General features: G+C 34.1%; 1 protein-coding gene and 3 long non-coding RNA genes across 5 annotated transcripts; 1 reads left to right on the top strand and 3 right to left on the bottom strand.

Annotated features, from left to right (window-relative positions):
* Positions 1-20,393: 20,393 nt before the first annotated feature.
* LOC109119056 (uncharacterized) lies at positions 20,394-21,944 on the bottom strand. Its single transcript, XR_002026307.3, has 2 exons — positions 20,933-21,944; positions 20,394-20,831 (listed from the first exon to the last, which is right to left on the bottom strand). It is a non-coding gene; the product is annotated as an uncharacterized lncRNA (long non-coding RNA).
* A 30,143-nt stretch (positions 21,945-52,087) lies between these two features.
* On the bottom strand, positions 52,088-53,823 carry LOC138340755 (uncharacterized). The gene is made up of 2 exons (XR_011213537.1): positions 53,683-53,823; positions 52,088-52,385 (listed from the first exon to the last, which is right to left on the bottom strand). It is a non-coding gene; the product is annotated as an uncharacterized lncRNA (long non-coding RNA).
* A 727-nt stretch (positions 53,824-54,550) lies between these two features.
* Positions 54,551-55,124, top strand: LOC138340756 (uncharacterized). The gene is made up of 2 exons (XR_011213538.1): positions 54,551-54,691; positions 54,806-55,124. It is a non-coding gene; the product is annotated as an uncharacterized lncRNA (long non-coding RNA).
* A 62-nt stretch (positions 55,125-55,186) lies between these two features.
* On the bottom strand, positions 55,187-68,601 carry LOC101254067 (LEAF RUST 10 DISEASE-RESISTANCE LOCUS RECEPTOR-LIKE PROTEIN KINASE-like 1.2). Of its 2 annotated transcripts, none has more exons than XM_026028772.2 (4): positions 67,675-68,601; positions 56,714-56,746; positions 56,358-56,621; positions 55,187-56,262 (listed from the first exon to the last, which is right to left on the bottom strand). In XM_026028772.2, exons 1-4 carry the CDS (start codon positions 68,414-68,416, stop codon positions 55,340-55,342), a joined length of 1,962 nt encoding a protein of 653 aa, XP_025884557.1. In that variant the 5' UTR covers positions 68,417-68,601; the 3' UTR covers positions 55,187-55,339. The 2 variants fall into 2 exon arrangements, with proteins under 2 accessions (XP_025884557.1, XP_025884556.1); XM_026028771.2 differs by lacking the exon at positions 67,675-68,601 and adding an exon at positions 56,961-57,895.
* Positions 68,602-72,089: the final 3,488 nt, after the last annotated feature.

Here is a 72,089-nt window from a genome sequence, read left to right as displayed (position 1 = left end):
TTTGGAGTCTTAAATTTAAAAATGTATAGTCCTGTAAATCTTGCAACCCTGTAAGGCTGTTGGAATTGGAAAACTTAACAAATTTGTTTTAAAAAAAGACATCTCTGAAATAACATACTTAAACTGAAACAGAATAATTTCTTCTTTTTTTTTATTTCTTGTATAAAAGAAATGTGGAACCTGGTTCTGTCACAACACACTTCAACCTTTGTTTAAGACATTTGTAGTTTCTGGAGGGCAGTAGATTACTATGTTGTTCATCTTGTATTCTTAATATACTTAGAACAAATCTTTGATGATTAGGTAATAAACAACAAACTTTAAAGAGTATTTTCAAAACTAGAAAATGTAAGACTATTAAAGAAAATAGAATCACAAACTAATTAGAAACACTATAAAAATATTTTTCTCAAAGAAAAAAAATAGAGCTCACTGAGTGGTGTCCCCTTAAATAAAATTATTTCCCTGAAGTATCCGAGGTTAACGGAATATATCCTTCAAGGAAAGAACGATCTTACTCACCGGTGGATCAGTACCTAAACCCACGGTGTCAATGAATCACTCAACGATAGTAGAATACTTATTGAATACTAGATTTAGTAGTAGTAGAAGAAGTCCCAAGAAAATGGTTCAACTAAAATGAGAGGAAATCCCTCAATTTATAGAAGACAAAGGGTAGAGTAAAAAGCTTCTTATTATGCCTCACCAAAAAGGTCACAAACCTTTGAAAATGTCACAATCTTTCGGAAAAATCACAATCTTTCATAAAAGTCACAACGTTTTATAATAGTCACAACTTTTCATAAAAGTCACAATTTTCATAAAAGTTGTAATCTTCATAAAAGTTGCAACTCTTGATTTTCCATCCACACCTTTTAAAAATCCAACAATCCCCCGCATGATTGAGGAATGACTACAAGACAAAGAAACGGGCAAGTATGTGTACTTTACAAGAAAGAATTTCTTGCATCTGGATAAGTAAATTTCCCCGTGGACTTTCCGTAGTGAACATATGTAGGATATACTCCTCTGTCAATCGGTAGATGTGATATCTTTGAACAGTCGAACTTTGGTGTATACCTAGACAATCATATGTCACACAATTAACCCTTTACCATTTATGATTCTGAGGATTGTGTTCGTTTTAGTCATGAACACCTCCTGGTTTCATGAGTGTATAGAGAATAGGATTTTGACAATAATTCTCTTTGAAGCGGCTTAAACTTCACACTCACATAAGTGATTTATAACTATGTTATCGCGTAGATACACTATTTGGTCAAATCTGTCAAACTTAGAAAATCATTAAAAACATTAAGTTTTATTAACTCATTAACAAGCCTTAGTTTTGTATCCCTGTTCCTGAGCATTGTCTTCATCATGAGAATGAATTGAGTTTGTTGACAATATTGAATCGTCAGTCACAACTTTGTGTTTCTCCTTGAATCTAGTTCTTTGGATCTCAAGTCTGCTAGATAGAGTTACCTCAATGATGACTTGTCCTAAGACATAAAGCCATTCTCTTACATGATGTTTAATCTTTCTCTCCATGTAGGCCTTTTTGTAAGTGAATCCAACACATTATCCTTTGAATTTACATAGTCAGTTTTGATAATTCCATTAGAGAATAGTTTTCTAATGTATCATGTCTATCTCCTATATGGCGTGACATTCAATTATACATCATGCTCCATGCCTACCTATTGCATCTTGACTATCATAGTGTATGCATACTAATGTCAATCATTAGGGTCAAAAAAGAATATCTATCAAGAAATTTTGGAGTCTTTCAACTTATTCTTCGACCTTATCTAAAGCACCTAGATTAGAGATCATTCTAAATCTAGTGATACATGTCTTCTTGTTTTGGAAGTACCCAAAGTAAATACATATCCACTTGTGGATTTTACTTCATTTGTCCGGTGATCAGTTATGCATCACTATATTCTTTCAATACTATGGGATATTGTTATAATGCAAGACATAACTTTGAGTATATCTTAGATATTCCAAAACTTTTTTTCATTTTCATTCAATAAGTTCAATTGGGATCACTCGTGAACCGACTCAATTCATTAATAACACATGTTATATTTGAACGCGCACACTTCGTGATATACATCATACTTGTTTCTACTCTAGCACAATTCAATTGGGAGTCATTTTTGTCTTCACTCATTTGAAATGCGAATCTCACATTTATTGGAGAATTGACAATATTGAAATCTAAATATTTAAACTAGTCAAGTACATTTTCAATGCAATGAGACCGTGAAAGTGATAAACATTAGGAGTTCTAAGGATTCTTCTCCCTAAGATCGTATCAACAACTCCAACATTTTTCATATCAAACTTATTTTCTAGCATACGTTTTGTAGCATTTATGTCATTAGTGTCTCTATTGATGATCGTCATATCACTAATGTACAAACAAATAATGACCATGTGATTTTAATGTGAACACATTTTTCACTTCTATCACTCTTAATTCCATTTTCCAACATAGTGGTTAAATTTCTTATGTCATTGTTTGGGTGCTTGTTTTAGTTCATAAACTGACTTAACAAGTCACACTCTTTATTTTCTTTTCTTTACCAGGAACCACAAAACCCTCGAGTTGTTTAATGTAAATTTCTTCCTGTAATTCTTTGTCTATGAGAGTTGTTTTCCCATTCATTTGATAATTTGGGATTTATATATCACAACTAACAAAATTAACATCTAAATGAATGTCATTTAAGTTACTGGCAAGTATGTGTAGAAAAGATCAAGACCTTGTTTTTGTCTAAAGCCTTTGACAAAAAGTCTTGTTTTATATTTGTCAACATTTCAGTAAAATTTCATTTTTCTCCTAAGGATTCGCTTTAAATCCAAAGATTTATTTCATGGAGGAAGATCAACCAACTTCCAATAGGATTCTCAACATTAAGTCAATCTCACTATTGACACCATTTATTCAAAATGACGAGTCTACAGAAGACACAAGAATGGTACAAAATCATATTCGAAGGAAGTATATGTCCTATTGACATTTACTACGCCATATCTTTATTAAGAACATTCTCTTTTTGTTCTTTCCAAGGTCGTTTAGACCTTTCACTAAACTACTCAAATCTAATTTTATATTCCACAGTATTAGATCCTATTTTTATCCTTTTAGGAATAGGAAATTGGATATTGGCTGAGTGAATGATCAACCTATAACATAAGCCACTCCTGAGGTACTCTATCCATCAACTCAATACCCAACATAATCAGCATCACAAGTTCCTCCAAATTAAAAAGTCTCCTGATGCACAGAATGAAACCAGGTCCTTGTTTTCTTCAAGTGTCTTCAGATTCTCTTAGAAGCCATTGTTGAAGAGCAACTTGTACAACCTATCAACTTCAATGTGAACTGAGTGTCATACTTTACTTCTTGCAGACTAAATTTGATCAGCTTCTTAATTCTCACCTAAAGAATTCACATCATTAGCTTGAACTACATCATCTTTGTTAATCACTGTCGAGAGGACCGAGTCCCTCATCAGGTTCATCATCTGCATCAGCTACCTTAAGATTGCTGGATTCATGAAGAGAATGTTCTTCAGCAAGCTCACTATTTAGACAATCTCTCTGATTTTGAAGCAGCCCTTCCATCTCAGAGTTTTTCTTTCTTTTCAACTTTTCTTTAAGACTCATCAAAAATCACATGAACATCTTTTCAATGCACACATTTATACGCCGATTAAGCCTTGTTGGGGTAAGAGTATCCCACACATACTCTTTCAACATATTGAGATTACACTACTCGATATCATCATTTTTGTCAAAAAACATGTTACATTCATCACTTCAGCCCGAAGAATCTTGAAATATTAAAAGCCTGCGTATTTTACCTAAATTTTTGTCAGGTATGCTTCTCCTTAACATCATCTTCACAACCTTTGTCATCTGCAAATATTATTTTATGCAGATTGGGACAAGGTCCCCTGACATAGGTTTGTTCAGCAAAGCAACACTCATGAGCACGTCTCTTGAATCATATCTCAGCATTCTTACCTCGAGGATTAAGTTCAGTAAGACTTTCACAACAAGCAGTAAAAAATCATCAATTAACATGTTCTTGCATCTCTTTTCTATCAAGATCATTGCTTGAGAGAGAAAGTTTGTGACAAAACAATTATGTTATTAGAGCTTAGCTTCATTTCATTCATCACAAACCTATATCAAGAATGTAGCATTTCTTGCCATTTGCCAAAAGAGACACCTCCCCTTTGAAGTTTTTTGAGAGAGGAGAAGTTTTGTAACCTTCTTAGTCATGTGTTTTGAGCATGTGTTGTTTATGAACCAACATTGACTTATTCCTCTCTTCTACACAATAATTACTTGATAGACTTGGGAATCCACTTCAGACAGAGTTCCCAGGGGCAAAGTGTTGTCAAATTTAAAAAATTTAGCATGACGACCAGGTCCTCATTCTTTAGTTTTTTTATCATTTTCAGATCGCATAAACTTCATGTGCCTTTCTTAGATCTTTTCAGTTTCTCACAATTCTCTTTTAGATGATTGTTTACGCCCACAATGAGTGCATAAGAGATTATGACCTACAAACACATATTTATTGTGAAGATTATAAGAAAGTTTTATCGGTCCACATCCCAACCCCTTCATGACAATTGAAACTCTGACTACAAAAGTTAGAGAGAATTCTTGAGGAGCCAGTCCACCTTAAATATTGATTTAACTCTTCCCTTACCTAGGTCAAATCTCTCCTCAATTGAGCATTTGCTTTAAGAAAGGTAACTATCTTAGACTCCAAAGTCTTAAGTTTTTCTTCCTGTTCCTCTTAAAAGACACTAATCTTTCGGTTTCCACGCTTAGAGGTATCAGGCCCCTCATTGGGTTACGGATTATCGGTCTTAAGGATACCAATCCTGACACTCAATTCAGATAAGTGATATTTAAGAATTGAATTCTCATCCTTTCACAAACTTAATTTTTCATTCAACATTAAGTTTTCAGTGGTTCTTTCACCAACAGAGTTAATAAGCAGGGCAACAAGTTTCCTCAAATTTATAATGGGAAGACTATCTAAATCATTTTAAAGATAAAAAAGAGTTACCTCATTTAGATACTCTTCATCATCATATTTTGCCATTAATGAGAAAATTGAGTTGAAGACATTTTAATCATCTTCAAAAACCATCATTGAGACATCCTCATGGTTTTCTGCATCTTCTTCTAACTCACTTGAATCATTTACCCATACATCAAAGGCCTTTTTCACCATCTAATAAACATGAGACTTCCTCCGAACATTATCTGGGACAAAGTCTTTGTGAAATCTGGGTTTATGAGATTCTTTTGTTTGACCAAGACAAACTCTCATGAAATGTCAAGGCTTGCCACATTTATGACAGAGATCGTTTACAATCATAGTTCTGTTGGTAGATGATTTATTCTGAAAACCTCCATGTTTTTTTATAATCTTCTGAAAAATCACTTGGTAATGTAAGCCATTGGGTCCTCCTCCTCAACAACTTCAATTATTGAAAAAGTGCTTAAAGAAATGGACTTATCCTTCTTTCCTTCCTTCTTTGTAGTTCCCTATTTTGTGTTTAACTCATCGGTTTGCAGATTCCCAATCAACTCGTCCATTGGAAGAGTCATCAGATCCTTTGCTTCTGTGATTGCATCCACCTTGTTTTCCCACATTTTAGAACTTTAAGAAATTTGTGAACTTTCTTGTAAATTGGAATATGTTCTCCCAATCCTCTGAGTTCATTATTGATAGGATTGAAATGAGAGTTCTTCTCAAAAATGGTTTCACCTTCTTTCATCACAAAGTTCCCATATTGAGTGGTAAACATGTCAACTTTTGAATCCTTCACTCATTTAATTACTTCATGAGCAGTTTTAAGACAGTCCCGAATTTCTTTAGCAGTCTCACAAGCAGAAATCCGATTGTATTCATCAGCTCCAATTCCACATACCAAGATCTTCTTGGCTTTATATCTTTTTCCTGTCATCTTCATTGTACTTTTTCCTAGTCTTGACCACGGGGGTGGTTAGCACACCATCCTTCACTTCTTTGGTAGCAATATAAGGGTCATCCAGAATAATGTCCCACAGTTGGGTGTCCTTGGCATTGATATATTCGTTAATTCTATTTTCCACGACCCATAGTATTGTCCATTGAAGAGTGATCGCCTGATTAACGATTGTCCTTCTTTCATATTTGGTGGTGCATCCATTCCGTTATGATTTTTCTTTTTCTTGGTGTTAGCCAAAGTGAAAAGTCAAGATCTGATACCACTCGTTTGAAAGTATGTGTCCACTTATATTCATAGGACCAGGTCCCCGATGTAGTAAAGTCAAACAAAAAAGAACAAATACAGAAACATAAACATTGACAAACAACTTTACGTGAAAACCTTTTTGCTCAAGGGAGGAAACTCACGACATGTTCTCATCAGGACATTTCAAATCACTTTCACTAATCCTTAAAAAGTAAAAGTAAAAGTCGGTTAGAACAAGAGATTAGCCTGCTAATCTCCCCACTAAGTAATACTCCCTATCACTTAGCTAAGCCTGAGTAGATAAAACACTGCTCTTTACACTAATCCTACCCAATTAATATAGATTTAGAGTAAGAACATAAGTTACCCTAAACCTAGCCCTTACAATGATTCACTAAAGTTTAAAATGTTTCTTTCACAATTGAAACGAATCCTACAATGTAAGAACGATGACAAGAAACTTAATACAACAAATATAAAATACAGTAAATACACTTTTATCGATTCCTTTTGCAATTCTTGAAGCTTGAAATTTCTTTCTATGAATGAATAAATGAATCTTGTTATTTTTTGTTTGATATATACCATGAAGAATTATTACCCATCAAAGAAAAAATCTCGTTGCTTTTTATTGGTGAAATACTCTACTACTTCACCAACTTTCTGACGCAGACACCTTTTACAGTTGTCCAGCACTTTTGATAACTTGATGAGTTTCATTCTCTACAGAGGACCAGCTCCTTGTACTTGGGGGTATATCATCAAAATATCTAAGAACATAAACACTTATAAATTTTGACCATTTTGATGATGACATACAACTTGCATAATTATCACGTTAGTTTACAATCATTCATTTATATGGCCATACAAAGTAAGAATTATTCATATGGTCAATGAACTCTTTTCACTCTATCAAATCTGTTGATTTGAGTAAAGTTCTTTCTTGAAGATGACTTTCTCTTTGCAAGCTTATGAATTTTCAAAGAAAATCCAAATTTAGTTTTTCCAAATCTTAAGTTTGTGTCATGTGCTAAGAGATTATACCCAAATGAACAAAAACTCGATTGGACAACCAATTGGCTGAGAGCCTACTTTTCTGGAAGGACATGAACCTACCACATAAGAGGTGGCAGCTATTCTGAAAGTTGTCTTGTCGTCCTTCACATACACAGTCTTACAGGGACCACGTCCCTTGCAAACTTCTTTATAAATTGTTGAAAGGTTTCCTGGCTGACTCTCGTTTGTGAATGAAAAAATTTAATATGATGTTTGTCATGTTGAAAATATCATCCATAAAGAGTTATTATACTTTGGATAAACACCTTCGTTCATTCTGATTGGTGCAGTTAGCTAATGCCTCACCAACCTCTGACACAACAACTTTACAGTTGTACCCCATTGTAGATCTGGACGAGAGTATTCAGACAGGTACCAAGTCCCTTCATTTGTGATGATCATCAAAACACCTAAAATATATAAGATAGGTTGCTTCATTCAACAGATTCACTTGGACAATCAATAAAAATACCATTCTTGAGCCGATTGACAAAGTCATCCCCCAAAAAAATCCACTGCATGCACCTTCCTACTCGACTGGTCTATATCCAAACAAACTTAAATATTTAACTATTTTAGGTTGATAGTGAGCATTCTCATGTGCTTATTTGCCACATTTATTTTTCTTCCGACTGAAATACGATGTTAAGAAAATAATGTGTTATTAATTTAGTGATCTTTAATGAATGAATGAGTATGGTATGTCATTAATAAAACCAAACAATATTCTCGTAACAACAATCAACGGTGTAGGAAGTACAACTGAGTTAATATATGTGCTTATATTTCTTTTGTATGCACACAATAATCAAAAGAAAAAAATCATAGCTATATTCGTTTTAGTCCTTGTCGCTTTTGTTGGCGCAGTATGTTTTCCATGGAGAAAATAGAAAGTTCTTTTGTGTTGTATGGTTGTCACCATATTCACTATTGTTATGTATGCATCTCCTCTCTCTACTGCGTTTGGTATGAATTAAGGAAAATATTTTTATAGAAAATAAGTAGATTTTTTTATTTATTTTCTTCATGTTTGTTTGATAAGTATAAAATATTTTTTTGAAAAAGAATTTTAGTGTTTGATTTATGAATGAAAATTATTTGAGAAAATATCTTTTATTTTTACTACAGAGCTAAAATAATTTTTGAAATTGAAATATTTTTTAAAAAAAAATTAATGTCATTTTTTCTTGGGGGGGGGGGGGAGGGGGGAGGGGGGGAGGGATGAGATGGGTAAAAAACAAAAAATTGAGAATATTTTTTAAAAACAAACTTCTTTTTTTTGTGAGGGATGAGGTAGCTGATTGGGGGTGGGGGTGTCGCTTGTAGGAGATGGGGTGGGTGATAAAATAAAAATATGTAGTTTAAAATATTTTTTAAGAACAAATTATATTTTTTTTTGGGGGGGGGGGGGGGGGGGAATGATAGGGGGCTGGTGGGTTGAGGGTAGGGGGATGTGAAATCTAAAATTTTTAAATTGAAACGTTTTTAAAAAACAAACTTAAAAAAATAAAAAAATGAAGTGAGAAATATTTTTTGAAAACAAACTAAAAATCTAGTTGGAGGGGGTTGGGTTTGGCGGGGTGGGGTTCAAATGTAGGGGTGGGATGGGGTGAAAAAAAATAAAAATTGGAAATAATTTTTAAAATCATTTATTTGAAGTTTTGATGATTTGACAAAACACAGGGTTCTTATGAAGGTAACTGGTTCTCAGCTCAAACTGTTTTTTGACTGCCAGCTGAAGAAAATACAAATAGTTGGTGCACAGGTTCCAACAGCGTCAGAATCTTAACCAATGGCATGGGTTTAAGGATAGTGACCTTTATATACAAGGACAACATCTTCATACACTTCACTTAGTTTTTGCAACTTGAAAAAACACATTCAAGAACTCTTGCTAAGGCTTAGAAAATCAAGAAGAAAGAAATATTCCTAACAACTCAAGCTCAAGAGAACATAATGTGGAGTTGTTTAGAAATACTTTCTTCCGATCTTACATTGTTAACTGATCCTAAAACTATAAAGGATTCAATGTGGTTTGATCTAGAAATTCTAAGTTATTTAGTTAAACTAATTTAGGGGGAAACTTGTGTATTGCTTAGAAACATCTAAATCATTAGTAGGTTGATGGTTTAGTGGGCAATCTGTAAGATTGCTTAGAAAATCCTAAGTTGTCTAGTCTGATAGCTTAGTGGGTAGAGTAATATTTACTTAGGCCCATTAAGCAATAGAGATATTGCTTGATAGTGAGATTAAAAACATTTTCTCACATTTTGTGGAACTGGTTTCCTTTTGCTTGTGAAGATTAGTTAAATGGTTTTGAAAATCCTGCGAGACAGGTCATGAATTTACTCCCTTGAGCAAAGAGATTTTCACGTAAAACTCCTTGTGTCATTAAACTGCATTTACTTACAACTATTACATTTTTGTGTGTCAAGGGACCCGGTCCATTGACTTGTTGTGGACGCACAGATTCTAAAAAGTGGTATTAGAGCAGGTACTCTTTATATGGTTAATACTAAGAGAGTGATTCCTGTTCTAAAATTGCTGCTCCACTCAATTTGGAAGAGGGTCAGTCTTCGACTCAACCTCTTCATTTCAATGGCCACTTCTATAGTTGGTGGAAAGTTAGAATGCGTGATTTCCTTATGGCTGAAAACAGTGAACAGTGGACAGTCTTAGATGGACTATTTATTCCAATAAGTGAAGAAAAAGATGGTTAAATCATTAGACATGTTCCAAAGCCCCGACATAAATACGATGAACATGGCATAAAGAAGATTGAAAAGGGATACAAAGCAAAGAAGCTACTTGTATGTGGTATAGGTCATGATGAGTTTAATCGTTTCTAAGCTTGTGAATCAGCAAAGGAGATTTAGGATTGCTTGAAAACAGCTCATGAAGGAACTGAACAAGTAAAAGAGTCAAAGATTGATATGCTTAACTCTCATATGAAAATTTCAAAATAAGAGAACGTGAAACCATTCATGAGATGTTCACCAGACTTTCATCAATCACAAATGAGTTAAAAAGTCTTGGATAACCCATCAGTATGAGAAAGCACGTCAGAAAAGTTCTTCGAATCCTTTCCAAATCCTGGGAAAGCAAGGTAGATGCCATCGCCAAAGCAAAAGATCTGAAGGTGTTGCTCTTATTGGAAATATCAAGACTCATGAGATGAACCGAAGTTATGATCAGTCAAAGAAGGAAACCAAGAAGGATAAGTCTTTAATGCTGAAATATAGGTCTGAAGAAGACTCCAGTGAAGATGATGATATGGCTTACCTCATCAAAAGGTTTCAAAAGATTGTGAGGAAAAACAAGGGATAAGGGAGAAAATGTTCCACAAACTGCAACTCCAAATGATACTTGTCATAAGTGTGGAAAGGATGGACATTTTATAAGAGAGTGTCCATTACTCAAAGATGAAAACAAAAAATATCAAAGACCAGAGGCGAGAAACAAAAATGTAGGGACCTGGTACTTAATGAAAATGATCGAAAAGTTGCAGCTAATTATGTGGTCAAGAAATCTCTTGCTGCATGGGGAGATTCTTTGTGTGATTCAGAAGACTCTGATGAACCCAATGATGAATTAATAAAGGTGGTTCATGATAAGGATAAGATATTCAATGAAATGCTTACTTTCATGGCTAAGTCAAATGATGAAGATGATGAGGATAAGGTAACTCTTCTTGATTTTAAGAAAAATCTTAATACTTATTCTCTTAAAATAATGAGAAAATTAGCAAATGTTTTGATTGATTCTGTGATTGACTTAACTTCTGAAAGAGATTCCATGAATGCTAAGTTTGAAAGTTTATATGAAAACAGAGATAAAATGGGTGACAAAATGTCACTAATTGAAGACAAAATGATTGTTCTACAGTCTGAAAAACTAGAACTCAAAAAATAATTGCATCTGATGACTGAGTAGTCTGAAAAAAGAGAAAGGAAAGTCTACTAGCTTACAAGTTGAACTGGAAGAAAGATTGAAAACTATTGAGAATAATCTTGTTTTAGCTTTGGAAAAGAGCAATAGCCTAGAGAATGATATTGCCAAACTTAAGGATATACTAGCAAATTTCCTTAAATGGACAAAATCTTCTAAGTTGCTTTCAAATGTGACAAATCATAGCAACTATAACAAAAAGGGTTTGGGAAGCTTGAATATTACTCCTTCTTTCAATCCTCACAGCAAATATATATTTGTGTCTGATAATTTGTTATGTCTTCGTTGTGGTAGAAATTAGGCATCTAAAAAGGGAATGTACAGAAAAGAAAAGGATTTCAAAAGGGGGACCTGGTCCTGCTCAAAAGCTCTTGATAAAAAAGAATCTCGAATTACCTCACTGGCAAGAAACACCTTGATTACTCCTTTATCTGGCTTCTAGGAACTCAAATTGAAATGGGTTACCAAGTCTAGTAAGTGATTCTTGCTGCAGGTGAGTGAGAGGAGTAACAATCAACGTTGGTACATGGATAGTGGATGCTCCAAACATATGACTGGAGATACAAAAAACTCCCTCTCGCTCAAGGAACTTCCAGGTGGATGTGTCTCTTTTGGTGATGGAAATAAGGGGTATATCTTAGGTGTTGGTAAAGTGAGAAAAACTCTTGAAGAATCCATTGATAATATGTACCATCTCAGTGGGTTGAAGTACAGTCTTCTGAGTGTGTCTCAAATTTGTGACAAGGGAAATGAAGTAAAGTTTACATCTGAGAAGTGTACTATAGTTAATCTGACTAATAGAAAGTGATTCTCACAACTCAAAGATTTAAAACATGTATGTGGCAAACATAGAAACATCTCATGGAGATGATGTAACATATGTAGTTGCTCAGAATGAACATGCTGATCTGTGGCATCAAAGACTAGGTCATGTGAGCTCATCTTTATTGAATAAGCTGGTCTCTAAAGACCTGTTACTAGGTCTGCCAAAGCTGAAATTTTGTGAAAGTAAAATATTTGAAGCGTGTGTAAAAGGAAACCAGATCAGAACATCCTTGAAGTCAAAGAAGTAAGTGACCTCATCAAGAGTATTAGAGCTGCTGCACATGGATTTATGTGGACCCTTGAAAGTTCAAAGTAGAAGAGGAAAGAAATACATTGTGGTGATAATTGATGATTACTCAAGCTTCACATGGACAAGCTTTTTAAGATAAAAGGAAGACACACCAGATGAATTGATAGTGTTTTTCAAAATGATTCAAACAAAATTGAATCAAGTGATAGCTAGGATCAGGTGTGATCATGGAACTAAGTTTGAAAACTCAAAAAATTGATCAATTTTTTCTTAAAAATGGCATAAGGCACAACTTCTCAACTCCAAGAACTCCTCAGCAAAATGGAGTAGTGGAAAGGAAAAACAGAACCTTGGTAACCATTGTCAGAACCATGATTATTGAGTCAAATCTTCCAAGAAATCTAGTTGCATTTTCAGCTTTTATCTAATCAATTGAGCCTAAGAATGTAAAAGAGGTTGTGTGATGCAGATTGGGTTAACTCAATCCAATAAGAACTATATCAGTTTGAAAGAAGCAAGGTATGGTACCTGGTCCCATGACCTGCTGACAAAACAATTATAGGAACCAGGTGGGTGTTCAAAAATAAGCTTGATGAAAATGGTGTGATTACAAGGAACAAATCCATATTAGTTGTTCAAGGATATAATAAAGAAGAGGTCATAGACTATGATGAAACGTTTGCACCAGTTGAGAGAATGGAGGCTATCAGAATTCTTATAGCCTTTGCTGTGCTTTCATAGGTTTCAAGTTGTATCAAATGGATGTCAAAAGTGCGCTCCTAAATGGAGACTTAAAGGATGAGGTGTTTGTTAAACAACTTCTTAGATTTGAAGATCCTGAGCTACCAAATCATGTGTTCAAATTGAATAAGACCTTGTATGGGTTAAAACAAGCTCCCAGAGATTGGTATGAAAGATTGTCAAAATTTCGATTGAAAAATGGCTTCAAAAGGGGGAAAATTGACAATATGTTGTTGTTAATGAAAAGAGAACAGGAACTACTTGTCATACAGGTATATGTGGATGACATTATCTTTGGAACTACATCGAAGCACTTGTGTGAAGAATTTTCTTCATTAATGGGAAAGGAGTTTTAGATGAGCATCATCGGTGAACTGACTTTCTTTTTGGGGCTACTAATTAAGTAATCATCAAAGGGAATCTCAATTAGTCAGGAAAAGTATACGAAGGAGTTGCTGAAGGAATTCAACATGTTTGATTCCAAACCTATAGATACTCCGATGGGAACAAATTCCAAGATTATAGCACATGAAGCTGATTCTCTTGTTAATCAAACCATGTATAGGGTCATAATTGGATCCTTGTTGTTTCTGACTGCTAGCAGACCTGACATCGTATACAGTGTTGAAATGTCTGCTAGATTCCAAGCATGTCCTCGAGATTCACATTTAAAGGTTGTCTAATAGATTCTGAGATACTTGAAGAAAACAGGGGACCTGGTCCTTTTTTATCCAGCTGGTGACTCTTTTAACCTTGTAGGCTTTACAAATGCTGATTTTGCAGGATATCAAATAGACAGGAAGAACACTTCAGGGATGACACATTTCCTTGGATCCTCTCTTATTTCTTAGGGAACAAAGAAATAGAATTTAGTGTCTCTTTTAACAGCTGAAGCCGAATATGTAGTAGCAGTTACATATTGTTCACAACTGTTGTGGATTAAGCAACATTTAGAGGACTTCGGAGTAAGCATCAAGTCAATACCTCTTATTTGTGATAATACAAGTTCTGTCAGTATGGGAAATAATCCTATTCGCCATAAGAGAACCAAACACATTGATGTGAGACATCATTTCCTGAGAGATAATGTTGAAAAAGGAAATATTGTGTTGACCTACTGCTCAAGAGAGGAACAAATTGCAGACATCTTCATATAGACTCTCAGTAAAGATCAGTTTGAGAGTAATAGGTTGAAGTTGGGCATGCAAAATTCAAATTGATCTCAAAGTCATTCAAGCATAAAATTTCCTTGGTGGCTAAAATTTATAGCGCATGTATCCTCTTTATCAATAATAATTTGTCTCAGTAAGATAAATGTTATACCTATTGCATGTATACATTCACAAAAGATTGGAAAAGGCAAAAACACGGCCAGAACCATTCAGGAATTGTGCTTAAGTTGCATTGAGGGACCTGATCCCTACAGAGGTTAGCTTTCTTTATGTTCATTTTAAACTGGCTTAAAGAGAATGTTGATATAGCCACGTGTCAATCATCAGTCATTCTGACCCGTTAGTTCCATCGCTTAAACTCCAAGCGACGTGTCAAATCATAGGGACCTGGCACCGTTTCACTTTTTTTTTACATCCATTTTCTTTCCTAAACCTCTTGATACTTTTTTGTAATTTCTCTTTTGAAAACCCTAAAATACTCTCTCTCTCTCTCTCTCTCTCTATCTCTATCTCTCTCTATCTCTCTTCTCTCTGTTGTTGCTACTTTACTCTTCTTTTTTCCTTGACTGATAAACATGTTGGAACAATCATCCTCATCAAAGAAGATGCTCGCATCTTTGAGTGAGATTTACCCAGTATCTTTTTACACACCATCATCTTCAGGGTCAAAATCCAAAGTTCCAACAACCTCTGAAATCTATCCTTCTTTAGATAATCATCAAAACCTCATTCATAATATCAATCTAAACAGTCCCAGTCTTTCTCTTGGACCTAGTCTCTATCTAGAAATGCTTTCAGATACCCTTTTTAAGGGAGACTTACTAGAGAGCAAGACATCTAAGTCAAATATCTTGGTTGTGAGTGAAAAACTGCTTATTGAGAGTCTCACTTTGATGAGAGAAGAATCCAAACTAGAGGAATATGAAAACATGCTGAATGATGACATCAGAGAAACCCAACTTGTTTTTGTCAAAACTCTAGATTTCGGCAGATATCCTTCCTCCGACTCATCTAACATAGAGGGTGATAATCGTACTATTCAGTGGTTGCTACAGAAGAGAGATGAGAATGTCTCTAAAAATTGCAAGGAAAAGGTAGTTGGAGGTTATTCTATACGAAGATCGTTTACTAGATCCAACTGGAAGAAAATACTAGCTGATTCTATGAAAGCCAATGGAAAATCCACAGCCAGAAATCGAAGTGCAAGAACCTTCAGAGTGTCAAAATTCTAACTTCCTTCGTCTACTGTGGTGGAAGTCTCTAGAAGAGAGTCTGATGAGGGATCTGGTAAGAAACATTCAGGGAAAATGAAACAAAGTGTACAAAAGGAGATGAAAACACAAAAACCACAAAGGTGGCGCTGAAAGGTAAAAGGAAGAGAAAGACATCTGCAAAAGGAACTAAGAAGTCTTAACAGGGACCTGGTCCTCAGGTGCATGTGGATGAAGACTTGGTCAACAAGCGAGAAATTTTTGATAATTTGAGTAAGCAAACTGTCTTGGCTGGAAGGGTGTTTACATAAACATTGTTAATCAACCTGGAATGGACTCTCTTCATGATATTGTAAAGATTCAATCATGGATGCATTTATTTGACTTTAAGTCCTCGCGTTCTTTATGAGGAAGAGGTCCGTCAATTTTATTACAATATTTCATTTTAGAAAGATGGTAGTATACATACTAGAGTGAAAACATTAATGTTCATCTTTCTGAAGACCTACTGGGAATAATACTTGGAGTACCTCGAGGAGGTATCAAGTTCATAGTTGGAAAGGCTTGTTCGGTGGATTTTATAAAGATTTTTTATAAGCTTCCCACTACCCGATGTGCTGGACTGTTCAAGAAATTGATGAAGAGTGAATACCAATTGGTATTTGAGTTTGTCAACAAAATCCTCCTTCCAAGTACTGAAAAGAGGACTTCAGCAACTTCTGCTGATTTGTTTATCATGAAGTCGTTGTGCAAATTTGAATCTCTGGATCTTCCACAACTTATGCTCGAAGACATGTAGAAAAATGTCATTGAGCGGAGAGAAAAGCATGGTATGGGTTATGGATACTTTTTAACTAAAGTATTCAAACACTTTAACATTCCGCTTGATGTAGGAAAAGTTGGTACTGTGAAGCAATCTTTATCCGAGTCTACTTTGGTTGAATGTGAATTCATAGATGGGAAGGGAAATTTTAAAAGCAAAGTGTCTCAACTTGTTGAATACCAAGATCAAGTGAAGCATGAGGTGGAAGAGATGACTATGAGGTTGAGTAGTAAGGATGCAGAAATTGATATTCTTAAGGCCGACCTATTCAAGGCGCAGACTAAAGGACCTGGTACCTCAGAAGTTCAAGAACTGAAGCAGGAAATGTAGAACTGAGGGACAGGATTGTTGCTTTACAAGAGAAATCAATCAATGACAATAATGATGCTAATGATCTACTTACTCTTTTCATTAATTTTCTTTCCCATCAGCCTCTCCCATTCACAGTCCGTCGTATCATCTCCATATATGTCTTTTGTGTGGCTTATCTACCAAGTCTTTTGAATCTTAGTTTAATTTTAATGTATTGAATATTATTTATGGATTGCTATTAATCTTATTCCTCTTTTTTATGGACAATGTCTATTGTCAAATGCACTCTTTTATGTTTGAGTGCATAAAGGCTATGATCTTACCTAACTGTATAATTTGTAATATTGGCTTACTGTGTCTTTTTTTTATGATGCCAAAAGGGGGGATTTTATGTGTGGGTGATTCAGGGGGAATGGGGAAATATGTACTTCAGGGGGAACAACATTGGTGTGTTGGTTTGTGTTACCGCTGGTCTCTGCTTTTGTGAGTTTTCTTCATTTCAGGTGTATGGACAAGAAATTCAATGGGAACAATAAAAGTTGTGATAGTGTGTAATGTTGTCTTGAAGTCTGGAGTATAGTTTGTCATAATCAAAAAGGGGAAAAGTTTTATTTGAAGTTTTGATGATTTGACAAAACACATGGACCTTATGAAGGTACCTGGTTCTCATGTCAAACTGCTTATTGACTTCTAACTGGACAAAGTACAAATAGTTGATGCACAGGTTCCAACAGCATCAGAAATCTTAACTAATGGCATTGGTTTAAGGATAGTGAGATTTCTATACAAGGACAACATCTTCATGCATTTCACTTAGTTTTTGCAACTTGAAAAAGCACATTCAAGAACTCTTGCAAAAGATTAGAATATCAAGAAGAAGAAATATTCCAAAAAACTCAAGCTCAAACGAACATAGTGTGTAGTTGTTTAGAAATACTTTCTTCCAATCTTACATTGTGAACTGATCCAAAAATTATAAAGGAATCAGTGTGGTTTGATCTATAAATTCTAAGTTAGTTAGTTAAACTAATTTAGTGGGCAATCTGTGTGTTGCTTAGAAAAGTCTAAATCATTAGAAGGTTGATGGTTTAGTGGGCAGTCTTTAAGATTTCTTAGAAAATCCTAAGTTGTCTAGTGTGATAGCTTAGTGGGTAGAGTAATATCTACTTAGGCTCATCAAACAATAGAGTTATTGATTGATAGTGAGATTAAAAAAAAATTCTTACATTTTATGTAATCGATTTCCTTTTGCTTGTGAAGATTAGTGAAACGATTTTAAAAATCCTGTGAGATAGGTCGTGGTTTTACTCACTTGAGCAAGGAGGTTTCCACGTAAAACTCCTTGTGTCATTAAACTGCATTTACTTACAGCTAATACATTTTTGTGTGTTAAGAGACCTGGTCCATTGACTTGTTGTGGACCCATAGATTCTAACAAACATACTATAACTCTTTTTTTATTTTTTTTGTGGGGGGGGGGGGGGTAGGGAGATGGAGGGTGGTATGGGTTGAGGTGGGTAAAATAATAAAAAATTTAAGTAGGAAATATTCTTGAAAAGAGTTTTAATTTTCTGAGGGAGGTCATTCTTCTTAAATTTGAGGAAAATGAGTTTATTTGAAAAATTTAAGCCAACCAAACATGGGAAAATTAAAAAACATTATTCGGAAAATATTCTTCTTCATACCAAACACACCATAAAGAAGTCATGATTTTCAAATTGATTAAAAGATAACTACTCTATTGAGAATATAATCAAATAATAAAGGTGGCCGCTCTCTAACAACTTAAACTTTTAGATGAGGTGGTCTCAAATACTAAATTGTCCACGCCATTTTAAATGTACCTACAACATCCAAGGTTCATTTCTTATGCTCTGTGGGGCTTTTATTTGAGTTTCCGTATTTTTCTTTAAATTTCAATATAATGTATTGAAATTTAACGTAAATTAAAAACTCGAACTCTACAATAATAGGAAAAGGGTCAAAAATACCCCTCAACTTTGGTTTATTATTTGAGTTTATCCTCGCCGTTAAAATGAAGTTAAATTTATCCAACCCTGTTACTAATATCACCAAAATTACCCTCATTAGGTAGAATCCCCAAAATTGACCCAATACCTAAATTTATTTTTTTTAAAAAATATTCCCTAACTTTAACACAATGACCCGACCCCTCTAGGATAACCCGATACCAATTAACCCTATTACCCATTCCCGTTTTCTCTCAAATTTACCCATTAACTTCTCCTCTAATTTTCTACGGCGATCTTGCTCAACAAATCGGATTTTCGCCAATGAAAAGTAAGACTTATGGATTTCAAGTTATTTTTTCTACATCTCTCTTTCACTCACCTCTGATTTTTTTTCTCATAAAATATCACAAAAGAGAATTCGTCTCAAAGAAAATCTTCTTGTGGTTTGGTGGTCAAAACATTGATTTCGAGTACTACATCTAATCTGGAAAGAAGATTTTTTAAATGTCCTCGTCCGAATGTATGTATATGAACTGATACTAATTTATTCCTATTTTTGATATGATTTGGTATTTCTTCATATGAACTAGTTTCGCATTTCTTCATATGAACTTATTTCATATTTTTCGTATAAACTGATTTCAAGTATCATTATGGAAGTTTTCTTCATGTGGATATTGGGAATGGAAAGATCAAGTTTTTCCAAAAGTATCTTATCTACGTAATTTAGAATCGTCGTTGAAAGACGTCAAGATGGAAATAGATATTTTGAAGACTGAAGTGGAGAATTTGAATATTGAAATGGAAAACTTGAAGATTGTTGTGACAAAATTGAAGTAGGTCAGTTGTCGGAAAAAATTGCTACATTGGAATCTGGAGTCATCTAATGATTTGGTAGTGGAAAAAGTTAGGACATTTGAAGACAATTTTTTTGTAATTGTCACCGCAAACACTTTTAAAATAAGTTTTTTGTCCATATATATGAAGTATACATCGTGTTCTATAAATGTGTAAGGGAGAGATCATAAATGATCAGGTTCTGTAAATGTGCAAATTTTGTTCAGGTTTCTGTTAATATATGAATGTGGATAATGAAGAATTTGTTTAGCAAAAAGTTTAAGTTGTCCATGCTGGTTTTGGTGGAGTTCTACCTAAGAACCCTATTTGCAATGTCAATATGATGTGAGATTTTGTATTGCTTTCGATATATTCAGTGCAAGCTCATTGTGATGCAACAATTGCATTTCCCATATTTGTAGCTGAGACATTTGCAGCTAAACAGACTAAAATTCTTCTTTTTGCAGCTGTATGGACATTTGCAGACATTTATAGATTGCAGTTGCATTTCCCATGATTTCGAATCAACTTTAGGCACTTACTATTGACCTGTGACATAATTTTTTCGTTATTTCATCAAAGTCATGCTTGAATGCTTCTTTTGCTAGTCCGGTTATTTTTTTCGTTAGTGATAGTTGTAGAGTAAGTTGCTCGAACCCTTCAAAATTGATGTTTTACTCGTATTGGACCCAAAAAAATTACACTTTTACTTTCAGTTCTGCTGAACTCTCGAGTTCTCATGACTGAATGAACATTGATCTGGGAATTCAACTTTGCATTAGTTATGATTATGATGAGAATGAAAAATTGGAGCAGTTATGTTGTTGTATGACAATAATGAAGGGACCAGTAGTCTTTGTTGGTGTAGATGCATTGCATCAAATTTGGTACGTGTGCAGTACAACTAGGAAGCAAAAACATCAGTTACATTAAGCAAATACATTTCCAGAATGGTGCCAAGTTTGAACATTACTTTTTAGTGTGTATTAATTCAATTACTAAACATTACTTCATATTATATCAGTGTCCTTCCATTACAACACCAAAATGAAGAACAAAAAGGTCCTCCCATTACAACACCAAAATGAAGAACAAAAAGGGAACCAACATCACAAAAGACACTAACAACTGAAATTAATAAACACTAACAACTGATGCTGAAAGTAAAGACTAACAATTGTTTCTGACAAATTGCCTACTTTTATCTTCAAATTTTTCACAACTATCTTCAACTTCTCTGTTATAATCTTCAAATTCTCCACTAATTCAATCTTCGTATTGTTCTTTTCCATTTTGACATCTTTCAAAGACGAATCTAAATTACGTAGATAAGCTACTTCAGGAAAAGCTTGGTATTTCCATTCCCAATATCCATTTGAAGAAAACTGTCATAAGAACACTAAAAAGTAGATCATGCGAAAAATACCAAATCTATACATATGAAGAAATACCAAATCAGATCAGTAATAGGAATAAATCAATATAAATTCATATACTTACATCGGGACGAGGGCATCGGAAAAACCTTCTTCCCGGATTAGATGTAGTACTCGAAATCAGTGTTTCGACCACCAAACAACAAGAACATTTTCTTTAAGACGAATAACTATTTTGTGACATTTTCTTAGAAGAAAAATAAGAGGTGAACGAAAGAGAGATGCTGGCAGAATAATGGGTAGAACAAAAGAGAGATTTCGTATAAAAAATAATTTAAAATCCACAAATTTTACCTTTCGTTGGTGAAAATTTTATTTGTTGAGCAAGATCGTCATAGAAAATTAGAGGAGAAGTTAATGGGTAAATTTGCGAGAAAATAGGAATGGGTAATATGGTTAATTGGGTTAGTTGGTACAGGGTTATCCTAGAGGGGTCGGGTCATTCGTTAAAAATAGGGAATACGTTTTTCTTTTTAAAAAAATTATCAGGTAAATGGGTCAAGTTGGGTAATTTTGGGAATTTCATTTTATGAGGGATAATTTTGGTGAAATTAGTAACGGGAGGGTAAATGTAACGACAAGGATAAAATCAAACAATAAACCAAAGTTGTGACAATAATATGATGAATTTCGTATATATGGAAGGTAACTTACTATCAAATTTTTTTCACCGTAAAAATAGCTATTAAAGATGGAAAATGGCTTAAATGAATTAACAATTACTTTTTTATTTTTAAGTATAAATTTTAAACCTTTAAACATAAATGAATAGACACTCAAAATAAATATAGAATACCAAACTAAAATGAAAAGAAAGTATATAATAATAGAAGAAAATAATTGTATGTGGCGTGACGTAAGGGGAGTTGCAAATAGGAGTTTGTCATAATATGAGCCGTTTTTGTTATGTTTCTTTTTTCTAAATATTTTCTCTCTCTCTATGCTTGCGTTTGTTATAAAATTGTAATCATGAATTTTTGTCTTTTTGCATTTTTATCTTCTTTTTGACTTTTTTCTCTTAATGTTGTATTTTGCTTCTTTTATAAAAAAATATTTTGGGTACATAAGAGAGAGATGTGTTTGAGAGGAAATAGGACAATGGATATATAGGAGAGAGATGTACCAAGAGGGGAGGAATGTATTAAAAGGAGGGGTAGGTTCAAGATACACAGGGGATGAATGTATCTATGAGGGATAGATATATAATAGTGAGAAAGAAGTGATGTATCCGAGAGAGGTTCTTTTATTATTATTTTCAAATGGTAGGGAATCTTAGGGATTATGATAAATAAGATGTGCATTTGGGTAGTTTTCCTATTGGCATAACATAAATGTGTCTTTTAACTTGGCTTCAAAACACATTATGCACTTCAACTACATTTGAATGTGCACAAATAGACACTTAAACTTGTATAAAGTTGAACAAATAGACATGTATGTCCTACATGTCATTTTTTGTCCTACGTGGTATCTTACGTGTATTGTGCCATTTAGGACTCATGTGTTTATTTATTTAAAAGTTGGATAATTAAAGTATCTGTTTGTGCATTATGAAAATTGGAGATCAAAGTTAAAATATGAAGCCAAGTTTAGGATTTAATGTATGTATTATGTCTTTCCTATTTACTATTAACCATATATTTAGCTATAATATTTACTATAGAATAAATGTTTATTCAATTTTAATAGATCATATATTTGTTTATGGTGTCTATTATTATATAGTATTGATATAGTGTTACTCTATTTTTTTTAATTGTTGTTTTTATGATTTGTCTAGATTAATTTAATTGATTTAAGTCTTCTGAAATTAGTTTCTTTTTTCTTCTCAAATTAAAAATAGAAATAAACTTTGCATACATATCTAATATATTTTTTTCACACTTTAATAATAAATTATATTTAATGGAAAAGGGTCTAAAATACACTTGAAGTATTGAAAATGGTACAAAATTACCCGTCATCCACCTATTGGCTACAAAATGCCCTTTTCATCCACCTTTGAGTTCAAAATTGAGCACTTATTTAATGATTTTAAATTTAAACTATTTAAATATTTTTAAAATACTTAATGTTAAACTATTGGTTATAATTTAATTTATCTGTATTATTTATAAACCAAACCACTATCCACCTATTACTAACTAAACCCCACCCAATTAATAATCCAACTATAATATCAAAATCGTCATAAACACTCCTAAAATAACAATTATTAACCAATTAAGAAGCTATACTCATTGGCCAATTGTCAAAAGAACTACTATAATTAGGCATGTGCTTCTGTTCATGTGTGATGCATATCGGTATTTGGATTAATTAAGTGCTGGGAAGGTAATTAAAACATCTTAAACTAATTAAATACTAACCAAATAAACAACTAATACATTTGTCGTCATAGCACCATGAGATGAGCAAGTAAGAAAAAAGGGAAACACGAATAAGTATTAAGATTTGGCTGATGAAAGATTAATTTCATAATGATATACTTCAATTAAAGATCAAGAGAGTACAAAGAGAATACCTTTTTCCCTAACAAAATATAAATAACTGTTTTTTTATCTTACCCTCTGAAAAAAAAAGCTAAGGAACGTGATTTTTTTATCTCTTAGGACTCGTTTGGTAGGGAGTAAGAATGAGTAATTTCAATTTATTTCTTATTTATGTTATTTGGTAGGTAATAATACTTATTATACATCATAATTTAGAAAAATACCATAGAATGATAGTCGAGAATTAGGAGCAGCACAAAATAATAATTATAAGAACTTTAAAGTCGAATTAAATTTTATTATATAATAGGCCTTCAATTTTAGAAAAATCATAATTACAAATGTGATTCATGTTTTGTGTCTCGACATATTTGAATTATAAGAAGTAGAACAAAAGTACTCCTGTGATATAATTTTTTTTAAAAATAAATAAGTCCTTTTTTTTATTTATGAAAAGAGTAGGTGAGAGTTGGAAACTAGGGATTTGATAATGGGTTAAAAGGGATGGGTTTTGGGTCGAATAAGATATAAAAGAAGGACTTTCATATGGGTCGGGTTATTTAAAAGAGGAGTAATTTATGGGTGTTTTAAAATTGGGTCAAAACATTTTAGGGGCATATTTGATCCATTCTATTTTAAAACTAAATGTCAAGTGATAATATAAAAATGACGTGGAAAATTCATTTGACATTTAAAGAAAATTAAAATGAGTTGGATATTTTGAGTTGGCCAACTAAAGCTCATAAGGGCATATTTAGATGAAAAGTTAGAGGGCGAGGGTATAAATGGACCAAACTATAAACGAGGTATACCTAAACCTTTTCGAATAGTACGAGGGACATATTTGACCCTTTTACCACAAGAGAAATAAAGAGTAGTATTTATGTTGTCATAGGATGAGAGCTTAACAGTTTGTTTCCTGAATTTCATGGGCAGTTAGCACTCATATATTATAATGTTGATATTACTACACACATTAAATTTGTGATTCAGTTTTTCACCTTTCCTATTGGGGCATTCATCCCTCCATCCCCCAATTTATAGTTTAACTTGACATATGAAATTTAAAAAAAATTATGCGACATTTTTAAATTTTTGAATCTTAAATAAAAATGTATAGTCTTGTAAATCTTGCAACCTTGTCAGGTTGTTGGAATTAGAAAAATTAACAAAAATATTTTAAAAAAACATCATCTCTGAAATAACATACTTAAATTTGAAAAAGAAGATTATTTTTAGTTATCTTGTATAATAGAAAAACGAAACCTGGTTCTGTCACAACACACTTCAACCTTTGTTTAAGATATTTCTAATTTCTGGAGGGCAGCATATTACTATGTTGTTCATCCTAAGATATTTAGAACAAAACTTTGAAGAACTTGGTAATAAACAACAAACTTTTAGAGTATTTTCAAAACTAGAAACTTTAAGACTAGCAAAGAAAATAGAATCAAAAATTGATTAGAAACAATATCAAAATATTTTTGTCAAAGAGAAAATCGAGCCTAATGAGTAGTGTCCCCTTAAGGAAATTATTTCCCTCAAGTACCCGAGGTTAACGGAATATATCCTCCCAGGATAGAACAATCTTACTCACCTGTGTATCGGCAGAGTGTTAATGAACCACTCAACAGTAGTAGAATACTCATAGAGTATTAGATTTAGTAGTAGTAGAAGTCCAGAAAAAAATGTTCAACTAAAATGAGAGGAAAATCCTCAATTTATAGAAAACAAAGTGTAGTGTGAAAAGATTCTTATTGTGCCTTATCGAAAAGGTCACAAACCTTTGAAAAAGTCACAATTTTTAGGAAGATCACAACCTTTCATAAAAGTCGCAACTCTTCATAAAAGTTACAACTCTTTATTTTCCATTCACACCTTTTATAACCCAACAATCCCCCGCATGAATGGGGAATGACTCCAAGAAAAAGAAACAGACAAGTATGTGTGCTTTACAAGAAAGAAATTATTGTGTGTGGATAAGTAGATTTACCCTTGGACTTTCCGTAGTGAACATATGTCGGATATACTCGGTCAATTGGTAGATATGATATCTTTGAGCCGTCAAGTTTTGGTGTATACCTAGACAATCATATGTCACAGAATTAACCCTTTACCTTTATGATTATTATGATTGTGTTCGTTTTAGTCAAGAACACCTCCTGTTTTCATCAGTGTATATAGAATAGACTTTTGACAAAAATTCTCTTTGAAACGGCTTGCACTTCACATTCACATAGGTGATTTCTAACTGTGTTATCGTGTAGATACACTATTTGGTCAAATCTGTCAAACTTAGCAAATCATTAAAAACATTAACCTTTATTAAATCTTTGACACGCCTTAATGTTGTATTCTTGTTTCTGAGCATTGTGTTCATCATGAGAATGAATTGAGTTTGTTGACAATGTTGAACCGTCAGTCACGACTATGTTATTCTCCTTGAATCTAGTTTTTTGGATCTCAAGTCTACTAGATAGATTACCTCCACGATGGCTTGTCCTAAGTCATAATTCCATCCCTTTAGATGATATTTAAACTTTCTCTCAAGTTAAGCCTTTTTGTAAGTGAATTCGACACATTATCCTTTGACTTTGTATAGTCACCACTAGAGAATAGTTTTCTAAAGTATCATGTCTATGTACTATATGACGAAACTTTTCATTACACTTCATGCCCTACATATTCTATCTATACTATAAAAGTGCATGCAACTAATGTCAATAGTTTCAGCTAAAAAAGAATATCTATCAAGAAATTCCAGAGTCTTTAAACTCTTTTTTCGACCTTATATAGAGCACCTAGATTAGAGATCATTATAGAGCAAGCGATACATGTCTTTTTGTTCTGGAAGATTTCCAAGAGACTACTCCTCTACCAAGAGTAAATACATATTCACTCGTGGATTTTACTTCATTTGTCCGGTGATCCAATATGCATCACTATATCCTTTCAATACTACTTGATATTGTTATAATGTAAGACATAGCTTTAAGTATTTCTTATATACTCCAAAGCTTTTTCATTGTCATCTAATGAGTTCAATTGGGATCACTCGAGAACCGACTCAATTCATTAATAGCACATGCTATATATGACAGCCACACTTCGTGATATACATCATACTTCTTTGTACTCTAACACAATCCAATTTTGAGTCATTTTTGTTTTCACTCTTTTGAAATGCAAATCTCGTATTTATTGGAGACTTGACAATATTGAAATCCAAATATTTGAACTAGTTAAGTACCTTTTCAATGCAATAAGACCGTGACAATGCTAAACATTATGGAGTTCTAAGGATTCTTATCCCTAGGATCGCATAAACAACTCCAACATTTTTCATATCAAACTTATTTTCTAACATACATTTTGTAAAATTTATGTCATTAGTGTCTCTAGTCTCTATTGATAATCAACATATCACCAATATACAAACAAATAATGACCTTCTGATTTTAATCTGAACACATTTTCCACTTCCATCATTCTTAATTCCATTTGCCAACATAGTTTGGTCAAATTTCTTATGTCATTGTTTGAGTGCTTGTTTTAGTTCATAAAGTTAACCACAAAACCTCGGGTTGTTTAATGTAAATTTCTTCCTCTAATTGTCTATTTCAGAGAGTTGTTTTCACATTTATTTGATGAATTTAGAGTTCATACACCAGAACTAACACAACTAACATCCAAATGAATGTAAGTATGTGTCAAAAAGATCAAGACCTTGTTTTTGTCTAAAGCCTTTGACAAAAAATCTTGTTTTATATTTGTCAAAAGTTCCATCGACTTTCATTTTCTTTCTAAGGATTCACTGTGAACCCAAAGGTTTATTTCATGGAGGAAGATCAACCAACTTCCAATAGGATTACTCAACATTAAGTCAATCTCACTATTGACACCATTTATTCAAAAGGATGAATCTACTGAAGACACAAGAAATGGTAAAAAATCACATTCAAAGGAAGTAGATGTCCTATTGACATTTATTACGCCTCTAAATTTCTTTATTAAGTACATTCTCATTTTTATCTTCCAAGATAGACATTTCACTTAACTACCCAAGTCTAATTTTACATTCCACAGTCTTAAATCCTATTTTAACAAATAGGAACTTGGACTTTGCTAGACACCCCACACTTTGAAATATTTAAAGTTGGAATTCCTTCCTTTTCATATCTCATATGGAATAGATTGTGCCTTGAACAAACAAAATTGCTTTCTTTTTGAAAAGACAAAACTTTTTATTGTTCCTTTTGAGTAAGGATAGTTCCTCCACACAAGTTTTGTGGTAAACCTGAACTTATAAGTAATGCACTCATAATTTCCTTTAATGTTTGTTTTTTTTTTCATTAAATTGAGGTGAATAGGGCAGCAGTTTGATGGATGATTCAACTTTTCAAACATATTTCTGCAAAATGAGATTTATACTCTCTATTTTATACCCAGTCCAACTGTTATTCGAGGAAGAATGATCCTAAGAGGATGATATTGCAACACCCCAGAAATTTTTTTGAACTAAGACTCGAACAGTTCTAAGTATTGACTGAGATTTTTTGCAAGGAATTTAAAATTTCTTGAGTGGTAAGGTCAATAGATGTAGCACCTTGAGTTCCAAGAAGATTCAAAGAGAAAAATACTCAAGTCATTCCTATATTTTAAGTTTTGGGTCAATTTTAAGTGGACATTACTCTAAGTACGGAATGATTTAGTAGATCCATAAGATATGAAATTAAAGCCCTTCGAGACCTTTTTCCAATGCCGCTGAGATTACTCAATTCCGAGCTTTGTGTAAAATGTTATGACTGATTTACTAATGACGCACAAACCTGGCAGCTAGTTCGCGATGGCTCCACAGCGCGGAGCCTATACGGACTTCACTGCCCCTTGAAAAATAATTCCAACTCCCCACTCGTGTTAATTATTTCTTTAGGGGTATTTTAGTCCTTAAAACCCCTAGAAGGTCATCTAAATTTCCTTAAACATGTAGAAAAGCAGTTTTCTTAAATCAAATTTTGCTTCAAGTTCTTTAAGAAGATAGTTCTTTCAGTTACATAAGCTCTCATAGAGTTGGATTTGTTCACCCACACGCCAATCATGTTAATTTTAGTTTTACATTCATTCTAAGAGTTGAAGCTTTGATGTTCTCAATATGTATTCTTGAAGTCACTTTTGTTCTTGCACTGAGTTGAGATTGAGGAGTTCTTGAGGTTATTGTGCCAATTTATAGATTTCTTAGAGTTACATTCGATACATTGCTGGGTGTCTGAATCTAAAGAGAGATTGAGCCATAAAATTGAATATAGACAAATTTGGGTTAGAAAACGAAAGGAAAAAGTCGAGTGTGATCTGGCACGCAAGTCCACGTCGCGTACTTGCTCCACATGTGTGAAATAGTTTTTCCGCGATGCGGTTAGGATGCAGACTCCTCTGTCTCAAAATTTAATTTCACAGGTAATTATTTAAAAGATCTTCGCGCCGCGGACTTGTTCCAAAACGGTAATTTCGTGACATTTTCTCATGTTTAGATATCTTAAAATACTCCTAAACATCACGAGATCTTCCTACCACAAATCACAACTTTGAATTCATAAATCACATTCCAGGCATAGTTAAGAGTTATCTTTTGAGAATTCATTCAAACATTCTAAGAGTGCTCCTTTGAGCCTTTTAAGGAATCTTCTACAACTTCTAATAATTTGTTTCAAGGCTCGAGTAAGTGAGTAAGAGTATGTTTACAAAGTTTTCATGAGTCTACCTTGTCATCACGATATCTTTCATATAATAAACTATAACTCTTGAATTCATAATTCACATTCAAGAGAGATAAAGAGTGGAGTTCAAGAAAGTATTTGGGTACAATTCTATATTCTTTGAGATCAACTATCGATTTGAGTTAAGATTCGAGGAAGTGAGTCATAGAATGATAAGAGTTGCATAAATGAGTTCTAAGTATTTATGTAGAACTTCGAGTCGAGTCCTTCATACCCATAAATTCTGCATGGTCCATAAGTTTGAGTATCACGGAGAGAAATAGTATTTTCACGTTCTATGTCTTGAGTATCGAGTTCCTTATCCCCTTTGAAATTATAATTCTAATCATGGGACTAATTCCCATGAAGCGCTTAAGTTGACTAGTTCATGCCCATAATTCTCATAAACGCTATAAGTCGAACAATCTTGAGTTAAGAAGTGTCTTTGAGTCCTTGAGTTGAGTATTTCATGCTCATATATACGCATGAACACACCAAGTTGAACAACATGAAGTCATCCATAAACATGAGATCACGAAACTTGAATACATAATTCAATTCAAGGAAAGTTAAGATCAAAGTCCATAGAAGTTAATAGTCAAGCCTAGAAGTTAAGAGCAAATCAAATGAAGTTACCACAGTTTTCAAGGGTCTTTTGCATATGTTTTAACTTTGTTTTAATACTAAGAGTTTCAAGTTAAGTTAAGAGACAAAATTTGAGTTCACTTCTCAAAAACCTATAAGGAACTAAGTATTCCCAAATAATTTTATAAATGTTTTCACATTCAAGAGTAAGAGGAAACTGTGATTTACAAAAGAGTTTTGAGCAAGGAAATGGAACAACGATTCTAAGAGAGATTTTAAGCTAAGTGTTGAGTAATTATCTAAACCCAAAGAAAAAAGTTTGTTTTAAAAAAATATGAGCTAAGTATATTTGGGAGTAGCATTGAGAACCAATATGGGGATGCGAGTTCATATTGAATCAATTCTCCATAAAATCATGTAACCATCATATGTTGTAAAAAATCGTACTTTTTAGATGATTCCATATGTTAAGCTAGTGGATCCACTAAGTTAAGTTAGATCTTATACTGATGGCAAGATATAGGATGGTCCTTGGCAGTATGGGTAAAGTGTTGTATAACCACTTAGGCTCATAGGAGTGGTTGTCAGTTAAAGAAAATCCCATAAAAACTATATTACTTTATTGTATGAGTAAAATTTAGTTTGTTATTACCTTTTCTTTAACGAACTAAGTTGATGTTATTATTTTATAAAGCTTTCCATATATTGCATGTGAATTGTTTCTTTATATTGGGTCGAATATCCAGAGTTGAGTCTCATATCCTTGAGTTGACTATCTAGTATTTGAGTTGAGTACCTTATCCTTGTTACTTCTGAGTCTTGTAAGTTTGAGTGTTGTTGAGTATTCCTTGAGTTGAGTAAATTGGAAAAGAGGTAAGTATGTTTCCATTTTTATCAAGTTACAACCTATGTTATGCTTTAGAATTCCGGTTACATGCTTGTAAACGCCACTTACTAAGCCATTTGGTCTGCATCTTCTCATGACGTAGACAGAGGTATTCAGGATCATCAAATAGGAGCTTCGTTGAAACATCCGAGAGTTCGAGTTAGCTATGGTGAGCTTCCTTGATTTCGGAGGATTTCATTTTTCAGTTTAGTCATTATGTCGTGGGTCTTGTCCCGACTTCCATCATTATCCGTCATAGGCTTCCTAGTTAGTCAATATAGTTGAGGAGTCTTTTTTAATCATTTATTTTATTAAATATTGTATAGACTTAAGTTGCCTATATTATGGCGAATTGAACATATTATATTGTTCAGAGTTTTCTTTTGAGTTAAGGTTTTGTATTTCAGTTTTATGAGTTTCATTCTGTTTTAAGCTTTTGCATGCTTAAGTTTTCGCTTGTAGTCATCCAGGATGAGGGATCACTTGGGGACCAAAAATGGTTCTTGAGTGTCGGCCATGTCCAGGGTATAGACTCCGGTCGTCACATAAAATCATGAAAGAACCAATCTCATGTAAGAGTCATTATCCCACTAGATTTTCATATAACATTCCCTTTAAGATTCATCATTAAGAGACTTGTGCTAGCTCCTTCCAAGTTGTTGTACTATAAGTTGTTATCAATATTAAAAAAGCTTGAGACGAACAACTCGAAGGTTGTTTGAGACCCTTGTTATATGTTACACTTTCATCAAAATTCATATCGCACAATACTCTCCATCTCAGTAGCCAATTATTGCTATTTCACAAACCAAATCTTTTGAGGAGGAGTTTTGAAGTACTTTTAGAGACCCAAAAACTAATAATTCAACCTACTACGAATATAAAATAAGCTGAGTGCAAAAATGGATATGAGAGAGTTATAGAGTAAAAAGAGACATCAATTTTCTCTATTGCATATACATTTTGGAGAAAATTCAATAAACAGATCGTACTATAGTTGATGAAAAATTGGGAGCATTTTTTACTTTAAACAAACAAACAGTAAAAAATTTGATATAATTAAGGAACATATTTGAATATAGCGATTTGTACGTTAACATGTTCAAAAAATACAAGACTACAAGGTGTGAGACATAGGAAAAGTTGAATAATAGGATGACAATTATTTTACCTGGATGTGAACATTCACTCCTCTTTACATGGTGCATCTATTGGAAGATATCCTTGTTACCATGATGCACCTCTTACTCATGCCACATGTTCCAAAAATGAGGGTAGGATCTAGGGTCTGTGAATTGAGATGAGTGCTTTATAGTGCACGCGCATGTTCAATCTCTTCTAGGAACTTCTTAAGTTCAGTATACTTTAAGCACGTGACTTTCGAGTCCTTGTCTGGAAGCCCAGACACAATTACCTGTTAATATAGCCTCTGTGTTCTTGGAAAACTAAATATCTCTCAGCATAGAGTAGAATGGTAGTTGCAAATGCCACGCCAAATAAAAAATAAGTACATCAGATTGTATTGATACCAACATATTGTTAGGATATACTATTAACCATGCGTTTTGATATAGTATTAATATTGAACAATTGTTTATTTATTTATTCAATTCAATAAAGTGTTACATTAAATAGATCAATTGTCATATATGTGTCCTTAACTTATATAGTAGATGATTTGGTGTATAGAGTTTAAGCTTATACGCCGAAGATTAAATCATCAGTTCTTATAAGTTAAAATTTATAGTTCACAATCATAGATGGAAATTTGGACAAAATCATCAGAAAGATTGTAGCACGAGATTAAATGTAATTTATCTTGATTATTAGAATGGAATAGTTCTAACTTCTCGTGCTAGTGCAGTTGGTATGTATTGAACGGGACCAAGCAGAGATAGTTGTTTTAGACTGACTGATAAAAACATATTCTCTAAACTATTAAATGTACTTATATTCTTAATCTTGATATAACGATTATGATCTGTATATATTATTTATCATTTTGATTTATTAAAAGGTGAGATTCTTAGATGGGTCAATATGACTGGTAGATTGGATGATGATAATATATATTGGTGAAATAATTAGTTAGTTGATGGAATCCATGTCTCAGTATAGAGATTGATGATACACCTTTTATGAGAAGCTTGTAAGTTTTCATGTGCAAACCCGGCCGGTAGATTTATGAATCTGGCACATAAAATAAGTTAAGTATTGCTCTAAAAGAAGTTAATGATTGAATTAAATTCGTCAGTAATTTAATTTATTAATTAGTATCGGTAATCTTAACATGGGGAATCAAATAAGTGTTTAGTGGTGAATTTCGAAATAAATAGAAGAGTTCAATTATGAATTGTTAGTGGAATGATTTGTAATTTATTATGGTAAGAATAATTCAAATTAATTATTTAGAATTATTTCCATAATAGGAAGCCTCAGTAATAAATTTTGTGGTCCCTCCAGTGCCCAATTTAACTAGAACTCAGAATCCTATTTTTTAGTAGATGATGGAAAAGTAGCGTGTGTTTTTCTTTTAAAAGGAAGAAACGTGTGTTTCAAGTTCTTGAAGAAAAAGGATTTGCTTTTCTTCTCCTCTTTGGACTAGGAAGACATCTCTACAAATAGGGATCTTCTAACCTATATTGGAGGGTATTCGATACATTACTTGCCCACCCAAGTATTGAGAGAGTTCAATTGTTGATTGGGATCACTGTAGAAGACTATAGAACTGGAGTTGGATTTACTTCAAGATATTTGCACACGCTTCAAGAGGTAATCCTAAGTTAATATTCAGCATACTTTGTATGTGATAACTATTTGTGATTGTTGTTTATATTCTTGCAAGATGTATGATTCTGGAATGCTTCCGCTGTGTATGCTATTTTCTTAACAATTGGCATCAAGAGCCATACTTGCATTTTTATAAACAATTGAAAATATGTATATGTGCAAGTGAATGTATGCATCATGAAAAAAAAGAAGAAGAACAAAACGGATAAAACTTGAATTGTTATATTTTGTATAGTGCATAGAGTAGTAATGTCTTGAAAATTATCCACTAAGGTTTGATAGAATTTTCATGAGATCTTGCATAATGTCATGTAAGTTAAATAAAAATAAATAAAATAAAAAAAGAAATTTAATGGATGCTCGTTTTTTTTCTTTTTTTGCGGCAATTTTGCAAGAGAGCTCACAAATTTTTCTCATGTTAATGTTGGCTGGTTGTTTTCTAATATATTAAGAAAAGAGGAGAAGGCTGTTTTATGAGATGAATTTTTTAATGTTGGCTGGTTGTTTTCTAATATATTAAGAAAAGAGGAGAAAGCTATTTTATGAGATGAATTTTTAAGTGTTGGCTGGAATTTGTTCTCATTATGTTATTGCTGGATTTTTTTTTTGATTAAGAAAAGATAGAATAGTAAAAGTTGGTAGTGGGACCAATGAATGATTTCTTTTAGTAATGCATGTTGATACTATTTCTATAAGGCCACAATTTTTTTTACAGTAAACTATAGTACTCATATGCATGTAATTGTTCTTATGTGTGAGATATTGAGGTGTCCCATGATAGAGGATATTGTGTATGTTGTATGAATTAAATGGCTCGTTGAATAAATTGAACTAGTGATGTTTATGTTTTAATTTTTCTGGAATTTTTTGTATAAATAATATATATATATATATATATATATATATATATATATATATATATATATAAAATAGTAATGAAAGTTCTTTTCAATAATTTACCAAGAAATAAAATGGTTATGAGTATATTTTTTTTAAATTACCAAGAGATTAAATAGTAATGAAGTATTAAGTTTATGTGTTGGCTTAGACCTTTCTCCCCATCGGATGAATTTAATACAAGTCATTACGTATTTAATCGCTAGTTTGATAATTTGTATTAACTCTCCTAAACTGAGTAATATATGATTGGATCAATGCAGCTAGAGGATTATCACTTGACTTAAACTAACAGTGGACTCTCCAACTGAGTTAGGTCTGTATAGGTTTATGGAGTGAATAATCGATCATTATATATGTATATTGTATGAATAGTTCTCCAATCCCAACAATTGGTTATTTAAGATGCATGAATGTATATGTATATCATGAGTTTGAATGTAAATATTCAATGTTATATGACTATGTTATTGATCTATTGTAACTATTTCTTTAATCTCAGATTCAACATGTCTCCTTTTAATCCCATTAGTACTATTTTGGGTCAAAACAAACTAGAGGGTTCTAACTATGTTGACTGGAGGAGAAATCTTGACATTGTGTTAACTGCTGAAGAATATAAGTTTGTGCTTCATGAGGAATGTCCATTGAAACCAAATGATCAGTCGAGTGATGAGGATAAGTTAGCTTATCAGAAATGGCGCAAAGCTGATGAGATGGCGCGATGTTACATTATGGCTTCAATGTCAAATGTTTTGCAACATCAACATCAAGCTATGTTGTCTGCTTTTGAAATTCTGGAGAATCTCAAACAAATGTTTGGAGACCAGGGTCGATCAGCTAAGCAGACTGCCATGAGAACTCTCATAAACACTAAGATGGTTGAAGGCACCCCTGTAAGAGACCATGTTCTGAAGATGATAGGTCTTCTGGATGAACTAGAGGTTTTGGGGGCTGAAATTGACAATGACTCCCAAGTTGAGATGATATTGCAGTCTTTGCCTGATAGTTTTCAACAATTTTGCCTAAACTATAATATGAATAAGATGAGTCTATCTTTGGCACAATTGTTGAATGAGCTACAGGCGGCAGAGACCCTTGTCAAAAAAACATGCACCATCAATGGCACTTAATGTTGAGAAAGGTTCTACTTCTAAACCGCAAGGTGGACAGAAGAAGAAAAAGGCTCACAAAGCTAAGGCAACTGCCCCTCCAACTGGGGGAGTGAAAAAGTCTAAGTGTAAGTGTTTTCATTGCAAGATGTCAGGTCATTGGAAGGCATATTGTCCAGATTTCTTAGCCAAGAAGAAAAACAAACCAGGTAACTCACTTTCACTTGTCGTTGAATCATTTTTAGCGGCTGTTTCTACCACTTCATGGTGTGTAGATTCAGGAGCCACTGATCATATCTGCACTACTATGCAGGGGTTTCAAGAAACGCGCAAGCTGATTAGAGGTGAAGTTAGCGTTTTTCAAGCAGATGGCTCTACAGCTCCAGTTTTAGCATTAGGAAATATTACTTTTTTGTTTGATAGTGGTAGAGTTTTAATTTTAAAAGACGTTCTATATGCACCTGCTGTTAGAAGAAATTTGATTTCAGTTTTCAAAGTTTTGAGAGATGGTTATGATGTTAGTTTTTCTGATAACGGTTGTGTTATTAGTTATAATAAACATCTTGTCTCTGCTGGTACATTGATTGATGGTCTTTTTATTATTAATGTCTCTCCAGAACTGCAACAAATCGTAGACTTGAATAATGTTAACCTTTCAATTAAAAGAAAACGCTCTTCTGATTTTAATGAGACTTATTTATGGCACTTGCGTCTATGTCATATAAATCTAGATAGGATTTCAAGGTTGGTTCGAGATGGACCTTTAAGTTCGTTAAAAGTGGAGGCACTACCAACATGTGAATCTTGTTTAGAAGGAAAAATGACTAAGAGACCTTTTCCCTCAAAAGGAAATAGAGTCAATGATAAACTAGAGTTAATTCATTTTGATTTGTGTGGCCCAATGAACATTCAAGCAAGAGGTGGGTATGAGTACTTCATGACCTTCATTGATGACTACTCAAAATATGGATCTATATATTTGTTGCGTCGTAAGTCTGAATGCTTTGAGAAATTCAAAGAGTTTAAGGCTGAAACAGAGAAACGACATGGAATATATATCAAGTCATTGCGATCTGATCGTGGTGGCGAATACCTCTCTAATGATTTTATTAGTTACTTATCAAAACAAGGAATTACATCTCAAATGTCTGCACCTAGAACGCCACAACAAAATGGTGTAGCAGAAAGAAGAAATAGAACTCTTTTAGAAATGGTTAGATAAATGATGAGTTACTCTGATTTGCTGCATTTGTTTTGGGGATATGCCATAGAAACTGCAAATTACATTCTGAACTTAGTTCCTTCTAAATCTGTTCCTTTGACACCCATTGAACTGTGGACTGGGCACAAACCTAGTTTGAGACATATTCGGGTTTGGGGATGTCCAGCACATGTATTAAAAGGGAAGGCAGAAAAATTGGAGCCTAAAACAGAAGTATGTGTTTTTATTGGATACCCTAAAGGAACGAAAGGTGGTATGTTGTATAATCCTAAAGAAAAGAAGGTCATTGTGTCTACCAATGCCAAGTTTCTGGAAACGGATTTTTAACAAACCATATTTCTAGAAGTAAACTAGTTTTACAGGAATTGATCAAAGAGAAAACAAATCAATCTACTGAAAATAATCAAAACCAAATTCAAACCCCACATGTTAGAGTTAACATACCATTGCATTATAATAGTGGGAGAGATGTTAACAAACATAAAATTCTGCAAGTACAAGATCTTGAAAATTCATTGCATCAAGGTAGTGGGAGTAATAGTGAGCAGATTGCATTAGAGGAAGAAGTTGTTGATATCTCTGCACCGCAAGATACTGAACATAACATGGAAACTCAAGATCCTAAAAATGATGTGGTTCCACCACAAGATCATAATAATGTAAATCTCTCTGAACCTGCCCCTACAACTGTAGTGTCTCGTCGTAGTGGGAGAGTGATAAGAAAACCACTTCGGTATGCACTCTTGGGAGAGTCTTTTGACAGAATCCATGAAGAGTCGAATACCGAACCTGTGAATTACGACGAAGCACTACAAGATAAAGATGCAGAAAAATGGATTATTGCTATGAAATCAGAAATGTAGTCTATGTACTCTAACAAAGTCTGGGATCTTGTAGAACCACCTGTAGATGGAGTCAAACCCATTGGATGCAAGTGGATATATAATAAAAAGAGAGGAGTAGATGAAAAAGTGCAAACTTACAAAGCTAGACTTGTTACAAAAGGGTTTACTCAGAAAGAAGGGATCGACTATGAGGAAACTTTTTGACCAGTAGTCATGCTTAAGTCTATTAGAATTCTCTTATCCATTGTTGCTCATTATGATTATGAGATTTGGCAAATGGATGTCAAGACATCTTTCCTTAATATAAGTCTTGATGAAAGCATATTTATGCGACAACCAGATGGTTTCATAGAAAAAGGAAAAGAACACATGTTGTGCAAGCTTAAAAGATCTATTCATGGATTAAAGCAAGCTTCTAGGGCATGGAACACTTGCTTCGACACTGCAGTCAAGTCTTTTGGTTTTGAGCAATGTCTTGATGAGTCTTGTGTGTACAAAAAGTGGAATGGGGATAAAGTGGTGTTTTTGGTATTATATGTAGATGATATCTTGCTCATAGGAAATAATGTGGGCTTGATGAATTCAGTTAAGAAATGGTTGTCCACAAACTTTGATATGAAGGATTTGGGAGAAGCTGCTCGCATCCTTGGGATCAAGGCTCTACGTGATCACAAGAAAAGGATGTTAGGTTTATCTCAAGCTCTTTATATTGATACAATTCTTACCAGGTTTAACATGCACGATTCTAAGAAAGGTTTTCTTACTTTTAGACATGGAATTTCTTTATCTAAGGATCAATGTCCTAAGACAGATGAGGAAACAGAAAGCATGAAGACAGTTCCTTATGCATCAGCGGTAGGAAGTCTCATGTATGCCATGTTATGCACTAGACCTAACATTTGTTTTGTCGTAGGCATGGTTAGCATATATCAGTCTAATCCTGGACGAGAACATTGGACAGCAGTTAAGCATATAATCAAGTACCTGAAAAGGACTAGGGATTACATGCTACTCTATCATTCGGATAAGTTGGTGCCCATAGGGTACACAGACTCAGATTTCCAGTCTGATATGGACTCTAGAAAGTCGACCTCAGGAAATGTGTTTACTTTGGGAGGTGGATCCATTGTTTGGAGAAGCATCAAGCAAACCTGTGTTGCTGATTCTACCATGGAAGCCGAATATGTAGCAACTTCTGAAGCAGCTAAGGAGGCAGTGTGGCTCAGAAACTTTCTGAAAGACTTGGCGGTTGTTCCTGCAATAGAAATGCCACTTACAATGTTTTGTGATAATAGTGGAGCAGTTGCAAATTCAAAGGAACCACGAAGTCATAAGAAGGCAAAACACATTGAGCAAAAATACCATTTGATTCGAGACATAGTACAGAGAGGGGATGTGATGGTGGCGAAGATTGCATCAGAGAACAACCTTGCAGACCCTTTCACAAAAACTTTACCGCAAAAGTCTTTTGATAGACATGTTGAAGGAATGGGTGTTAGAGTTGTAGGTGCATGGTTATGAGTCTAAGTGGGAGATTGTTAGGATATACTATTAACCATGCGTTTTGATATAGTATTAATATTGAACAATTGTTTATTTATTTATTCAATTCAATAAAGTGTTACATTAAATAGATCAATTGTCATATATGTGTCCTTAACTTATATAGTAGATGATTTGGTGTACATTCTCCGATTCTCATCAATTCATAAGCAAGATCCAAGATTTGGGGGAATTGGGGAAAGGGACATGATCAACACAAATTTCCTACAATTAAATCGCGATGCGTGAATATTGACTCGCGATGCATGATTTTCCTCAATGTATGGATATTGACTCGCGATGCATAGATATTGACTCGCGATGCATGGTCTTCCGTGATGCATAACTATTGACTCGCGATGCATGATCTTCCACGGTGAACGAATAATCATATAGCCTCAAACAATGATAAAGGTAAAAAAAACTTCCAGATAGTATATCGTCTTGATCGATAATGAAATAACTGACCCCTCCGGGTAATGCATAGTATCTTATCCGACATTATGATGCAAATGACGTTCTTTACGAAAACTATAAAATCTTCCTTGAGATTTTTGCTTGATTCACCTTCGAATCTAGGTGGACGTTCTTTATAAATTTCAATTTGTTGGAAACTGATTGAAATAAACAATTCATATTCCCAAGTCTCCGGCATAAGCGATATAAAAAATGCTTCCTGCTTCTAAGAAAAACTATTGATTTTGGGATAGTTTTCTCCTCCTTTGACTTCTCCATATTCATCCATCGGAAGAATTTGTTGATTTAGAGCAAAGCTATAAGCCTACGTCCATAGAAAAATTGTTAGTTTGAAAAACAAACTGATCTGTGTTGATTTCTTCAGTTGTCTGCTCCTTGTTCTGCTATCTTTGGTTGATTTCCCGATCTCCCGACTCTTGATAGATGAGATAAAATATTTAATCCCAAAAAAATGAAACATAAAAGGGAAAATTTAAGAAAAATAAATTTTCGAGAAATAGTATCTGAAAAAGGTCTATATCAAGTCATGTCATATCAGGCTTAACAAACTTCTTTGAGACTGATGCTCGGAGGTCTATTTGATTATTTGTTGGGGACTAGTAGATAAACCAATTCTGAAATTTTGAGGTCATCCTCAAAATTTCTGTCCGAGTTAAGCGTTTTGCTTATCTTTCCACTGTAACTGACTATTATGTCTCAATTTCTATTGTAAAGAGGAATAAAAATCTTACGGGAGATATGACCGAACCCTTGTGGCGCCTACGTATCCCGTTGAGGCAGAAATAAGGTCAAATGCAGTTCCCCTCAAGGTTAACAACAATAAAAAAAATTTTAAAAAAAACAACCGAGGCTGACATAGTCCGCCTACATATCTCATTCTTGAGAATTCAAGCCGAACATAGCTCAAATACGAGAAAATAATTAAAGGGGATAAATGGGATGACCGAGGCCGATAAAGGCAGCCTACGTATCTCATTCTTGAGAATTCAGGTCAGACGTAGTTCATTCCAAGAGGGATAAAAATTAAGCCAAACAAATACAAGCAAACAGAATGATTACAAGTAAATAATACAAATGCAAACCAAATCTTCACACATAGTATCTCTTAGCGTCTGAGTTGATAGCTTTAGGCCATACGATTCCATCCATCTCCGACAGGACCAAAGCAACTCCAGATAATACCTTGCGAACCATGTAGGGTCCTTGACAATTTGGCGCGAACTTTCCTTTGTATCCGTCTTGATGAGAAAAAATGCACTTAAGGACCAACTGATCAACTTTGAAAATTTTGGTTCTTACTCTATTGTGAAAAGAACGAATCATTCTCTGTCGATACAACTGACCATGATAAACAACAACCATTCTCTTCTCGTCAATCAAAGTTAACTACTCCGTTCTCTTTCTAACCCATTCAGCTTTACTCAACTCAGCTTCTTGGATGATTCTCATTGACGGTAACTCAACTTCAGCAGGTATGAATGCCTCTGTTCCATATATTAGTAAGTACGGAGTAGCTCCAGTAGATGTTTTGACGGTCGTTCGATAGCCCAATAAAGCATATGGTAACATCTCATGCCAGCCTCGGTGATTATCAATCATCTTTCTAAGAATCTTCTTGATATTCTTATTAGCGGCCTCTACAGCTCCATTCATTTGAGGACGATAAGCGGTTGAGTTCTGGTGTTCAATATTAAATTGCTCACATATATGTCTCATCAATTAACCATTTAGATTCACATTTTTATCAATAATGATGGATTCTGGTACCCCAAACCTGCATATCAGATTGTTGCGAATAAAATTAGCCACAACTTTCTTGGTTACCGACTTGTAAAAAGTTGTTTCCACCCACTTGGTGAAATAACCAATAGCAACCAAAATGAATCTGTTTCCATTTGAAGCGGATGGCTCTATCGGACCGATGACATCCATACCCCAAGCTACAAATGGCCAAAGTGAACTCATAGTATTAAGTTTGTGAGATGGCACTCGGATCAAATTATCCTGAACTTGACATTTATGACATTTTCATACAAACTTACAGCAGTCATTCTCCATAGTCATCCAGAAATAACCGGATCGAAGGATCTTTCTTGACAAAGTGAGCCCATTCATATGCGTGCAACAAACTCTAGCATGTATCTATTCAATAAGCTTTGCAGCATCAACGTATCTTAGAAGACCCAAATCTGGAGTCCTCCTATAAAGGACTTTTCCACTTATAAAGAAATTTAGATCCATACGGCGTATCGACTTCTTTTGGTTGGATGTAGCATCTTCGATATAATTTCCAGATTCTAAATATTTATTATATCAAAATACCAAAGAAAATCGTGTGGTTGTGCTTCAACATGGGAACAATGGACTCGATGTTGTTAACCTCTACATCCAGAGAATCAATGTAGTCTGTGTCCGGATATTTAATCATCGAAGCGATGGTGGCAAAAGCATTGGCCAATTCATTATGTATTCTAGGAGTATGTCTGAACTCGATCTTATGAAATATTTTGTGCAACTTTTGCACATACTATACGTAAGGTATAATCTTTGGGTCTTTCACAGCCCATTCTCCTTGAACTTTGTGAATCAAAAGGTCTAAATCTCCAATAACCAACAACTCGTAGACACTCATGTTTATGGCCATTTTCAAACCAAGAACTCAAGCTTTGTATTCGACCATGTTTTTCGTACAATTGAATCGAAGCTTAGCTGCCATGGGATAGTGCTGACAAGATTCTTACACTAAAACCGCCCCAATACCTTTACCTTGATGATTCGCCGCTCCATCAAAGAATAATCTCCAACCGTGGTATGCCTCACAAATATCTTCACTCACAAATGACATTTCTTCATCGTGAAAATAAGTCTTAAGCGGTTCATACTCTTCATCAATCGGATTTTCTGCAAGATGATCAGCCAAATCCTGTGCTTTTATCGCCTCATGAGTCACATAGACAATGTCAAATTCTCTCAACAACATTTTCCACTTAGCTAACTTTTCGATTGGCATCTATTTCTGAAGATATACTTCACTGGATCCATTTTGAAAATGAGGTATGTAGTATAGGAAGACAAATACTGTCTCAGCTTCTGGGCAAGACACGTCAAAGCACAACACATTCTCTCCAACAAAGTGTAACGAGACTCGTATGGAGTAAACTTCTTGCTTATAGATAGCCCTTTACTTCTTTCCTGTCTCGTCGTTTTGACCAAGTACGCATTTGAATGCACTATCTGAGATACACAAGTACAGCAACAAAGTACTCCCTTCTCGTAGAGGAACCAATACCGGTGGATTGGACAAATAGTTCTTGATAGCATCAAAAGCAGTCTGACACTCTTCAGTCCACTTTGTCGGGGTGTCTTTCTTCAACAACTTGAAAATAGGCTCACATACCACGGTCGATTGAGCTATGAATTGACTGATGTAGTTTAAACTCCCTATGAAACTCATCACCTCTTTTCTCGTATTTGGCGGAGGTAACTCATGAATTGTTTTAATCTTAGAAGGGTCAAGCTCAATACCCCTTGTGTTGACTATAAATACCAATAACTTTCCGGATGGAATTCCAAAAGCGCATTTGGCGGGATTTAACTTCAAGTTGTAATGACGCAAACGACCAAAGAATTTCCTTAGATGTGTCAAATGGTCTGAACTCTAGCGGGACTTGATTATGCCGTCATCCACATACACTTCAATCTCCTTATGAATCATGTCATGAAATATGGTCGTCATAGCCCTCATATAGGTAGCACCACTATTCTTGATGCCAAACGGCATCACCATTTAGTGATATACACCCCAAGGTGTAATGAAAGTTGTCTTTTCTGCATCTTCCTCATCCATCAGAATCTGATGGTAACATGTGTTACAATTCACAAATGACTGCATTTCATGCTTAGCAAAGTTATCAATCAAAATATGAATATTCAGCAATGGATCCTTAAGTTTGTCTTTGTTGAGATATATGTAGTCGACACAAATCCTGATTTTCCCATCTTTTTTGGCAACCCGAACTACATTGGCCAACCAAGTTGGATATTGTGTCACTTCCACCAATCGAGACTCTATCTGCTTAGTGATCTCTTCTTTAATCTTTAAACCAAGTTCAGGCTTGACTTTCTGAGTCTTTTGTTTCACCAAATTGAACCCCGAGTTAATCGGCAGTTTATGAGATACGACATCGGTACTTAGCCCTTGTAGGTCACCGATTTCCCAAACGAACACATCAATATATTCAGTAAGCAAATGAATAAGGCCTTCTCTCTAATCTTCATTTAAGGGGATGTTGATCTTAACCTATTTAACATATTGTGGATCCCCCAAACTTACCATTTCGATTTCCTCTAGATTTGGTTTATGCTCATTTTTGAACTGCCAAAATTCCTCGGCGACATACTCTTGTTCCTCACTTTCTTCTTCGTAATCATCAACCTCATCATTACCAGCCTCATTTTGTTCATTCATCTCGTAACATGACATGACATTGGCAGGTCAAAAACTTACATTACTGATACCATAAACTAACAAAGTTAGGAATGTAAAGTATAACAAACGACTAAATAAATAAATTTAAAAATAAAGAGGCTTTCATTCAAATTTAAAAACAATGCAAACTTTGGCCATTTCAAAGGTCCATGTTGCCTTCTTTGAACATCACAATAAAAATTTGAAAATTCAAATAGTTAATAAAGTATAAAATGGTGGGTCTCGGGCCTCTTTCGTACTACCACTGATTTTAATATGCATGAAGTGATGCCTTTCTACCAAGGAGTTTGGGGGATCAGAATGGGCGTGGAGGTCCAATTCTGCAGCATCTCTCTTGGCTCAGCATCGCGGATACCAGCTAGCTCGACCTCTTCCTCAGTAACAGCATCGATCTCCTCGAAGAGGTCAAAGATTCCTTCTTCAAGGTCTTCATGCTCGGCATACTCCCAGACTGGGAAGGATTGATAAAGATATGGGATAAGCTTAGCTAATGCTTGATCATTTCTCTTCTTCTTCTCCATGTTATCATCTGTGGGGATGTACCCCAAACCATATCTGGATCCCTTGACGAGGACCGAAATAGGCTCAATAATTCCTTGGAAATCTCTTCCCAATCCAAACTTGTTCAAAACCATTCAGCAGCATCACAGTGGCTATCATCTTGTACACGGCAAGCATGGGACTTTGTCGGGCCAAGTCTTCACCGGTGGCATTCACTAACTCCACTGTGTAGAAATATATACCTCGCGATATCTCATCAATGATCAGCACCTGTCTACTAGAGTGACTCTCTTCGCCATGAATAACCAGTTTTTCGTTTTCTCAAACGAGCTTCATCATCTAATTTAGAGTAGAAGGGACAACTCCAGCCATATGGATGAATGGCCTTTCCAAGAAAAAGGTTATAGCTGGTATCGATATTTAATACTTGGAAATGTGCACTGAATTCAGATAGGCCTATTTAGATGATCAGATTCACCGCTCCTAACGTATCTCCCTGAACCCCATCAAAGGCTCTTACGTTGACTTGGTTTTGTTCCAGCTTCCCAAGGTCAAACCTTAGCTGCCTCAACGTTGATAATGGGCAGATATTCAGACCAGACCATTATCTACTTAGATGCAGTTGACAACCTTTTCACGGCATACCACATTGATGTGCAACTCCTTGTTGTGTGACCTCCCTTCGAAAGGAAGCTCATCGTCACAAAAGTTAATTCGGTGCCCTCGAATAACCTGGTGAATCATAGCGGCCACGTTATCGTTGCTTGTGCCCGTGGGTACATACGTATCATAGAGAGACTTCATCAAAGTCTGCCTGTGCGATTTAGAACTCATCAGCAGGGCCCATACGCTGATTTAGGCTGAAGTCTTCTCCAAATGCTTGACGATAGAATAATCTTTCGGCTGCATTCTTCTCCACAATTCCTCCTCTTCTCCTTCTCTTATTGTCCTTTTAGCCTGATCCTTATTTTGACCTCCGAAAGCAAGCTCGTCAGGAGTGTAAGTAACATCTTTCGGATCTGGTCATGCCTTGAGCAGCAGTAGTTTTCATAACAAACTTAGGCTTGATGAGAGTTTTTGATGGCACCGAAGCAACAGCCTTTACGGGTGTCAAAATAATGAACTCTTTTTTCTCTTTGATGCTCAAAGAAGCTACAGCCTTTCCAAATCATCGTGAACGATTGGATTAATCATTTTTGTTACACACCAGTCATCATCTATCTCGATCATATTGACATTGTCGCCCCCATGATTCGGCATTGGGTTGGTGTTGACATTTGGTGTCGCTGGTTGGAAAGAGAATATCTCTTGGTCAATCAAATCTTGAATTTTGTGCTTGAGGTTGATACAATACTTAGTATCATGCCCAAAACTGTTGGAATAATAATCACATCTCTGATCGGGTCTGTAGAATTTTGAATTGACATTCATGGGTTTGGGCCCCACAAGGTGGATGTATCCGTCCGCAGCCAGTCGCTCGTACAACTTTGTTCAGCTTTCAGCAAGCACAGTGAAGTTCCTTGAAGTCTTCTTCTCAAATCTGGATCGGGGAGGGTCATAGCTGCCTTGTTGAGGAGGAGGCACATGTTGATAACTTTTGGTATTTGGACAAGGAGCTTGGCTTCTCGGATATGGATTTGTTTGGTAGTTTGGCGATAGAGCTGGGTAATTCAGAGGAGAATTTTGGTATAGTGGAGCTTGGACTTAATAAACAGGAGGGGGTGCTCGGTAGCTCGATTGCACCTTAGAGCAGTTGGGAGCAACACCCTGGTAGGGATATTGAATTTAATAGGGTGGAGGATGATTTGGGTAAATGGAGATGGATTTTGGTAATTTGGTGGTGGACTTTGGTATAGTGGAGCTTGGACGTTTGGATAAATGGAGGTAGCAATCTGATAAATTAGAGAATATTTAGGATTATTAGCTTGTGTGTAGCAAGCTTGGTGGGAGTTTTGAGAAGGTCGAGAGCGACCTTGGGAATATGATGAGCTTCTGGGGGGTTTCCTTCCCCCATATGAAACAATTGTGGTTTCCTCTCTTTTCTTTTTCAACAACCCTAATGATCCAGGTGATGCGGCTACACGGGCTATCTTTTCTGATTTTAAATCATCCTCGATAATCTCACTAATCTTGACTATCTCGGCAAACGTTGCTCCAACTAGCAACATAATTATTTCATAATATTCAGGCTCTTACACGCGCACGAGTACTTCAATGATTTCTTTCTCAAACATGGGTGGTATCACCCTTGCCGCTTATTTTCTCCATCTATAGGCGAACTCCCTATAGCTCTCGGTTGATTTTTGCTTCATCTTCTCCAAAGAGTATAGGTCGGGAACAATTTCTACACTGTAAGAAAATAAATCGATAAAATCTTTGGCCAATACATTCCAGCTGGGCCATTTTCTGGTTTCATGCGATGTAAACCATTCAAGAGCTTCTCCGCATAGGCTTCGGCTGAAGAGCCGCATCAGTAAAACTTCATCCCTTCCAACTTCTACGAGTTGGTCACAGTAAGCTCTCAAATTAGCCATAGGGTTGCCCCTTTCTCTGAAGGTGTCAAACTTCGGGATCTTGAACCCTTCTGGAAGGTCCAAATCTGGATTAAAAACATAAGTCTTCATAACAAAGCCCGGCGATATCAGGGTTGCATTGGAAATCTTTCATGGCTTTATTGATCTCTTCCTTTATGTTGACCTTTACCTCTTCCCTTGCCCTCCACTCCTTTTCTTATTCCTCGTGATGGTCCATATCAGAACCGTGCACATCGTGCTCGGCAGGGACGGGAATTTGGAAAGTGGCTCTCTTTGGTAAGGGTGGAGCTACAGAGGGACTCTGAGTATTTTGAGTGGTTTAATAATTCTGTGGGTACGTCTGAGGATTGGTATTCTGATTTAAGTGGTGGTGGGATGTTTGTGGGTTAAAAGTATTTTGATTTAGATTTTTGTTTTGATTTTGTGGTGGAGGAGCAGTTTGATGGTGGATGTTTTGAGGATGGGGTGGTATTTGGGGATGGTTGTTTTGAGGAGGAGGTGGAGTTTGGTAGAATGCATAAGCATATTTGGGATTTTGGGTGGTCAGATCTATAAGCGACGGATTTTAAGCAGGTGTAGATCATTGGTTTCTGAGCTGGATCCATATTTGAAGAAGGGAAGTAGATTGGGGGCCTCCTATCAGCAGCGTTAGGAAAAAATCCTGGTGGAAGTAGATCCCGTCTCCTTTGCATTTCTACTCTCATCTCTGCAATCTATTGCATCAGTTGTAGAATCAATTCATTCTGGTCCGCTATGGTGGGTTGAACCACCACAACATCAGTAAGACTCACTTCTTCGTTATTATCCCCCATAACAGCCTTTTCTTTGTTTGAGTTTTGTCTACGGAAGGAATCTGCGAGACCTTTTGATCTGGTGAAATAGGGATGATCTACCAGCTTTTGATCGACACAGATCAGCTTCAAAGTACATTAGAAGGAAAACAACTCAAAGGAAAATTTTTCAGTGCAGATTCAGAGTACAAAATGCCTAATATCACACAGAGAACAGATAAACACACAAGTTGCTTTGTTTAAGGATATCTTCAACTTGCGAGTGAAGACGGAAACACATTTTTTAACAAGCAGGAGTTTGCTTGTTTTAGTTTTGCCGCTGTCTCGAAAGGCTAAATCACGTTGAGCTACGGTCTTCTTGCAGCTGCTTTTTGACATCTGTTGATCTGGCCTTCATATATTCTCGTAACATGGAGGGGGAGAATGAAAATTTTTCAAAGATAGGGAACGGTTTCGAAAAGGCTGCCTACGTATCTCACAAGGAGAATTCAGGCCCAACGTAGTTCGAGTAGAAGATAAAACATTTCCATTCATTCGTTCATTACGATTACCAGAAAATTGAAAGGAAACAATAGAGCTTTTAAAAGATGAAATGATGACAACACGTTAGTCATTTCCCTTCTTGTTGCAGCATTAGTCTTCTCCTTTTGGACGACTTAGGAATGGAGGCTTGTAGACGATTTCCTCGCCGTCGTCTTTCTCGGTCGCTTCAGGGTAAGCGTTGTCGAGACCACTATTGGCTCTTTTTTCGTAGACGGAGTATTTTGTCCATTTTCTGAAGTTTATCAATCATGTTGCTATGAAAGGCTTTGTTCTCATTCCTCAGTGCAGCCATCCTTTCTATCATGGAGGAGAATTCTTCAATTTCCACTGTCAGCTCCTCATCAAGTGAATGCTTTAGCCAACAGAGCGGCTGTCTCCGATTCTATCCTCACCTCTCTCGCTTCTCTTTCTTGCACTTTCAACCTAAGCATGTCCAAATTCTCTCGCAAGTCCTCTGTCTCCATCTCAACATCTTTCTTTCTCTTCATCTGTGATATAAGATCCTCATCCAGCGTCACGGTTGCAGCTTTGTAGATTGCGGTGGCCATGTCGACTCTAAGCCCTTCCTTCTTGGCTTCTTGAATTTCTCGAGTGATCTATTCTATCTACCTTTGTAGTTCTTAACCAGTGAGTTTCATCTGGATGTTTTTACCTTTGTCCATAGCAGTGATTTTTGCCTTCCCTGAGATGGTAGAATGAATGTTTTAGGATTTGTGGTATAGGAGGTGTCTTTTGAGTGAGAAACTTAAAACTTGGAAATTTTGTTCGGGCATTTTGTAATAGTGACTTCTGTATATTCTTTGAAAATTTCAGGATAGGAGTGGGTTTACGATATTCTCATTCATAGCAACGTAACACATAAGCAGTTAATAATACATATATTGCATCCTAATACATATAGAGGGACCCTTTTGTGCCAAGGGTAGGCCTAGCGCATTTGAATGATGTACGTGTGAATTTGAACAAAATAAACAATTCCTCCCAAAATAAATTTCACTAGTGAATAATAACGTTTACAAAGGGGAAAATAAAGGATAAAGTATTAAAGACAAACCCAGGCAGTGGCCATTTGAAAGTGCAATAAGGCAGGCCTGCGCATAGGCTAAAAAACGTAAATACATATAAAAACCCACACAGGGGCGAAGTCCACTATGCCACTCTAGATGGTCCTGCTCCGTCGTTGTTCCCCTGAGTCTTGTACTGTTGAAACATATACCTTAGCATGAGCAAGAATCCTTCTCCCAGGAGTCCTTTGTCTTCCAAGCTTTTGTATTGCATCCTCTCGATTTTTTCCTTGACCCAGGTATCGAAGTCATCATAACCACGTCTTAGTCTTTCCACCTCTCGGGTCGCCTTCTCAAGAGTATCTTGGTTCTCGACAAACTTAGTGTACACCTCTTGTGCCTCTTTGTTTACCTCTTGTAGTTCGGCCACTTTTTTGCTTCTTTGTCTGCTATGTTGCGAAAGCTACGCGGGGTTTGGGAGAAGACGCTTTGTATGTCCTTCTTCAACCATTCTTTGTAACCCTTGTCATATCAAGCATTGAATCGGTCAGGCGCGGTGGTATCTTTATCCATACGCTTAGCACTTTTCCATTCTCTGAACATTTCAGAAGCGTCGTGTACTCTATCATCTCCAATATCGTATACATAAGCTCCATAGTATGCTTCTTTGGGTACAGTTTGTCTCCTCCCGAACTATCGCAGGACTCGAAAGGGTGCATAAGGGTGAATTCCCCGAATACCTGGTAGGGGAAGCACAATTTGTCTGCGGCTCTCCACGACGACTTCTTTTGAGATGAAACGGTCAAGCATCCACATGAGATTTTCTTCTCTTAATTCGGAGAAAATTTGAGCCCATCTGCCCCTTGTTCTCCGACTGTCCATATTCGCCCAGTACAACATGTCATTCAAATCTTTAAGGGTGTTCTTGTTGTCAAGAGTATGCAGCTCCCGAGTCCCAGCACCCTTTACTAAATGACTGAGGATCTACCACTGAAGGAACAAGTTGCATCCTTGGAAGTATCGATGCCCCTCTTTGCATTTTCCCAGGGCTCGATATATATCGGACAAGATGACTGGAGCTATAGGGTAGTACTTTGTTGTCCCTTGGTTCTCATACCCTTTGAACAAAGCATGCGCGAGTGTTATAACTCGGGTATTGATACTCAGACTTGGACCATGTGGGAATACCATTGTTCCCAATAATGCTATTGCAAATGCTAATAGACGAATTTCATTCCATTCTCTTTAGGAGATCTTGAACTCTCGGTTTTTAGTGGCGTAGAAACTTGCATGTCCAAATTGGATGTAAAGTTCTCTGAATGCTATATGGGATTCTTGGCACCAGTAGGCAAAGTCTTTTCTCAATCCGAACCATTCCGCAATATTTTCTATCAAAGGCTTATTAGGAATAAAGATGTCTTCTTGTTTTCTCGCTTTCCTTTCTATCCCAGTGCCTATTGGGTCTATACAATCTCTATCACCTCCAAAGTCGGGGTAATTTCAGTGGTTCCAAATCGAAACACCATTCTTTGGTTATCCCAATATCCCGTAAGGACCTCAACCAGTTCCGGCCAACCATTCATGTTGATTAATTCCGTCACAGCACCTACATATTTGTGGAGGGTTCTTCTATGATCCCCGTCCAAATTATTATACCACATCATGAGTTGCGGTGGCGCTGATACGACCATGTCTAACTTTGGAAAATGGTCCATATCTACAAAACAGAAGCTGATTATTTTTTAACCACCCCAAACTGGTTTTCACACGTACATCATTCAAATGTCACATAAAATGATGTGTCGTGAGGTCGAAGACCTTAGACACGATTTTGACGGTTTTCTACTAAATGAACTTAATACATCTTGGGTATTAAGTTGTCTTAGGCTAATGCTTAATTTTAGTTTTGGTATCGCTCAAGCCTAGGCTTACTAGAATAGGTTTCAAGTTGACGGTTACCCGAGTCGAACAAACATCGGGGTGAAGCTACCAAAGAACGTCGGATGACCGCATTCCAACTATTTGTTTGATACTTCCAAATAAATTCTGTGTATTTCTGAAGAAAATCGTAGGATGCCACATAACTTTCATTTTCCTAATGCATACTACTTGCCAATTGGCGAAAAATATCATGAAATGCAACAATTCCAAAATTAAGGTAAAGTAAACAAGTAATCAATTATTACATATAGCCAAATGACGTTATTTTTAAGGTTAGAATCCTCCAAACTCCCCAGCGGAGTCGTTATTTCTGTTTTATTGAAAGAGGAAACACATTTATTTTGAAGAGTTTTTGACTTTTTTAGAGTCGCCACTTAATTTTGAAAAAAATTAAGAGAACCTTTATTTTCAAAAGACTTAAACTTATATAATCATATGTAATATTTAAAATGTTCGGGAATTCTTATTAACGTCTTAGAAAGGTTTTGAAAGCACCTAGGACATTCCGCTTAATTAAGGCTATCCAACAACTAACTTTATATTTGGCTAAGACTTACAATTGCGATTAAAAAAACTCAGAGTTGTTTAAAAAATGAAAGCCAAAAAATCATTTCGGATTGCGTTTGAAAGAGAAAATTATTTATCTAAGTCAATTTTAATTTGTAAAATCTTTTAGGCCTTTTACTTGATTTGATCGAGTCGTTAAAACCAAAAGTGGTATTTTGCGGGGAGTTGAATTTTCCTAACTTTTAAACTAACGACAAGTAAAAATAGACAAGTAATTAAAACCAAGTAAAGAGAGAGAAGAAAAGAGATTTGGACCCAACTCCGGGTTCTGTTAGCCTTGACCGGTTTTGGACCCACCTGTTTTGGGATTTTGACCCTCTTGTTTTGTACCTATCCTAAGTTCTAGTAAAACAATACAATAACACAAAGTAAATAAAAGGGCGACAAAGGCTTAGGCCCATTACAAATAAAAATGCAAAAACTGAAAATAAAGGGTCTTCTAATCCAACTTCTTCAATCTTTTAAACTTCGGGGTTGTCCATCGTCTTTATCCGTTGAGACGATACTTGAGATATAATGCAAGGGGGAAGGAAGAATTCATGTGGACTTGGAATTCACATGTGACAAAGAGAGATGAATGAAGTATTAGCACTTGTGGTAACTAAACCAATAAAGTAATCATACAAGCTTTCACTCTAATATAAGTTCGACTTTTAATAAAATTTCAATAAACAACAAGCTAAAACGAAACAAATCCAGCAATGATATGATATAATATTCAAACTCATGGGAATTAATATAATCTCACCATTGGAGAGCTTCAATCCACAGAGAAAACAAGAACGAAACAACGCGAGGGCTAGAGAAAGGTAACTATATTGAACAGAGAGCTCTAATGTCCATCTAACTATATTTTCAAGAGAAGTCTGCTCAAAGCTTGACAGCCTGAACTTGGGTACAACAATTATTACATAAAAAGATTTTGAGTCAGATAAAAAGGGCTCGGATGAGGAGGAACAATAATTCAAAATGAGGAGAACTTGGACCAAACAAGCATGAATGATTCAAGAAACAAGCTGCTGAACAGGGAGTCACCTTTAGACGGATTTAATTATGAGAATTAAAAAAAAAAAAAAAACTAATTGGAGACAGTATGAGGAAATTTCTGAAGGGAAAAAATGGTTTCCGACTTTAAATCAAACTCATGACAACCACTATGATTCTATTACATTTAAGCATAAATATAAGACCATGATGACGAATGAGGAAACAACTAGTGAAAACTAACTATGATTGCAAAAAAAGCACAGATGAATGGCATACAGGCACACAAACAAAGTTGAATGAAATGAGATTCGGTTCCTCTTACAAGCCACTTCCAAGATTTCACGTAAACATGCAACTAAACCAAAGCCACAACCCCGAAAACATGTATCATGCTTCGAATAATCAATACACAGTTAATTTGGAACCAACAATCGGTCTGCTCACAACGATAAAACATGCTTAAGAATAAAAAGAAAAGGTGGACGACTAGTAGGCGAATAATCTGAACTTTAAGGCAAACATGAAGGTTATGAATTTAGGAAGAGCACGGCCAGCAGCGTAAGCTCAAACGATCATTAAACTATCTCAAATACGCTACAAGAACAGCAACAAATAAACTATACAGCGAACTCCAACAATAATTAAAAAATAATAAGAAGAAAGAAAAAGAAGAAAAAAAAACAACAAAAGGGAGAAATAAATAAATGAAATAAAGAAAACTTCACATTAAAATTATCAACTCATAGTGACTTTAAACCAACGGGCAAACAGGGGATACAAGCTTCTTATCGTATTATAAATCACTTTGAAATGAAAAAAAAAGAACGAGAGAGGCATGCTAAGGTGGGGATGTTACCTTTTAGGGGGCAGCAACGAGCAGCTAATGAGCAGCGAACTTCACACCAAAAGGAAAAAAAATCCACTAGCTTCGAACTCCGACGCGAACAATAAACCAAAACTGTGAATCTCCCTTGGAACCTAGACCCGTAAAAAAACGATCCTAAGAAACTATTTTCCAACCTTTCTGTGACCTTTTGATATTTCTTTTGTTTTCTTATCGGCTATTCTCCATAATTTTCTTCTTTTTTTTTTCGATGTATCTTGTGGCTCCCTTAAATAGGATGAAGAAGAAATCTTACATGGAGGCAATTAGGGTTCGAGAAAGGGGAACAACGGATCCAAAAATGAAAAGCCCAAATTCCAGTCCAAAACCTAAACCTTTCAACTCCAATCTTTGCCAAACAACCTTTCCCTGTCTTTTGAAAACAATCTGAAAATGGGAAAGGAATGGACATATGTGATGAACTTCATCGTCCTTGCTACTTGATGTGGCGTCCATCCACGCAAGCAAGGACTAGCTGCAGGTCTGGGAACACTCCTGTACGGGTAAGGTTGCAGAAAGAGCCCTTCAAAGCAGAAAGGAGAGCGAGACGTCTCACGCGCCATCGAGCTCTTGGATTGGAATCGTTCTCTTGTTGCATCAAAGGAGGCGCTTGAGATTTCTGTTTGTCACTTTGACGCGGAGAATCACTTCGGTTGTGGTTCACGCACTGATGTGCGTGTTTGGGATTGCGATGAGAAGGAACAAAGTTGAGGTCTTCTGGCAGCCTCTCGCTGTCTCCAGCTGGGTTTCCTTTTGGGAAGATACCAATTTGGGTCGGGTCTAAAGGGGAGATGGGCTGGGTCGAGGTGTTAAGGTAGAAATTAAAGATTGGGCCTGGGTCAGGGAATTCGGTTGATACTTTTGCTAAAATTGGGCAGCTGGAAACGATTCAAAAAGTCCCAAAATTTTGTCTATTTCAAAGGAGTTGGGTCTTAAGCGCCTGAAAAACCACTAGACTTGCCTGTATTTCCCCTGCTTTTAGGTATCTTTTGTCTTAAATCAACGATTTTTGTCTACTCATTTTCCCAATCGGAAATATTGATATGTGATAAATGAGACGAATGAGCTTCTCTACTTCTTGATCTATGTTGTGCAGACTCTTCAAAAATGTTGACACACACGTATCAGATCCTTCAAAAATACAGTACTTGTAGACCATCCAAAATGCACCTGTTGATGTTATTGAAGTGTTCAAGGAGCATAGCTCTTGATGAAAGAGCATTCTGCTGGAAAGCAACTCTTGGTTAAAGAAAATTAAAGATAAATCAGTAGAAAGGATTGAGCGCGTAGAATCTATCTTGCTTAAGAGCACTGAACTTTTTATTTTACATTCAAAATCGGTCAGTTGTCATACTACACTACACGGATAATGTATTCTTGAAACTAATCCTATTCTTCTGTTGCTACACAATAAAGTTAACATGTACTGCTACAAAAATAAATCAGCAGATCAGAGATCTAAAAGAGAAAAGAAGGCTTGAGAAGTTCAAATCGAATCATTAAACATTCTGCACTGACATATGTACATCCTCTTTAACAGAGAAAACCAAGGTAAACAAAGTGTATGTAATTCAGGTTTTGAAAACCAACATGGAAGGCATTCGAGTGCACCACCTTAGCGAACCAAATGCTAGGTACTACCATTGGGTGTTGTTGAATTGCTACTCCATTTTGCAGTAACCGAATCAGGTGAAACTGATGATGTGTTATTCTTCGACAAGCCTGCATCATCGTCATCAGGACCCTTGTCTGTTTTGCCTGTTTTATTCGTTCTCTGAATTCTCAGTAGAGCCTCCACAACTTCCTGCATAGATGGCCTCATATCCCCGTCGTTCTGTAGACATTGGAATGCTAATTCTGCCATTGCAGTGATCATTGACCTTATTATATCATCAGTGTCAAACCCGATATTTGAATCCACCAATTCATGTAATGCATTTCCCTGAATCTTGTTGATGGCCATATTTGACAAATTAATTTCATGTCGGTGCCTACAGATATCAACAGCAGGCAGTGATGATATAAGCTCAACTAATACCACTCCGAAACTATAAACATCACTTTTGTCAGTGAGCTGATAGCACTCGTGGTACTCAGGATCAACATATCCAGGAGTACCCTGTGGAGCTGTTGAGACATGAGTAAGATGCGTTGGGAAAAGCCGAGACAAGCCAAAATCTGCTACTTTAACACAGAAATTGTTGTCCAGAAGGATATTATTAGTTTTTACATCACGGTGGATGACGTCTGAAGCATGGAGATAGGCAAGTGCATTTGCTGTTTCTGTGGCAATTTTCATTCGTGTATTCCATGAAGGCGATCCACGCCTTGAATCTCCACCGTGTAGATGATCAGCAACTGTGCCATTGGGAATGTATTCATAAACAAGTAGAAGCTCACGGGAATGGCGAGATGTGCATCCGTAAAGAGTGACAAGATTTGGATGATGCAACCGTGTTAGGATATCAATTTCATTCATGAATTGCTCTACTCTCTTGCAGTTGTTTTCATACAAACGCTTAACAGCAACGACACGTCCATCTCGAAGTTTACCTATAAGCATATCATATTCAACCACATTTTAATGAATCAATCAGTTGAGTGACACATTTTCTGTAAGCATTTCAATTTTAGATCAGTTTACTCACCTTTATATACTGTGCCATATCCACCATCTCCAAGCTCATTCTTGGAATCAAAATTGTTAGTAGCTTCTTCGAGTTCATTATAGTCAAAGAGGTGAACTCCCATAGCTATATTAGCCTTTTCAGGATCCTTCATGGAGGAGGGATAGGAAAGAATGCTTCTGGTGATCAACGACGAACCAGCATAACTTTTTCTGTTCTGTCTACGACGATAGATAAGGAAAATTACACCTGCCATCAAAGCAGTAAATGCAGACGTACCAAAGCCTGCAAGAAGAAATGTGTGATTTCAGTGTTTTTGAGAAAAAAGAGAATAAAAACAAGGCAAATCCAGGTAAACAAATTTGAAGGACAATCACCTATGCCAATCTTTAATCCGATTTTCCTTCCTCCTGAAATGAAAACATGACAGGTGATCAACTGATACCGAACAATTGTAATGTATCTCAGAAAAGCAAAACTAATAACTAATTAGCTGCTATCACCTTAATCAGAAACCTTACCCCTTTAACATGATCAATACATAACAGAATAATTTGCCTTTTTTATCTAGGAATTAAGGAGATATTATCTGCTCGATAACTGGATAACAGTTTCAAGATTTACCACGAAAGCATGTTTTCGGTTGGGTTTGGTCATTGCAAATGCAGAGAAATTCATTACTTTGAGCACCACAACGCCCTCCACTATTCCGACAATTTCTACAATTACTCCCATCCCACTGCAGAAAGAATCCCTTTTGTAATACTTGTGTGTAATTCATTTCTAGCAACCTATCTATGGAATCAGTCTCAACAAGGGCATAAACAGGATCCTGACACGATTCGACTGAATAGTTATAGTGCTCCAAAAGCTCAGTATGAAAAACCGCGAAAGAATGGTGAGTGGCATTACGGGCACAATTGACATCATATGTCTCCCTTTCATAAGGTAGAGTGCAGTCATAGAAGAAAAAGAGATCTGCAGTGTTAGGCCCCAAAGAAAATGGAGTACCCCTTGTGCTAAAATTATGTCTTGGTACTGGACATTTGTTTTCTTTATCAAACACATCTGCTTTTGCTAGCAGAATCGAGTAGTTTGTGTAATATACTTCCTTAATGATAAACTCCTCTTGAGAAATATGAACAAATGGTTTATGTTTGTTGCAAGTGACATTATAAGCTGGTAAGCCACAGTAGGATGGCTGTTTCTCAGGAATCCAAAAGGGGTATGATATGTTCACTCCATCACCACAACTCTGCGTAACGCAAGCACTAGAATTAAGGTATATACAAAGAGTGTCATCTGTTAAGGTGAAGAACAGAATCGCGACGGCAAGAACAGAAACAGATTTCTTTACCATGAATAGGTTTTGAAGATTCATATGATGTCTAAACCAAGAAGAAAAGACAAAAGGGAAAATTTGTAAATAGAGGAAAGGTTTGGTATCATAGTTGTATACAATTTGTGTAATTCATTCATTTATATAAGTTAAAATAATTGAGAGTTTGACAAAGTTGCCAAAGGAAAGTAAAGACAAGTTAAGTTTCAAAACTTGAAGCAACTATAAAGAAAAAGTGGTTGTCATTTTGTACATTTTATCATTGACTTGACTCCTAGTCCTCCAATAGAATGATCCAATTTGAGTTGTTGTTACACTGCATTTTTGTCAAATCTTTAAGGCCAAGTAATCCATCATTTGTGATGTGATCGCACGTACTCCTCAAATTAAAGTTGATTAGTCAGAATAACTACTTTTGTTTTTCGATAGGACTATTTACTTTCAAAGTACAATTTCTCGGCACGAACATAGACTAATCTTAGTGGAGCCCTTTTAGTCATAGATCAATTACATTGGGTTCGGCTATACGAATCATTATATTCATTTGGCTCCACTTTTCTCTAATTTATCCTTTTAAATCACCTATATTAAGTACTAAATGAAGTGGAAGAAAGCTTAAAATCTTGTAAACCAAAACATACCAAAAATACATTTTTATGTTATAAACGAAAATTTATATATTAATACTAAGAATAGAAAAGCCCAAATCGTGAAGTCAGCTGAAAATATGATAGAAAATGCAAGAAATTCAGGTTAGAATAATTGCATTATGTAAAAGCAAAAATCTTAAAAAAAACAAAAGTAGGACGCAAGTGTTATGGTAAGATGACGTCAAAGCCAACTACAACCTTTAAGTAAGTCAAGATATATAGTGTGAATAGAATATTTTTTTCATGGATCTTGAAAATTAAAACAAACTGGTTAATTTTCTAATACTATTACTTAATGTTTGGTAAGTAAATAAAAATATTATTACTATATATGAAAAGCGTTTTATACGTAATTTAACAAAGTACTATAAAGTGAGAGGGGTGGGGAAGGGGGTCTCACGCAGGGGCAGAGGCAGTGTATACTGAGGGGGCTTCCGAACCCCCTCCGTGAAAAATATTAATATATATATATATATATGATTAAAATTATTTTTTAGATATATATAATAGATGTCAAACCCTTTTCTAATCGTATGTTTATTTCTAAGATTTTAAACCCTTCATTAAAAATTTTGATTCTGTCATTGATTACACGGATAGATGGTCAAGGAATAGGAGTTGGGAGCGTTGTGTAGGTGGAGACAATACAACAAACTTAAAATATCACATATAAAACTCAGTTTTCCTATACTTTCATCAAGAAAATCATTTTTCTCATTTTTCGAGAGAAATTTTTTTTTAAAAATTTTACCCAACAAAACATGAAAAAATAAAAAAAATATTTTCCTTTCTTACAAGAAAAGGAAGTTTGGAAATTTGAGATTTTAGCAATGTGGGGATAAAAGGATTGAGTTTAGATTGAGTGTAGGACCAATTAAGTTTCTAAGTTGGAGTTGGTTGAACCGAAAGTGAAGAAAAGAAGGGGAAAAAAGAGTACTCGAGTTTATTATATTTTGTCACGATGTTCACAGTTGCTTTAAAAACTCACTACCTAATGGAAATCGAAGAGTTGAGATTATAAAAAGTCATTCAGGTGTGAAAAATTTATCTAGTAATGTTATTAAATTTTATTTTGTATTAATAAAATTATTGTCCTTTTATTTTTCAAAATTACTTGATAAAATTTAGCATTAAGAAAATCATACATAATAAAATAAATTATTTTGCACATGTAAAATATGCACCTTATGAATAAATAAAATCAAAGAAAATTAGTGTAAGTATACCACCGACATGTCTAACCTATAGTCTAAAAGTAATAGACAAAATAATAATGGAGGGATCTTTTCTCCAAATATTAATGGCTCCAATTTGATTTAAATGCATCCATTAATTTTTACCCTTAAGTTTCTACATTGATTCCTCCATCTTTTCCATTCAATGGCTTTCTCATGTTTTTAGTATTTTGGCTTTACGGATTCAGACATATTAACAATAAGAACACTCATTCAAATCCCATGATAAGAAGAGATTTGTAATTCTAGAAAATTTTATCACAATAATATTTAGTTGTTGTCTTTTATATGTATGTTGCCTAGAATGGCATCTGTCTAAATGAAATTTTAGATTCTCTTTATTGTATATAAATGTGTATATAGTCCGAAGAAAATAAGAAAAGAATGATAGATTTTTTTTTAATGTAAGACCCTGTTACCGTTGGTTTTAAGAAATTAATTTTTATAAAGTAATTTTAAATTAAAAAAAAAAAGTAGGAGAGTTCTACTTTTGACTTTTTACTTATTTTAAGTCATTTTATAGTTATTTTTTATTTTTTATACACTCTCAAAAGTTAAAAATGACTTGCAAGTATAACTAATCAACTTTTAAGTCAATCCAAACACTCTAAATTTGTTATTTTATTCAACATGACAACAAAACTTTTTCGAAGCAACAACCATTATTCGTTTCATTCTTGTTCAATGAATCCTTTTCTTTTTCTTTTCCAATGAATTAATCAAACATAAATCCAGTGCTTTAAGTTATTTATATTATCCAATCAAATAACCTTGTACCGCAATTCTAAGTCTAATGGGACAATTTTAATTTTTTACACTAATATATTTTTTGACGAAACGAATTATCCTTTATGATCACAACTAATGTGAAGACTCATATTGCAACAAGGAACACAGCTAAATATGTTATTAGCGAAGTGGTCAAATCATCACCAACTGATCCAACGTATGACACATCGAAAATCACAAAGTTTGAAGTTGGTTTAGTGATTCAATGATCCTGCATCTAATGCGAGATTCAATCACTGGCAACAAGTAAGGAAATATGGGAAGTTACTTCAAAAAATTTCTATAATGAATCGGATGAGGATCATTTATATGTTGGTCTTTTTCATTCTTTTAATCCTTATACTATGTCGTTTTAGTATATTCTATGTGAGATTGGAAAAGGATCAAATATGCCCCTAAACTATTTGAAAAGGTTTAGATATACCCCATTTAAAATTTGGTTCACTCATGCCCTCGCCGTCCAACTTGTGGTTCAAATATGCCCTTATGGGCGTTAGTAGTCATGTTGGACATTTCCAACTTCTTTTTCATTTCTTTAAATGTCACGTGGAATTGTCATGTCATTTTGTCCTTACTACATAACATTTATATGAAAATGGAAAGATATTTCGACTCATAAACACCTAATCCGACCCATAAATCAACTCCTTTTAAATTCACTAACCGGCCCTTTTTTAACAATTTTATTTAATTTTTATTTTTGCGGTAAATCTCGAAAATGAGTAATTGATTAATAAAAAATAGAAAAAATATATAAAAATATAAAATTAACGCCAAAAATTCACAAATAAATATATTAACCTTAAAAATCTAACATTTCAATTTCTTTTAGATTTTTTATTTTTTCGATAAATCTCGAAAATGAGTAATTAACTAATAAAAAATATGAAAAGTATGAAAAAAATATAAATTAACGCCAAAAGTTCACAAATAAATATAGTAACATTTCAATCTACAATTTTTTTAAATTTGTTATAATTTTTGGCAAATTCCGAAAATGAGTAATTTATTAATAAAAAGAAAAAAATATGAAAACAAAATAAAATATTTACGTCAAAATTCACAAATAAATATAGTGACTTAAATTTTTTTTATTTTATATTTTTTTCATATTCCTATTTTTATTTGTGAATTTTTTGCTTATTTTTAATATTTTTTGTTAATAAACTCATTTTTGGGATTTTTCAAAAAAAAATAAATATTAAAAAAATATTAAAATTGTTGAATTTAAGGTTACTGTATATATTTTATAATTTTTGGCGTTAATTTTATAATTTTTTTCATACTTTTTATTAATCAATTACTCATTTCGGGATTTATCAAAAAAAATAAAAATAAAAAAAAATGTTTAAATTGATTTTAAGTTTACTATAATTATTTGTGAAATTTTGGCTTTAATTTTATACTTTTTTCATATTTTTCTACTTTTATTAATGAATTACTCATTTTCGGAATTAATCAAAAAAATAAAAATTAAACAAAATTATTGAAAATTGATCGGATATCTTATTTAAAAGGGGGTTGATTTATGGGTCGGATTAGATGTTCATGAGTCCGAATATCTTTTCATTTTCATATAAATGTTATGTGGTAAGGTCAAAATGACATGACACATGTAACATTTAAAGAAAAGAAAAATGAGTTGGATATGTCCAACATGACAACTAACGCCCATAAGGGCATATTTGGACCAAAAGTTGGATGGCAAGGGCATCAGTGAACCAAACTTTAAACGGAGGTATATCTAGACTTTTTCGAATAGTTTAGGGTCATATTTGACCCTTTTCCCATGTGAGATTAAATAAAAATCAGTCGACAAAAGGCTCTCTTCTCACACATAACTCCTAGAATCTAAAATCAATATATTTAGGGTGTGTTTGGTATGGATGAAAATGTTTTCCTAAAAAATGTTTTCCTGGAAAACAAGTAGAAAATATTTTCCCGAAATGATTTTTAGTGTTTGACTTATGAATGGAAAATGTTTTTGAGAGACATCTTTTATTTTTACTAGAGTAAAAAATAATTTATGACATTGAAAATATTTTTTAAATTCAAAATTATTATTTTTTAAGGGTGGTGGTGAGGGGTGGGGTGGGGCAGTGTGGGGGGGGGGGGGGAGGAGTAAAAAAATAAAAAATTGAAGTTGATAGTATTTTTAAAAAACAAAATTAATTTTTTGGAGGATTGGGATGGGTGGGGGAGGGGTAGGAGTTTAAAAACAAAAATTTGAAGTTGAAAATATTTTTAAAAAGAAAAATTAATTTTTTTTGGGGGGGGGGGACCGGGGTTGGGGTTGGGGGGGCTAGCCGGTGGGGGGAGGGAGGGTCAAGGATCAGGTAACAAAATAAAATTTTGAAATTGAAAATATTTTTTTTAAATTGATATTTCCCCCCCCCCCCCCCCCCCCCAAATAATGTAATTTGAAATTGGAGGAGAGTTATGGAAAATGTATTCCTTAATTTTTGAAGGGGAGTTATTTTTCTTAAATTTGAGGAGAATGAGTTGATTTGGAAACATTTTTCAAAACTTTTGTTCTAACCAAACATGAAAAAATTGAAAAACATTTTTCAGAAAATGTTTTCTTTCATACCAAACACACTCTTCTTAAGATTACTCTCAAGCAAGAACTAAGATTCTTCATCGTCAAGCTTCAGTTCAAGTTTCAAGATGGTTTCTTCGCTTCGGGTATGAAGGATTTTTATATTCATAAATGGATATCATTTCACTTATTGAGTCCCAAAGAGAAAAGTCAATTTTCAATTCACCATTTTTATAACAAATAGAATTTTATGAAAAACATGATTCTTCATTACTCTCTTAGTCTTCCTCATGAATAGTTTACATTATGTGTTTCCACCTATTACTGTAAATCAGTATTTGTATAAAGGTAATTTTATGAAATCTAAGGGTCGTTTGGTAGAGTGTATAAGAACAATGCAAAATAGGATGTATTAATAATACTTGTATTAGTAGTGTCTGTATTAGTTATACAAACATTATTTTTTATACATTGTTTAGTTTGATGTACTAGAAATAACAAATCTTGCATAATTTTTATTAAAAATATATATGTTTACAAAAATACCTTTCACATTTTATTTATTTGTACACTTCCTTTATAACAAAGCTCTTTGCTAAACTAAAAAAAAAATCTTTGCTAAAACACCATTAACTCCTCTTCTTATTATTTTTTTCAAAAATAAGATTAAATAACTGTGCTATTACATCAAAATATTTTTATAAAAAGTTTGCAAAGAATTTTCTTTTTATCAAATTTAACGTCACAATAGTAAAAGTTGTGATTAAATTATATTGGAATTCAATTTATTTTTTTTAAAGAAAAACTTTAGAGGCCATAAAGCTTATTAAAAGACCAACAGATTAAAAGCATCAAAAAGGCATATCAAAATAAAAAAATAAAAAAACGTATGACAACAAAGAAAATGGAAAGGCTTTAAGGATAGTTTTGGTACTTCCCTCCTTCCACTATTGTTTGTTATGATTTTTATTTTTTGAGTAAAACTATAAGAACTTTGACTAATATTTTAATATGTATTTTTTTCATGATATTGATATGTAAAAAATTGCAATTTATGATACTTTTCATATAGTTTTTGAATATCTAAATTTTTTGTTTAAAATATCGAATTAATGTAATATAATTTAACTTTGAAAATTAATCCAATTGACTTCTGAAAAACACAATATGACAATTAAAAGTGGACGAAGGGAGTGATTATTTAATCTAATGCAAGTGTTAAAATGTTATGTGTTACTAATACCTAAAATTCCTTGTTATTAGTAATACACAACTTAATACACAATAGAGTGTATAACTACATGAAAAAGTGTGCTAAACAAGATACTACTAATACACACACCGAATGCACACATTATATTTTCTCATACACCCTACCAAACGACCCATTAGTGTATAGATAATGCATATATTAGATTATCAATTTTTGACATATAAGATACTTTAAGATAAAATATCTCTTGAATATTAATAGTTTTTATTAGAATTCGTGAGTGACGTAGTGGTTATAGTTTATCAGTATAATTAATTCAGTGTTTTTTGTCGAATTGCTTAATCAACATTTTTTCTTTAAAAGTTTTACTTAGCACCAAGCGGATCTAGGGATGAAGGCTCACCCATTAGATGATGAGTAAGACCTTTAGGAATTTCTAAGTCACAAAAATACTTGTCACCATACGGTTGTAAGGATCACCCCTCAAACCAAGATGACTCCTTAGTGTCTTTATAGACATTAGCTTAGTGGTACTACAATAGCTCCAATCAACCTCTATACCTTGGCACGGTATATTAGACCTACTTTATAAAAACTATACATCAAGCTCCATGTTGTAGCTTATGGTTATATGTCGATTTATCGTATCTTTTACATTTTAGTCTCATATATTGCATGACCTTGTAGCTAGTTATAATAGTTTCAGTATGCTTTAGTTGCATATTTTACCACTTGGTCAGTGCATCATTTCATGTTATTCAGTACAACATTTCAGATTCAGTATATCCATTTATTATGCTTATCATGCATATCCTACATACTCAACACATTTAAAGTACCAAACACATACTCACACTTTATTGTTTGATAATATAGATTGGGCCATTTAGGACTCAAGCTACAATTAGTACAGCTTCAGATCAACTTAGTAGTTTTATTGGTGTATCCTCATCTTTCAAAGGATGAACTCTATATTTCATTTACGTGTTATGATTTTAGTTTTTCGACAGTTTTCCTAGAAACTCATCATAGTAGAGGCTTTCATATAATCATGTCAGCTTCAGATAATGCCTACTAATATACAAGTTGTTTTGACTTAAATATTTATTGCAGGAATCATATTTCAGTTCTATGGGTTAGTTGTTTCAAAATTTGTTGTCGGAAGCTTAATGCTATGCTAGACTATGAGGTAGTTTGTGGTCATTTGTTACTCTAAGTACTGTGTTATAATTAAGAGATCTTTTCAAATTTGACAATATCGAACTCACAGTGATTTTTCAAGAAATTGACCACCGGGCAACTTCAGAAAAGAGATCAGTGGAAGGGATTGTACATTTACATTTCATGGTGTCCAGGCTTTGAGTACACACATTTATAATAGACCTGATCTAGAATTTGATTAAGTTCATTATGAGATTTTGCAAAGAGATCCTAAATTGAATTTGGAAAGTTGTTATGTGTATGTTAACAGAGAAGCACAACAAAGAAAATCGTGAAAAGATTTAGACCAATCCGTTAAAGTTCAACCATGATGATTCAATGTGATATACCAAAAAAAAATCTTTATTAGCAATCATTATGGTGAAAAAAGGCGTACCAAGCAATGTTGTTATGCGATTATTGAATATCCAATATGATGAGATTTTTCAAAGATATTACGGAAGAACTTTACTGATAAAACAACAATACTCATACAAAGGAGACTGGACTAATGTGGCTCAACCAAGTAATTAACTTTGATAAGGTTGATGTTTTTCATATCATTTCCAAGAAAATACATGTATTATTGACATATGAGCATCCCATCATATGACTAGACCCTCTAATAACTTGCAAACGAAAATTTTATTATGTATGAGGGCTTATTTTATTATATTTTTATTTATGGGATCCATGCTTTATTGTCTTCTTTCACTTTTATTTCTCTTTCTTTCTTATTTTTTTTCTCTCTTTTTCCTCGTTTATTTTAGATTTTTTTCAAACGTTATATTCTGAAATCAATTTAATTGCTACCTTAGTTTGTTTAGATGAAAATAATATAGCTAATACGTGAATAACTAAAATCTGGATAGCTAATACCTGCGTGACTAAATCCTCCATAGCTAGTACCTGCATAACTAAGCTCTGCACAACTAATACCTACATAACTAAACCCAACATAAATAATATCAGCATAACTCTAACCAGTAACCAAACAGCCCCTTGATGTTCGAAGGCTAAAGAAAAATATGATTGTTGCATACGAGACTAGGACACATGATCTCTTTTGGTTTTCTTAAGTCACTTGGATCAATTTTTTTTCTACTTAAGCTATTTCAAATTTTCAATGTAATATTTGTGAACTAGCAAAAAGTCATTGAATTCTAATCAACATTGAGATATACTTTTCAAATTAATAAATGATAGTTTAGATGCGATTTCACATTCTGAATAATTTAAATATGAAACTCAAAAAAAATGATTTAGATATATTCTGAACACATATCTCTAAATATATTAAATAGTAAAGATTAATATAATATCATAAGCCACGATAAAAGTGTAATTTTATGGAAAAAAATTTTGGGAAAATTTCTAAAATTGTCCTTTTTTCTTCCTAGATTTTTCGAGCTTTTAGTTGTTCACATATTTTGTTGGAAAGTTAGGCCAACGCGGTTTGAGTAGGAGAAAAGCAAACATGTATGCTGTGAAACTTCGCCACCTATGTTATGACTTCAGATTTAGACGAAGCATTGATATTGATATGAAATTTTTTATTTTTACTTCAGAAAATTGTCATGTAGCTATATGAAATTTCTTTTTATCTTATTACAAATAAATAGGACGCAGATTATGCGTATTCAGAACTGTAAAATTTGAATCCACATAAAAGTAACCTCACTAAATTATTGAGAAGCTAAATAAAAAATTTCCGTCCAAATGTGATAGTGATAGGGCTATCATATTTTCTGACAAAGTCAAAATTCCAAAGTCAGCTAGTCAATGAACTTAATATTATATTTTTTAATTCTCATAATCTTTTTTTAATATTACATAATAAAGACTTTGATTAATACTTAAAATATACTCTTTTTCTCATATTGATATGACAAACGAATTAAATTAATAATATTTTTCATTTAATTTTTTAATATTTAAAATTTATAATTTAATATATATTTCAAACTTTAAATAAATTGATTCTAAAAACACATTGGAAAAAAAATATGATCTCAGTTAATGGCTGTCCTAGTTAACACCTAATCCCTGAAAAAGGAAATGAGAGGAAGAAGTCTCCGGGTTGCATCAACCATTTGATCATAAATAATTAATGCAATTAATTAAAAGTTTGAAGTCTTTTTTTTTTCTATCCATCGTGACGAAATCTGGAATTTAATAAAAGGTTATTAAAAATAACAATTTGTTATATTAAAGATGTCCAAAATATGTTAGTTAATTATTTCGTATATTATTTTATTTATTTATTTTTTTCCGGTATTCATAGTAGGGATTTAACTAAATATAAATTTACGCTGTATCCTCCCTAACAATTAAGGTAGATAAAAAGAATTAGCTTGAAAAAAAATGGCGTACCTTTGGTGTTGCAGTTATCAAATTTTACGGTTCCATCTTTGCAGTAGCACAAGGATTCGTGAGCTGAATTGTTGTAACCGCAACGCCCCTGTGATGCCTCACACTCTACGCACTCCGTTGCTGCGTTCACCCAATGCAATAGAAACCCCTCAACCATCGCCGCACCAATTCCTCTAGTAAACCCATCCTTTGTCACAGGCACCACCACTTTCTTCTCACAAATTCTAGTCCAATCGAAATCTTCCTCCTCCTCAGCATGATATGACTTGTTCCCATTGGAGTTTAAGCAGTCAAATGGATAGGCAATATATGAATTAGGGGAATGGATACAGTTGTAATAGAAATTAACAAACAAATCAAGCTCCGAATATTTCAATGGAAAATCTTTATGTAGAGTAACATTATGATGTACTCTAGGGCATGTTTTGTCATCAAGAGCATCAATATCCACCAGATTAATTGAATACACACTGTAATCAATATTTGTAACGTTGTAAGAGTCACTGGAAATATATAAAATTGAATCGATTTGAGAGCAATTGATCCCAAATCCTGGGTAACCACAGTATTGTGGAGAGTCGGAGCTGTACTTATCAAGTCTCCAAAAAGGATATGAAATATTAAGGCCATTATCGCAGACAGATGAAGGGCAGTAACCAAATGACGTAGTATTATCAGCTTTACTGGAGTTGATGATGAATAGAAAAAGAAGAGAGATGAAGAATAATTGAGTTGGACACATTGTTAGATGATGTTTGAAAATTTGCAAATTGATTGTGGGTTACATGTAATTGTACTACCAAAATAATGTAATTATAATATTATTATTATTATTTTTTTATATAACATATTGGAATTAGATAATTTGGTATGATTTGATTTATGTGTTGGATTATAATAAAGACGTAAAATGGAAAAGAAGTTGATAGGCATGTGGAAAATATTTTTTATATATATAGTTCACATTGAAGAAAAATCATACTCCCTTCTGTTTTATATTAATTGAATTTTTGAGGTATTTTATATTTTTAAGAAAAGTAGATAAAGATATAAATTGAACATAGTTTTCTATTTTTATTCTCATTAATTAATGTAATTAGTTGTAGTTGAACATAAATTTTAGTTTTCTTTTTTAAAAAAATTTAACTTATAAGGTTTTATGAGTGTGAATCTTTAATATTTTACATGTGCTACATTAAAAACTGAGCTTCAATATTTACAAATAATTAACAACGTAAAGATTCAATGTATGAAATACAAAAGTTATTAATTTCCAAATTACATTTAAATGAAGTACAACAAGAAAGAAGAAAAACAGTCAAGCAGGGGATGAGTTGAAACATGATATTGGAGAAATTGCAAGGAGGTTTCCTTAGTTTTGAGAATGCACTATAAAGTAATAAAACATTGTTCTATTGGAAGAAGACCAAGAATTTCTGAATGGTCACTCAAATATTGAGAATATTCGATGAAAGTTGTTTTTATTTTTATTTAATAATATAGTAACTCAAATGTTTTTCTTTTTAAAAATACTAAGAGCTTGTTTGGCATTAATGTTAAAAATATATTTTTTTAAAAGCATTTTGTAAAAATAGTTTTTGAGAAAAGTATTTTTTGAAAAAATAATAATAACTAAAGTCATTTTTATTGCCTTAAAGTTATTCGCATATTTCATTTAAGAAACTCAATTAATTTTTGTAACTATTGAATACCTATAACCTTAAAACTGATACATATTTAATATTTTTTTAACAATCAGCCAAAATATGAAATGTGTGTGCTAACTCACTGTGACATGACAAATTGATAAATCAAATGATGACATGTAATATTTGAATTAAAAAAATTATTTAAAAATGATATTCTAAAAATCACCATTTTAGCCTATTTAACAGACTCGAAAAAATTAATCTAAAAAACCCACCCACTCACCCTATGGCAAACCCACCTTTACCTCTCAAGTGAATCGCAACTGTAACATTCTCAATACTCCATAGGACAATTCCTCCCTCAATTTATATTTTTACTGTAATTTTTTTCTCTCCGTCTAGTTAAAAAACTCTTCATTTATTTTTAACTAACGATTTTAATTAATTCATGTGATTCTTTATTATTGGATCATATTGACATAAGTATATGTTTAGATCAAACCTTTAAAAAAAATGAAATTTTGCTAGAAAACGATGATGGTAGGGGGGGGGGAGGGGTGGCTAAAGAAAAGTGATAGAAGAGAAGGTGGATGGCAATAGGAGTGAGTGTCGATATCGTCGAAAATCGGTGCAGCCAGAAAAATGTTACAACTAAAGATAAAGAAGGAGAAAGAGAAATAAGAATATTGACTGGAGAAGAATACTTCCTTTTTGTTTTTAAATCAATCCTTTTATATTAATTTAGGTATATAAGTTAGATGGGAGAAAAGAAAAAAAAAAACTATTTTCAATAGTTCTACTCGCTTAAAAGAGAGTGAGAAACAGAATTTTGTCATATCAACATTTTGTGTCTACTAAGAATGACTTTTCAACAAATAAGATGTTCAATATGAATAAAGATTTATGTGTTCAAGTGAAATAGACAGACAACTTTAAGAGTTTGTATATGACGTAAGCAAAAAATAATTGTGTTACACTAATCTTTTTTGACAGTTAAATTACAAAAAAAAAACAATTATTGATGTACTTTATTTTAAATTTCCATTATAAAAATTATTTTTATTAAATTAAAACGTACATGTTTAATTTTTTCAATCAGTATTATACTTTTTGGGGAGGTTGAAATCTTTAGTTGCCAATAGTTTTCTTTTTTCTATTTTTGTAAATATTGTTGTTAGTATTTGTCAAAATGAGATTAATCTATGGGGTCCGCCCAATTCAATCCGTTATTGGGATAGAGTAGGGATAAAGTTTTTCAAGTTCATTCAAAATTAGTGCTTATAAGCTCAATACATACAAGTCCTTGGCCCTTGAGGCTTCATTGCAGCCGGGCCGTGGGCCAAAACTATTTATTTAAGAGTAATTTATAGAAATTTCACTAATGTATGAGTTAATTACTTAGATGCACGTTATGTTGTAATATTATGAATCTTACTAAATTTTGATTTATCCACATACATGTGTCTTGAGATACATGAACTTAAAATTTGATATAATCTGTCATAAATACATTATATCTAAGTAGATTCACATGTATCTAGTAGACAAATCTCGCGACCTCCTCTCTGTTCCATCTCGCTTGCCACTCTCTATCTCTCTCACATATCTTGGATGCTTCACACTAGATTCATGTATCTCGCGTATCTAGTATCCTAGATACATGTTTATCACCATATTTTTTGCAAGTGTTATTAAAACAACACCATTATTTGTCATATTTGATTTGAAAATCTTATCATTTTCTTGATGTTAAGGAATTTTGAATTTGAAAAAGAAAAAGATTAGCCCCGCTTCAACATGTGACCTTTCTAGGGCTAGATTAAGTTGAACATTTTCTAGTTATTCCAAATGACGGATCGGCCTGTCCTAGCCCTTCAATCTTGGCCCTAAGGCTTGAACCGCGTAGAAAGAATCCCTTTTGTAATACTTGTGTGTGATTCATTTCAATCTATCTATCTATGGAATCAGTCTCAACAAGAGCATAAACAGGACCCTGACACGATTCGACTGAATAGTTACAGTACTCCAGAAGCTCAGCATTAAAAATCGCAAATGAACGGTGAGTTCCATTACGGGCACAATTGACATCATATGTCTCCCTTTCATAAGGTAGAGTGCAATCATAGAAGAAAAAAATATCTGCAGTGTTAGGCCCCAAGGAAAATGGAGTACCCCTTGTGCTAAAAGTATGTCTTGGTACTGGACATTTGTTTTCTTCATCAAACACGTCTGCTTTCGCATCAGAATCGAGTTGTTTGTGTAAAATACTTCCTTAATGATAAACTCCTCTTCAGAAATATGTAGAAATGGTTTATGTTTGTTGCAAGTGACATCGTAAGTTATTAAGACACAGTAGGATGGTTGTTTCTCAGGAATCCAAAAGGGGTATAATATATTCACTCCACCACAATTCTGTGTAACGCAAGCACTAGAATTGAGTTATAATATAGAAAGATTTTCATTTGTTTAGGTGAAGAAAAGAATGAAAATGACAAGAACAGAAATAGAGTTGTCAACCATGGTTAGGCTTTGGAAGTTCATATATGATGTATAGAAGAAGAAGAAGAAGAAGAAAGGACAGGACAAAGAGAGAAGGCTTTGGGATCACTTGTTTTGGGCTGATCAAATAACTTATAATTTGACAAAGTCTCCTAAGGAAGACAAGTTGAGTTTGAAAATATTGGTGAATGAGACAATTTGACTACTATCCACCAATAGAATGTCATCCTTCCATCTCACCATTTTACACTTTGTTTGGATGGTAGT

Source organism: Solanum lycopersicum, chromosome 12 (genome assembly GCF_036512215.1).
Source record: "Solanum lycopersicum chromosome 12, SLM_r2.1".
NCBI lineage: Eukaryota > Viridiplantae > Streptophyta > Magnoliopsida > Solanales > Solanaceae > Solanum > Solanum lycopersicum.
The sequence above is the reverse complement of the archived record's forward strand: the minus strand, read 5'-3'. Positions and strand labels throughout refer to the sequence as shown.

Excerpts from the sequence above, each read along its gene's own strand:
- LOC101254067 (XM_026028771.2), bottom strand. The coding sequence starts at position 57,717 with ATGAATCTTCAAAACCTATTCATGGTAAAGAAATCTGTTTCTGTTCTT. Across the intron at positions 56,747-56,960 it reads ACCGAAAACATGCTTTCGTG|GAGGAAGGAAAATCGGATTA; the intron begins GTAAATCTTGAA and ends TTTTCATTTCAG. Across the intron at positions 56,263-56,357 it reads ATATGGCACAGTATATAAAG|GTAAACTTCGAGATGGACGT; the intron begins GTGAGTAAACTG and ends ATATGCTTATAG.